This window comes from Pieris napi, chromosome 8, assembly GCF_905475465.1.
Source record: "Pieris napi chromosome 8, ilPieNapi1.2, whole genome shotgun sequence".
In the NCBI taxonomy this organism is placed as follows: Eukaryota; Metazoa; Arthropoda; class Insecta; order Lepidoptera; family Pieridae; genus Pieris; species Pieris napi.
Genome location: NC_062241.1, coordinates 5,511,946 through 5,584,034, shown reverse-complemented (window position 1 = coordinate 5,584,034; position 72,089 = coordinate 5,511,946). Strand labels below are relative to the sequence as shown.

The 72,089-nt window shown below is 33.0% G+C and overlaps 5 protein-coding genes, 1 long non-coding RNA gene and 4 pseudogenes across 6 annotated transcripts; 8 read left to right on the top strand and 2 right to left on the bottom strand.

Annotated features, from left to right (window-relative positions):
• Positions 1-2,386: 2,386 nt before the first annotated feature.
• Positions 2,387-3,567, bottom strand: LOC125051687 (3-oxoacyl-[acyl-carrier-protein] reductase FabG-like). Its single transcript, XM_047652188.1, has 2 exons — positions 2,653-3,567; positions 2,387-2,618 (listed from the first exon to the last, which is right to left on the bottom strand). The coding sequence occupies exon 1, from the start codon at positions 3,560-3,562 to the stop codon at positions 2,657-2,659; it is 906 nt and encodes a 301-aa protein (XP_047508144.1). The 5' UTR covers positions 3,563-3,567; the 3' UTR covers positions 2,387-2,618; positions 2,653-2,656.
• A 6,068-nt stretch (positions 3,568-9,635) lies between these two features.
• On the top strand, positions 9,636-12,927 carry LOC125051994 (annotated as a pseudogene).
• A 3,560-nt stretch (positions 12,928-16,487) lies between these two features.
• LOC125051993 lies at positions 16,488-19,779 on the top strand (annotated as a pseudogene).
• Positions 19,780-23,339: 3,560 nt separating this feature from the next.
• Positions 23,340-26,631, top strand: LOC125051992 (annotated as a pseudogene).
• A 3,560-nt stretch (positions 26,632-30,191) lies between these two features.
• Positions 30,192-38,193, top strand: LOC125051923 (annotated as a pseudogene).
• A 2,370-nt stretch (positions 38,194-40,563) lies between these two features.
• LOC125051748 (uncharacterized oxidoreductase TM_0325-like) lies at positions 40,564-41,628 on the bottom strand. Its single transcript, XM_047652286.1, has one exon. It carries the CDS (start codon positions 41,553-41,555, stop codon positions 40,797-40,799), a length of 759 nt encoding a protein of 252 aa, XP_047508242.1. The 5' UTR covers positions 41,556-41,628; the 3' UTR covers positions 40,564-40,796.
• Positions 41,629-44,965: 3,337 nt separating this feature from the next.
• LOC125051991 lies at positions 44,966-45,631 on the top strand. Its single transcript, XM_047652636.1, has 2 exons — positions 44,966-45,560; positions 45,626-45,631. Exons 1-2 carry the CDS (start codon positions 44,976-44,978, stop codon positions 45,629-45,631), a joined length of 591 nt encoding a protein of 196 aa, XP_047508592.1. The 5' UTR covers positions 44,966-44,975.
• A 477-nt stretch (positions 45,632-46,108) lies between these two features.
• On the top strand, positions 46,109-48,480 carry LOC125051870. The gene is made up of 3 exons (XR_007117361.1): positions 46,109-46,186; positions 47,185-47,320; positions 47,847-48,480. It is a non-coding gene; the product is annotated as an uncharacterized LOC125051870 (long non-coding RNA).
• Positions 48,481-49,460: 980 nt separating this feature from the next.
• On the top strand, positions 49,461-51,991 carry LOC125052040. The gene is made up of 4 exons (XM_047652688.1): positions 49,461-50,332; positions 50,696-50,773; positions 51,345-51,474; positions 51,819-51,991. The coding sequence occupies exons 1-4, from the start codon at positions 49,670-49,672 to the stop codon at positions 51,989-51,991; spliced, it is 1,044 nt and encodes a 347-aa protein (XP_047508644.1). The 5' UTR covers positions 49,461-49,669.
• A 2,840-nt stretch (positions 51,992-54,831) lies between these two features.
• On the top strand, positions 54,832-69,946 carry LOC125051990. Its single transcript, XM_047652634.1, has 5 exons — positions 54,832-55,296; positions 55,389-55,466; positions 68,068-68,547; positions 68,639-68,716; positions 69,926-69,946. The coding sequence occupies exons 1-5, from the start codon at positions 54,832-54,834 to the stop codon at positions 69,944-69,946; spliced, it is 1,122 nt and encodes a 373-aa protein (XP_047508590.1).
• The last annotated feature ends 2,143 nt before the right edge of the window (positions 69,947-72,089 follow it).

Genomic DNA, 72,089 nt, shown 5'->3' with positions numbered 1-72,089 from the left:
GATGCGTTGATGGGTTGGAGTTCTCAAGAACCTCGAAACAATACGGGTTAGAAGTCGAACACAAGAAGCACGAGAACACAAGAACTGCGATGGCGAAATAATTTTGAGGAGGCTAATGCCCTCATAGGGTTTGTATAGCCATTGATGATGATGATTGATCCATAGTTTAAAACAACCAACTTATACTAAATGAAATCGCAGGTAAATAAACATTATTCTATTACTGTGAGAGGAAATAGGAGGTTCAATAAGAGGAAAAAGTTAAGTGAGTAACAACACTAGCCAATTCTGAACGAAGTCTTGTGTTAATGGTTGAAATCGACATCAGTTTACAGAGTAGCGAGATTGAACAGATGCCTATTTTGTAATTAGCTGCATACTGCGGCTTTGATCGTACAACGACACCATAGCTTAGGGTTTATCTCAACTACTATTTAGGGCTCAAATTCCCAGTCCTTTTTTATTTACACTAGCAGCCCCCGCGAACTTAGTTTCACCTTAATATGATTTTTTACTTGGCCTACCCTTTTAGTAGCTACTGAATAGCAACATATGGAACATTTTGCTTTGCTATTCTCCATAAATACTGTTCGCTTTCCAGGAATAAAACCTTAAGTATGAAATAGTAGTTTTTCTCCATAAAAACCTACTTCTGAGAGAAATAAATTAAATTTGATAATGAATCAAACGTCAACATTTTCAATGTTGAACTCTTTCTATACTGTCCAATTTCTGATCAATGTCGATATTTCAGAGACTAGAACATTGTAATAAAGTAATTTTAGAAATATTGTGTGTAATAAAGCGATTATATTTTGAAATATAAACTGAAGTCTTAATCCAAGTAGCCTGAGGCGTATGTGAAATCTAGAAACGTTAAGTCGGCTGTATATCAACTTTCAACTTGTTATCTATTTCGTCCCTACCATTTGCACGCGAATTTAATATATTTTAATGTTATATGCCAGAGTCTTAGTTGGCGGAAACCGCATACAAACTGGATGCCCCTGTTATGATTTCTGGCCAAAAAACTGTTCTGGTTTGAAAGACACAGAAGGCTACTTCTACTTTTCTGAAAGACCAGATCCACAGCTGACCGCTTGAGTAAAGTTTGGTAGGACAGCCAAATAATAAAAAAGAAAAAAGGTTCGCTTATTGTACAGTCTTGTCTTTCTTATTTTTCTATATGGCACGGAAAATTCAATATGTTACAAAGATATTATTTACCATACTTCAAAATACATAATATTATATTGTTGGAACGAAGTTCCTTATCGCGCGTTGTGAAAGGGGGCTAGACGGAAAAAATTCTTACGAAAAGTTGTCACGACACTTTTTTGCTATTTGCTATTGTAATACACCGGTTCTCGTCCGGTCACCGAAGTTAAGCAACGTCGGGCAAGGTCAGTATTTGGATGGGTGACCGCCTGGGAACACCTGTTGGCTTTTGTTTTTTCGTCGTAAGATTGGTATCGAGAAAATCTATCATACTGTTATGATACCAATTAACATATAAATTAATCGAAAGGAATTTCGTTCCATCCGGGTGTCCCTTGACACCTCCAAAGTTTTTTAAATATATAGTCCATGTTACAAATGTTTTTTATTTGAGATTATATTACTGAATTCTTTATTAAAAAGTTGAAAAACATAACAGTAGTAACAAAGACAGCTGGGAGCGAAACATGCATTATGTATTGGTTTTTATAACGGACTTCAGAAAATGCAATTTGAAACAAAGTATCAAGTTTAATGCGAAATCAGATTAAAAATACCACTAAAGATTTATTGCGCTTTATAACCTACCAGAAAATGTAGTGTAATGAACATAACGCTAACCATATTATTTCGCTAATATGGAAATAAATTAACCGTATCTTATTTATATAATATTATAGCAATAAAGCCGAAGATTTGCGTAATATAATAATGAAATATATGTACTTACTTCGAGTCCAATTATCATTCTAAAGTATAGAACAAAGAAAAAAACATAATGAGAAGTTTATCCAGGCAATTTATATAATTATTCATCTTAAGCACCGTAATAATAATTAAAGTTCAGGTGGAAGGTTTATTACATCTCAAATTAAAATCAGCTGAGATAATCCGTCAAGCAAAATTACCGAAAAACAACAGGGTAATTTAAAATTCCAGTTTTGAATGTATTTGTTCTCTTAATATATATATATGAGTTTTTAAATTTAGTTAAAAAAATATTTACGAAAACGACAATATGTATTTTTCCAGTAGTATCTTTACAGGTTTACAGATAAAATACATTAGTTATTATATCTGCAATTTGATGTTCACTCCTGGAGTATTAGTTTATATTTTGAAAAAGGAATGATGATGCTGTTACTTTGTTTGTAATAAGATACACACGTGGTTATATAATAAATTTATTATGATATAATATAGGACGCTAACTAGAATGTAATTAGTTATACCTTGTACTTTTGATACATCGTTAAAGTAAGAAAGTTTACATAAATACAAGGGAAAGCATTTTTTGAACATAAAAAAGTTTATTAATGGTATATATTTACATGTTATATAATTCAGGTATTGTTAACTGTAACTGTATTAAACTTGTATCAGAAAGGGTATTTCCATTCCTTAAATCTCATCCCCGGGGAAGTGAAATTTAATAGTTTTACAAATACCTTCCTGCGTCGATTGAATGTGTGGCACCGGTAATACTTTTGGCTAGATCACTTGCTAGAAAACTAATTAAAGCAGCCACATCTTTGGGTTCAGTTAATCTTCCCAAAGGTGTATCCTTTACCATTTGTTCAAAATATGCATTATACTGATCGTCATTAAAACCCATTCGAGTAAGTAAATTAGTTGCTACTAAACCTGGATTGACGCAGTTTGCACGCACACCATCTGGTCCTAATTCTACAGCGAGATTTCTGGTAAACTGATCCAACGCAGCCTTTGACATTGTATATACTGTTATATTTGGTACAGACTTCGATGAAGATACACTAGATACTGTAACGATATTTCCTTTTGTCTTTATCAGATGTGGTACTGCTAACGATGTTAGATAGAAGGTACCTCGAACATTAGTATTCATAACAATATCATATGCTGCTAGAGTTGTAGTTTTGATTCCACCACTTTTAGAAATTCCACAATTATTCACTAACACGTCCAGTTGCTTGAAGTGTTCTAATGTTTCTTTTATAATTCTTTCCACATCGGCTTCCTTCGTAATATCCGCAACAATAGCTAAAGGCTTAAAACCTTTTTCCTTTTCACACATTGCGACTGTCTCTAACAGGTTTTTTTCATTTTGCCCAGCAAGTGCTAGTTTAGCGGACAGTTTTGCTAAATATAGAGCAGTAGCGGCACCGATACCCGAACAAGCTCCAGTTATAAGTACTACTTTGTCAGTAAAATCCATTTTATTGAAATAAAAATTATAAACGTGTTTTCTATTAAAATTTTCCTCATGAAATGTGTTTAAATTACGGATGTTAGATGTTATATATAGAATGAAGTGAGAATAAGTTGTAATATTTCTTGTGTAATGTTTTTTGGACTTTATCATTGTTTTGAAAGCAAAGGTCGTACGATGAAATAAGTTATTAATTTTTCCTACCTATGTAACCAGTACCTACTTAATTCCTTCATACTTTTTTTATATCTATTGATGGTAAGGTATGAATAATACCCGTAGGTTTAAACAAATTAGCCGTTTAAGTGTATAAAAAATTATTACATATCACTTTATTGGTTTAGCCGTGAATACAAGCCATAAAAACTACTTAGTAAAGGTGTACCGTATATTTTGATAAATGTCATTACTGTATGGCCGATAATGGTAGAGTATGGGAAAGGTAATTTTAGTGAAAGTGTTGAAAGCGATCATTATTAGATGACTTGGTTACAAAATACAAAATGATAAAAACATCAAAATTCCTTTCACCGATTTTTTTAAAAGAAGAAAGTGGGACACTATTTTTCGGATTGCAATGGCGATTTTGATTGTTAATATTTTATACGGTAGTTTATACGGTAGTTGTACCAGATGCCTTCGTCTTGAGAGCATTCATTAAAATAACATTATATTTAATAAAAGAAGAAAGAAAGAAAGCTCATCTAATGTTAAGTGATACTGTCGCCCGTGGACACTCTCAATGCCAGAGGGCTCCCGAGGGCGTGGTCGGCCTTTGAAGAATTTGTACGCTCTTTTCTTGAAGGACCCTAAGTCGATTGGTTCGAAGATACTTCACTGGGCAGCTGGTTCCATATAGTGGTGGTGCGCGGCAAAAACTGCCTTAAAATCGTTCAATTTGCAATAAGCAGGAGGATAGTTTTAGAGTTTATACAAAGCAAGCAATTTTTATATAGATTAAAAGGTTTGATTTTTACCTTTTAATCTTCCTAACTAAAAACTATAACTGACCTCATAAAGTTGTATCATTTACTTATTCAATAGCACTCCTCATTTCTGAAGGTCGTGTTAATGGCGCCGCACTACTTCCTCCACTCTCCCCTGTCTTTGGCTAATTGTTTACATTTCGACTTAATTATTTTCAGGTAAACAAAGTTATTGTTGTAAAGTTGTCTGTTTACCTACTTGTTAACGTTGTTTTTACCTATTTATGGAGCTCGCAACAATTGAAGTAGATAAAAAAAGAAATATATTATATAATATGTAGAGATGAATAAGATTTACTTTACGTCACGTGAATGCAGAACATTACTGAATTGTATGCTTAACAATGATACTACTTAATTACTTACTGATACCAAAATAAAAAAGATAATACAAATCTCTATAAAATAGTTGAAGTTCTTAAATATTAGTAATATAAATATTGATTTTATAGATTTTTTATTTTAAATTTGCTGTAGCATGCTTTGAGGCTCTAGATTCACTGATAAGTCAAGTTCCAATAATTTGGCTCAGATTTTTAAGATTTGGTTTAAGTCCAAATAGGAATTCTATATACTCGTATATAAAAATGAAACCCGTTCTCCGTTGTCACGACATAACATGAAAACGGCTTGACCGATTTGTCTGATTCTTTTTTTATAATATTCCTTGAGGTACGAGGATGGTTCTTACGGAGAGAAAAAATAAAAAAGAATGAGTGAAAAAGTCTAAAAACAATACTTTTCTATATTCCCATACAAAATATTCGTAATAATATTTAAAGGCAATTTGAACTTTAATACCATAAAGTTCAAGTGTTAGTGGAGGGGTTCCGGGAAGGTAAATTTTTATTTTTTGACATAATGTATTTGTTGTATTATCAACTTTCTTTTTTTTATCTTACTAGCTAGACCGGTGTCCCGAATAGCAGAATAAGTATTAAAAAAAAAATAAAGAATCGACTGTTAGGCGGTACCTACGATGTTCGCCAGGCCAGCTAGTATTTAATATAAATATTATTATTCGTTGAGCAATAAGAAAATATAGCATCCTAGCTAACGTTATAAATGCAATAAACATCACGCTGAAGGACAAACAATCAGTTAAATACCTTTTCGTTCATTCGCAAACAATATGTTTAATAACGAAGCAAGTTTGTACGTTGTAATTTAAGAGCAGTGGCAAGTATAAAATAAGTTGTATTTAAATTTCTGTTGGAAAAAAATTTCATAAACCAACCTTCCTGTTTCCAGTTACATAGACTCTCCTCTAATTGGACACGAGGGAAACGAGTCACTTTTAATAAAGTGCTTGACGCTGCTCATGAGAACCTAAAACGCCAGGCCGCTTACTTGTCTGTTGCCGACCTTTGAAGTACACCATTTTCTAGTAGTATATTAAAAGTAAAATATAAGTAGATTTATTTCGTGATCGAAGAGATAAGACGAAAGTGATGATAGATGACCGAGTTGATACTGGTACTGGAGCTATGCAACATTGTGAGAGTAGCAGTTACAAACTCGGACAGTGACGGCATGTGGGAAATCTTCCAGAGATTCTTCGAAGCCGTCATGCACCAAAAGGAAGAGGCGGAGAGGGCCAGGGACGATGATCCTGGAGCCCACCCGCGTCGCCGTAGGAGACCACAGCGCCGCCGTTGCACCGTGCAACCCCGTGTGTAATCCTAGGCACGCAGTTGCTCCAGCGGGGGAACAGGGGTTCATGCGTCGAAAAGAAGGGATGCTGACGCATCCCTGCAAGCATCGTGCCCGACCTCCCCCAGCTTTATAAACAGGGTGAATTGGCCGATGTGAAAGGCCCTTGCTGTGTCAAGGTCCATTCCACATCATTTGTGGCCGTAGAGGACCGTGATACTAACGGCTGATCGCGTGGCTGGATGCGGACAAGGCTACGCTGTTACCGTGTCCTGCCCCGGGCGATTGCTGGTGGGGTTTTAGTGGGTATGCACTGTTGTGCGAGTCCCACATAACCCTTCCCCACCAAGGTCAACCGTGCCGCGGGAGGGTATGCGTAACGCATTTCCCCACGAAAAAAAAAAAATGGTATTGGAGCTATGTAACGATAAAGCTATTCAGAGCATTCCTAACAGCCAAGTAGTAAGAGGTGAGGAGATGAAATACGTTGTGAAGTAACCAGATCAACAGTGGATAGCTTGGGTAAAGTTTGGTAGTACAGCTAATTTGTCTTTCCTATTCTCCTATATGGCACGGAAGCTTCAATAAGTTACATAGATGTAATTTAACTTTAGAATATATATATATAATATATTATTATGTTATAGAATTGTTGCACCACCACCACCAAATAATAAAATATATTCTTGTACCAGAAAATGCATGCAACTTAAATTAAAAATACCGCTTAAGATTTATTGCGTTTTATAATCTACCAGAAAATTTAGATAAACGCTAATGATAATTTGCTAATAAGGAAATAAATTAGCCGTATCGGCTTTATTGCTATAATATTTAACATTTACGTAATATAATAATGAAATTTACTTCGAGTTCAATTATCATTCTAAAGTATAACACAAATAAAAAAAATTCATAATGAGAACTTTATCCAGGAAATTTATATAATTGTTCATCTTAAGAACCATAATAAAAAAGTACAGATGGAAGCTTTTTAGCGTTGCGTACAGATGTGGGGTTTCTCTGTAACTTCTTTCTACCGCATTTACCATGGACTAATACCTGCAGCTTAGTTTCATTATCGGACGTCAAGGCAGAATACAAAATACCATCCGTATCACCTCGACGTCCGTCCTTCCACAACTGAGCATTTTTAAAGGCAGTAGGTAAGGTAGTAATTTGTTCTATATCTATATACTATCCTTCAAGAAAAGAGCGTACCAATTTTTGAAAGGCCGGCAGTATCATGGTGAGCCTCCAGCCCGTTTGCCTCCTATTACATAAATAAAAAAACAAAAAAAGCTAAATGCCTGAAAAACAATAACCAGGCTAACCAGGAAAAAATTAAAATTCCAGTTATAAATATATTTTTGTCCTCTTAATATTAACTTCGATGTAAGTTTTTAATTTTAGTTATAAATATTAATGAAAACGACTTAGGGTTTACAGATAATATACAATAGTTATATATATATATATATATATCTATGAAATTTGATGTCCGCTCCAGGAGTATTAGTTTATATTTTGAAAAAGGAATGAAACTGCTGTTAAGTTTGTTTGTAATTAGAAACGCACGTGGTAATATAATAAATTTATTATGATACTAGCTGGCCTGGCAAACATCGTATCGCCTAACAGTCGATTCTTTATTTTTTTTAAATACTTATTCTGCTATTCGGGACAAATACATTATGTCAAAAAATAAAAATTTACCTTCCCGGAACCCCTCCACTAACACTTGAACTTTATGACATGGTATTAAAGTTCAAATTGACTTTTAAGTATTATTACGAATATATATAGACTTTTTTCTCTCCATAGGAACCATCCTCGTACTTCAAAGAATATTATAAAAAAAGAATTGGCCAAATCGGTCAAACCGTTTTCATGTTATGTCGTGACAACGGAAAACGGGTTTCATTTTATATATATATAGATAATATAGGACGCTAACTAGAATGTAATTAGTTATACCTTGTCCTTTCGATACATCGTTAAAGTAAGTGTTTACATAAATACAAGGGAGAGCATTTTTTGAACATAAAAAACTTTATTAATATATATTTACATGTTATATAATTCAGGTATTGTTAACTGTAACTGTATTAAACTTGTATCAGAAAGGGTATTTCCATTTCTTAAATCTCATCCCCGGGGCAGTGAAATTTAATAGTTTTACAAATACCTTCCTCCGTCGATTGAATGTGTGGCACCGGTAATACTTTTAGCCAGATCACTTGCTAGAAAACTAATTAAAGCAGCCACATCAACGGGTTCGGTTAATCTTCCCAAAGGTGTATCCTTTACCATTTTTTCAAATAATGCATTACACTGATCGTCCTTATAGCCCATTCGACTAACTATATTGGTTTCTACTAAACCTGGATTGACGCAATTTGCACGCACACCATCTGGTCCTAATTCTACAGCGAGATTTCTGGTAAACTGATCCAGCGCAGCCTTTGACATTGTGTATACTGTCATGTTTGGGATAGCCTGCGATGAAGTTATACTTGATACTGTAACGATATTTCCTTTTGTCTTTATCAGATGTGGTACTGCTAATGATGTGAGATAGAAGGTACCTCGAACATTGGTGTTCATAACAATATCATATGATTCCAGAGTTGTAGTTTTGATTCCACCGCTTTTTGAAATTCCAGAATTATTGACTAACACGTCCAGTTGCTTGAAGTGGTCTAATGTTTCTTTTATAATTCTTTCCACATCGGCTTCCTTCGTAATATCTGCAACAATAGCTAAAGGCTTAAAACCTTTTTCCTTTTCACACATTGCGACTGTCTCTAACAGGTTTTTTTCATTTCGCCCAACAAGTGCTAGTTTAGCGGACAGTTTTGCAAAATATACAGCAGTGGTGGCACCGAAACCCGAACTAGCTCCAGTTATAAGTACTACTTTGCCAGTAAAATCCATTTTACTGAAATAAAAATTATAAACGTGTACACTATTTAAATTTTCCTCAAGAAATGTGTTTAAATTGCGGAAGTTAGATTTTATATACTAAAATGTGAGAATTATTTGTAATATTTATTGTGTATTTTTTCTGTACTTTATCATTAGTTAAAGTACTTAATTACATTTTTTGTATCTATTTGATGGTTAGGTATGATTATATCCGTAGGTTTAAACAACTAACGGTTAAAGTAAATAAACAAATTATTACATAATATTATCAAATAGTAATAATTAATTTGAGAATTGACCAGATTTAGACTTATTAGTCTAAAATTAGTATAGCTTTGTGATCCGCACCGGTCAAATCCTGAATTAGTAATAAGTATGTATATATATTGATCGTGCACCTCATATCGATTTAATTTTCATATTTAATTATGTTTAAATGACTGTAGGTAATAAATTAAAATAATTAATATATATTGACTACTAGCCACAAAAACTAAGTACTTAGTAAAGGTGAACCGTACATATTGATTAATATTATTACTATATGGCCGATAAAGATACGAGTATGGGAAGGGTAATTACAGTGAAAGTGTTCAAAGCGATGATTGCTTTATTTACGTTTAAAGTGTTGGAGTAAAGACCTGTTTACCAAATACAAAATGATAAAAACATCAAAATTCCTTAAAACGATTTTTATATTGCAATAACTATGTGGATTTTACACCGATTTTTTTAAAAGAAGAAAGTTGAACACTGTTTTTCGGATTATAATGGCAATATTGATTGTTAATATTTTATATGGTAGTCTGAAAAGCATGCAACAGCAAATAAGCTTGTATTTTTTTTCAATAGACTTGTTTAATCATATAGATTATACTCTAGCTGTAATATTGTCCTTAGTGGGTGGTAATGTCCTACATTATTGTCATAGAAAATTGCGTAAGTTGGAGTGTAAAATGAGATGGCGTAAAATCAATCTATCAATGTCTATAACTGTTTCAATTTTTTTGATACTTTTCTTTGCGAAATCCTTTATAGGATGGGGTTATTATAACAGTTTCAAAGAGCGTTTTTCATTGGATTATAATATTAAAGATTTAGTTGGTTTTATTACATGGTATTTGGTTAAATTCGGAATTATTTTTAACGATTTCATTAGAAACTTGACGTTTGAATGGATCTGGATCTATATGAGAACGTTGAGGAAGACATTCCAACATAAATCATTTAAGGGAAAAAAACTTGTATCAAATTTGCAAACGGATGACATTCAAAGAGTTATTTTTAGCTACATTGGTATTTTGGACAGTCTTAATTCTATGGGATTAACATTTAAGATTTTGGTAAATATGTCTTATTTGTTTTATGCTTATATTAAACTCATTGATGCATTTCCGATAGTAGGGTTTATGTAACTGTTATACGCTGGCTTTTATAGCAGTTATTCAATTCCTTATTTCTATTTATATTAATGATTTATTTGATTCCCCTCTAGTAGCGAATAGTAGTATCCTTGTTAGAACCGTTTCATAAATATGATTATGTAAAAGTAATATTATCTTATACTAGCTGCGCCCGCGAACATCGTTTCGCCTTAATATGATTTTTTACTTAGCCTAACATTTTAGTAGCTATTACATAATGCATGTTTCGCTCCCAGCTGTCTTTGTTACTACTGTTATGTTTTTCAACTTTTTAATAAAGAATTCAGTAATATAATATATTAGGTAATTTTAGTGAAAGTGTTGAAAGCGATCATTATTAGATGACTTGGTTACAAAATACAAAATGATAAAAACATCAAAATTCCTTTCACCGATTTTTTTAAAAGAAGAAAGTGGGACACTATTTTTCGGATTGCAATGGCGATTTTGATTGTTAATATTTTATACGGTAGTTTATACGGTAGTTGTACCAGATGCCTTCGTCTTGAGAGCATTCATTAAAATAACATTATATTTAATAAAAGAAGAAAGAAAGAAAGCTCATCTAATGTTAAGTGATACTGTCGCCCGTGGACACTCTCAATGCCAGAGGGCTCCCGAGGGCGTGGTCGGCCTTTGAAGAATTTGTACGCTCTTTTCTTGAAGGACCCTAAGTCGATTGGTTCGAAGATACTTCACTGGGCAGCTGGTTCCATATAGTGGTGGTGCGCGGCAAAAACTGCCTTAAAATCGTTCAATTTGCAATAAGCAGGAGGATAGTTTTAGAGTTTATACAAAGCAAGCAATTTTTATATAGATTAAAAGGTTTGATTTTTACCTTTTAATCTTCCTAACTAAAAACTATAACTGACCTCATAAAGTTGTATCATTTACTTATTCAATAGCACTCCTCATTTCTGAAGGTCGTGTTAATGGCGCCGCACTACTTCCTCCACTCTCCCCTGTCTTTGGCTAATTGTTTACATTTCGACTTAATTATTTTCAGGTAAACAAAGTTATTGTTGTAAAGTTGTCTGTTTACCTACTTGTTAACGTTGTTTTTACCTATTTATGGAGCTCGCAACAATTGAAGTAGATAAAAAAAGAAATATATTATATAATATGTAGAGATGAATAAGATTTACTTTACGTCACGTGAATGCAGAACATTACTGAATTGTATGCTTAACAATGATACTACTTAATTACTTACTGATACCAAAATAAAAAAGATAATACAAATCTCTATAAAATAGTTGAAGTTCTTAAATATTAGTAATATAAATATTGATTTTATAGATTTTTTATTTTAAATTTGCTGTAGCATGCTTTGAGGCTCTAGATTCACTGATAAGTCAAGTTCCAATAATTTGGCTCAGATTTTTAAGATTTGGTTTAAGTCCAAATAGGAATTCTATATACTCGTATATAAAAATGAAACCCGTTCTCCGTTGTCACGACATAACATGAAAACGGCTTGACCGATTTGTCTGATTCTTTTTTTATAATATTCCTTGAGGTACGAGGATGGTTCTTACGGAGAGAAAAAATAAAAAAGAATGAGTGAAAAAGTCTAAAAACAATACTTTTCTATATTCCCATACAAAATATTCGTAATAATATTTAAAGGCAATTTGAACTTTAATACCATAAAGTTCAAGTGTTAGTGGAGGGGTTCCGGGAAGGTAAATTTTTATTTTTTGACATAATGTATTTGTTGTATTATCAACTTTCTTTTTTTTATCTTACTAGCTAGACCGGTGTCCCGAATAGCAGAATAAGTATTAAAAAAAAAATAAAGAATCGACTGTTAGGCGGTACCTACGATGTTCGCCAGGCCAGCTAGTATTTAATATAAATATTATTATTCGTTGAGCAATAAGAAAATATAGCATCCTAGCTAACGTTATAAATGCAATAAACATCACGCTGAAGGACAAACAATCAGTTAAATACCTTTTCGTTCATTCGCAAACAATATGTTTAATAACGAAGCAAGTTTGTACGTTGTAATTTAAGAGCAGTGGCAAGTATAAAATAAGTTGTATTTAAATTTCTGTTGGAAAAAAATTTCATAAACCAACCTTCCCGTTTCCAGTTACATAGACTCTCCTCTAATTGGACACGAGGGAAACGAGTCACTTTTAATAAAGTGCTTGACGCTGCTCATGAGAACCTAAAACGCCAGGCCGCTTACTTGTCTGTTGCCGACCTTTGAAGTACACCATTTTCTAGTAGTATATTAAAAGTAAAATATAAGTAGATTTATTTCGTGATCGAAGAGATAAGACGAAAGTGATGATAGATGACCGAGTTGATACTGGTACTGGAGCTATGCAACATTGTGAGAGTAGCAGTTACAAACTCGGACAGTGACGGCATGTGGGAAATCTTCCAGAGATTCTTCGAAGCCGTCATGCACCAAAAGGAAGAGGCGGAGAGGGCCAGGGACGATGATCCTGGAGCCCACCCGCGTCGCCGTAGGAGACCACAGCGCCGCCGTTGCACCGTGCAACCCCGTGTGTAATCCTAGGCACGCAGTTGCTCCAGCGGGGGAACAGGGGTTCATGCGTCGAAAAGAAGGGATGCTGACGCATCCCTGCAAGCATCGTGCCCGACCTCCCCCAGCTTTATAAACAGGGTGAATTGGCCGATGTGAAAGGCCCTTGCTGTGTCAAGGTCCATTCCACATCATTTGTGGCCGTAGAGGACCGTGATACTAACGGCTGATCGCGTGGCTGGATGCGGACAAGGCTACGCTGTTACCGTGTCCTGCCCCGGGCGATTGCTGGTGGGGTTTTAGTGGGTATGCACTGTTGTGCGAGTCCCACATAACCCTTCCCCACCAAGGTCAACCGTGCCGCGGGAGGGTATGCGTAACGCATTTCCCCACGAAAAAAAAAAAATGGTATTGGAGCTATGTAACGATAAAGCTATTCAGAGCATTCCTAACAGCCAAGTAGTAAGAGGTGAGGAGATGAAATACGTTGTGAAGTAACCAGATCAACAGTGGATAGCTTGGGTAAAGTTTGGTAGTACAGCTAATTTGTCTTTCCTATTCTCCTATATGGCACGGAAGCTTCAATAAGTTACATAGATGTAATTTAACTTTAGAATATATATATATAATATATTATTATGTTATAGAATTGTTGCACCACCACCACCAAATAATAAAATATATTCTTGTACCAGAAAATGCATGCAACTTAAATTAAAAATACCGCTTAAGATTTATTGCGTTTTATAATCTACCAGAAAATTTAGATAAACGCTAATGATAATTTGCTAATAAGGAAATAAATTAGCCGTATCGGCTTTATTGCTATAATATTTAACATTTACGTAATATAATAATGAAATTTACTTCGAGTTCAATTATCATTCTAAAGTATAACACAAATAAAAAAAATTCATAATGAGAACTTTATCCAGGAAATTTATATAATTGTTCATCTTAAGAACCATAATAAAAAAGTACAGATGGAAGCTTTTTAGCGTTGCGTACAGATGTGGGGTTTCTCTGTAACTTCTTTCTACCGCATTTACCATGGACTAATACCTGCAGCTTAGTTTCATTATCGGACGTCAAGGCAGAATACAAAATACCATCCGTATCACCTCGACGTCCGTCCTTCCACAACTGAGCATTTTTAAAGGCAGTAGGTAAGGTAGTAATTTGTTCTATATCTATATACTATCCTTCAAGAAAAGAGCGTACCAATTTTTGAAAGGCCGGCAGTATCATGGTGAGCCTCCAGCCCGTTTGCCTCCTATTACATAAATAAAAAAACAAAAAAAGCTAAATGCCTGAAAAACAATAACCAGGCTAACCAGGAAAAAATTAAAATTCCAGTTATAAATATATTTTTGTCCTCTTAATATTAACTTCGATGTAAGTTTTTAATTTTAGTTATAAATATTAATGAAAACGACTTAGGGTTTACAGATAATATACAATAGTTATATATATATATATATATATCTATGAAATTTGATGTCCGCTCCAGGAGTATTAGTTTATATTTTGAAAAAGGAATGAAACTGCTGTTAAGTTTGTTTGTAATTAGAAACGCACGTGGTAATATAATAAATTTATTATGATACTAGCTGGCCTGGCAAACATCGTATCGCCTAACAGTCGATTCTTTATTTTTTTTAAATACTTATTCTGCTATTCGGGACAAATACATTATGTCAAAAAATAAAAATTTACCTTCCCGGAACCCCTCCACTAACACTTGAACTTTATGACATGGTATTAAAGTTCAAATTGACTTTTAAGTATTATTACGAATATATATAGACTTTTTTCTCTCCATAGGAACCATCCTCGTACTTCAAAGAATATTATAAAAAAAGAATTGGCCAAATCGGTCAAACCGTTTTCATGTTATGTCGTGACAACGGAAAACGGGTTTCATTTTATATATATATAGATAATATAGGACGCTAACTAGAATGTAATTAGTTATACCTTGTCCTTTCGATACATCGTTAAAGTAAGTGTTTACATAAATACAAGGGAGAGCATTTTTTGAACATAAAAAACTTTATTAATATATATTTACATGTTATATAATTCAGGTATTGTTAACTGTAACTGTATTAAACTTGTATCAGAAAGGGTATTTCCATTTCTTAAATCTCATCCCCGGGGCAGTGAAATTTAATAGTTTTACAAATACCTTCCTCCGTCGATTGAATGTGTGGCACCGGTAATACTTTTAGCCAGATCACTTGCTAGAAAACTAATTAAAGCAGCCACATCAACGGGTTCGGTTAATCTTCCCAAAGGTGTATCCTTTACCATTTTTTCAAATAATGCATTACACTGATCGTCCTTATAGCCCATTCGACTAACTATATTGGTTTCTACTAAACCTGGATTGACGCAATTTGCACGCACACCATCTGGTCCTAATTCTACAGCGAGATTTCTGGTAAACTGATCCAGCGCAGCCTTTGACATTGTGTATACTGTCATGTTTGGGATAGCCTGCGATGAAGTTATACTTGATACTGTAACGATATTTCCTTTTGTCTTTATCAGATGTGGTACTGCTAATGATGTGAGATAGAAGGTACCTCGAACATTGGTGTTCATAACAATATCATATGATTCCAGAGTTGTAGTTTTGATTCCACCGCTTTTTGAAATTCCAGAATTATTGACTAACACGTCCAGTTGCTTGAAGTGGTCTAATGTTTCTTTTATAATTCTTTCCACATCGGCTTCCTTCGTAATATCTGCAACAATAGCTAAAGGCTTAAAACCTTTTTCCTTTTCACACATTGCGACTGTCTCTAACAGGTTTTTTTCATTTCGCCCAACAAGTGCTAGTTTAGCGGACAGTTTTGCAAAATATACAGCAGTGGTGGCACCGAAACCCGAACTAGCTCCAGTTATAAGTACTACTTTGCCAGTAAAATCCATTTTACTGAAATAAAAATTATAAACGTGTACACTATTTAAATTTTCCTCAAGAAATGTGTTTAAATTGCGGAAGTTAGATTTTATATACTAAAATGTGAGAATTATTTGTAATATTTATTGTGTATTTTTTCTGTACTTTATCATTAGTTAAAGTACTTAATTACATTTTTTGTATCTATTTGATGGTTAGGTATGATTATATCCGTAGGTTTAAACAACTAACGGTTAAAGTAAATAAACAAATTATTACATAATATTATCAAATAGTAATAATTAATTTGAGAATTGACCAGATTTAGACTTATTAGTCTAAAATTAGTATAGCTTTGTGATCCGCACCGGTCAAATCCTGAATTAGTAATAAGTATGTATATATATTGATCGTGCACCTCATATCGATTTAATTTTCATATTTAATTATGTTTAAATGACTGTAGGTAATAAATTAAAATAATTAATATATATTGACTACTAGCCACAAAAACTAAGTACTTAGTAAAGGTGAACCGTACATATTGATTAATATTATTACTATATGGCCGATAAAGATACGAGTATGGGAAGGGTAATTACAGTGAAAGTGTTCAAAGCGATGATTGCTTTATTTACGTTTAAAGTGTTGGAGTAAAGACCTGTTTACCAAATACAAAATGATAAAAACATCAAAATTCCTTAAAACGATTTTTATATTGCAATAACTATGTGGATTTTACACCGATTTTTTTAAAAGAAGAAAGTTGAACACTGTTTTTCGGATTATAATGGCAATATTGATTGTTAATATTTTATATGGTAGTCTGAAAAGCATGCAACAGCAAATAAGCTTGTATTTTTTTTCAATAGACTTGTTTAATCATATAGATTATACTCTAGCTGTAATATTGTCCTTAGTGGGTGGTAATGTCCTACATTATTGTCATAGAAAATTGCGTAAGTTGGAGTGTAAAATGAGATGGCGTAAAATCAATCTATCAATGTCTATAACTGTTTCAATTTTTTTGATACTTTTCTTTGCGAAATCCTTTATAGGATGGGGTTATTATAACAGTTTCAAAGAGCGTTTTTCATTGGATTATAATATTAAAGATTTAGTTGGTTTTATTACATGGTATTTGGTTAAATTCGGAATTATTTTTAACGATTTCATTAGAAACTTGACGTTTGAATGGATCTGGATCTATATGAGAACGTTGAGGAAGACATTCCAACATAAATCATTTAAGGGAAAAAAACTTGTATCAAATTTGCAAACGGATGACATTCAAAGAGTTATTTTTAGCTACATTGGTATTTTGGACAGTCTTAATTCTATGGGATTAACATTTAAGATTTTGGTAAATATGTCTTATTTGTTTTATGCTTATATTAAACTCATTGATGCATTTCCGATAGTAGGGTTTATGTAACTGTTATACGCTGGCTTTTATAGCAGTTATTCAATTCCTTATTTCTATTTATATTAATGATTTATTTGATTCCCCTCTAGTAGCGAATAGTAGTATCCTTGTTAGAACCGTTTCATAAATATGATTATGTAAAAGTAATATTATCTTATACTAGCTGCGCCCGCGAACATCGTTTCGCCTTAATATGATTTTTTACTTAGCCTAACATTTTAGTAGCTATTACATAATGCATGTTTCGCTCCCAGCTGTCTTTGTTACTACTGTTATGTTTTTCAACTTTTTAATAAAGAATTCAGTAATATAATATATTAGGTAATTTTAGTGAAAGTGTTGAAAGCGATCATTATTAGATGACTTGGTTACAAAATACAAAATGATAAAAACATCAAAATTCCTTTCACCGATTTTTTTAAAAGAAGAAAGTGGGACACTATTTTTCGGATTGCAATGGCGATTTTGATTGTTAATATTTTATACGGTAGTTTATACGGTAGTTGTACCAGATGCCTTCGTCTTGAGAGCATTCATTAAAATAACATTATATTTAATAAAAGAAGAAAGAAAGAAAGCTCATCTAATGTTAAGTGATACTGTCGCCCGTGGACACTCTCAATGCCAGAGGGCTCCCGAGGGCGTGGTCGGCCTTTGAAGAATTTGTACGCTCTTTTCTTGAAGGACCCTAAGTCGATTGGTTCGAAGATACTTCACTGGGCAGCTGGTTCCATATAGTGGTGGTGCGCGGCAAAAACTGCCTTAAAATCGTTCAATTTGCAATAAGCAGGAGGATAGTTTTAGAGTTTATACAAAGCAAGCAATTTTTATATAGATTAAAAGGTTTGATTTTTACCTTTTAATCTTCCTAACTAAAAACTATAACTGACCTCATAAAGTTGTATCATTTACTTATTCAATAGCACTCCTCATTTCTGAAGGTCGTGTTAATGGCGCCGCACTACTTCCTCCACTCTCCCCTGTCTTTGGCTAATTGTTTACATTTCGACTTAATTATTTTCAGGTAAACAAAGTTATTGTTGTAAAGTTGTCTGTTTACCTACTTGTTAACGTTGTTTTTACCTATTTATGGAGCTCGCAACAATTGAAGTAGATAAAAAAAGAAATATATTATATAATATGTAGAGATGAATAAGATTTACTTTACGTCACGTGAATGCAGAACATTACTGAATTGTATGCTTAACAATGATACTACTTAATTACTTACTGATACCAAAATAAAAAAGATAATACAAATCTCTATAAAATAGTTGAAGTTCTTAAATATTAGTAATATAAATATTGATTTTATAGATTTTTTATTTTAAATTTGCTGTAGCATGCTTTGAGGCTCTAGATTCACTGATAAGTCAAGTTCCAATAATTTGGCTCAGATTTTTAAGATTTGGTTTAAGTCCAAATAGGAATTCTATATACTCGTATATAAAAATGAAACCCGTTCTCCGTTGTCACGACATAACATGAAAACGGCTTGACCGATTTGTCTGATTCTTTTTTTATAATATTCCTTGAGGTACGAGGATGGTTCTTACGGAGAGAAAAAATAAAAAAGAATGAGTGAAAAAGTCTAAAAACAATACTTTTCTATATTCCCATACAAAATATTCGTAATAATATTTAAAGGCAATTTGAACTTTAATACCATAAAGTTCAAGTGTTAGTGGAGGGGTTCCGGGAAGGTAAATTTTTATTTTTTGACATAATGTATTTGTTGTATTATCAACTTTCTTTTTTTTATCTTACTAGCTAGACCGGTGTCCCGAATAGCAGAATAAGTATTAAAAAAAAAATAAAGAATCGACTGTTAGGCGGTACCTACGATGTTCGCCAGGCCAGCTAGTATTTAATATAAATATTATTATTCGTTGAGCAATAAGAAAATATAGCATCCTAGCTAACGTTATAAATGCAATAAACATCACGCTGAAGGACAAACAATCAGTTAAATACCTTTTCGTTCATTCGCAAACAATATGTTTAATAACGAAGCAAGTTTGTACGTTGTAATTTAAGAGCAGTGGCAAGTATAAAATAAGTTGTATTTAAATTTCTGTTGGAAAAAAATTTCATAAACCAACCTTCCTGTTTCCAGTTACATAGACTCTCCTCTAATTGGACACGAGGGAAACGAGTCACTTTTAATAAAGTGCTTGACGCTGCTCATGAGAACCTAAAACGCCAGGCCGCTTACTTGTCTGTTGCCGACCTTTGAAGTACACCATTTTCTAGTAGTATATTAAAAGTAAAATATAAGTAGATTTATTTCGTGATCGAAGAGATAAGACGAAAGTGATGATAGATGACCGAGTTGATACTGGTACTGGAGCTATGCAACATTGTGAGAGTAGCAGTTACAAACTCGGACAGTGACGGCATGTGGGAAATCTTCCAGAGATTCTTCGAAGCCGTCATGCACCAAAAGGAAGAGGCGGAGAGGGCCAGGGACGATGATCCTGGAGCCCACCCGCGTCGCCGTAGGAGACCACAGCGCCGCCGTTGCACCGTGCAACCCCGTGTGTAATCCTAGGCACGCAGTTGCTCCAGCGGGGGAACAGGGGTTCATGCGTCGAAAAGAAGGGATGCTGACGCATCCCTGCAAGCATCGTGCCCGACCTCCCCCAGCTTTATAAACAGGGTGAATTGGCCGATGTGAAAGGCCCTTGCTGTGTCAAGGTCCATTCCACATCATTTGTGGCCGTAGAGGACCGTGATACTAACGGCTGATCGCGTGGCTGGATGCGGACAAGGCTACGCTGTTACCGTGTCCTGCCCCGGGCGATTGCTGGTGGGGTTTTAGTGGGTATGCACTGTTGTGCGAGTCCCACATAACCCTTCCCCACCAAGGTCAACCGTGCCGCGGGAGGGTATGCGTAACGCATTTCCCCACGAAAAAAAAAAAATGGTATTGGAGCTATGTAACGATAAAGCTATTCAGAGCATTCCTAACAGCCAAGTAGTAAGAGGTGAGGAGATGAAATACGTTGTGAAGTAACCAGATCAACAGTGGATAGCTTGGGTAAAGTTTGGTAGTACAGCTAATTTGTCTTTCCTATTCTCCTATATGGCACGGAAGCTTCAATAAGTTACATAGATGTAATTTAACTTTAGAATATATATATATAATATATTATTATGTTATAGAATTGTTGCACCACCACCACCAAATAATAAAATATATTCTTGTACCAGAAAATGCATGCAACTTAAATTAAAAATACCGCTTAAGATTTATTGCGTTTTATAATCTACCAGAAAATTTAGATAAACGCTAATGATAATTTGCTAATAAGGAAATAAATTAGCCGTATCGGCTTTATTGCTATAATATTTAACATTTACGTAATATAATAATGAAATTTACTTCGAGTTCAATTATCATTCTAAAGTATAACACAAATAAAAAAAATTCATAATGAGAACTTTATCCAGGAAATTTATATAATTGTTCATCTTAAGAACCATAATAAAAAAGTACAGATGGAAGCTTTTTAGCGTTGCGTACAGATGTGGGGTTTCTCTGTAACTTCTTTCTACCGCATTTACCATGGACTAATACCTGCAGCTTAGTTTCATTATCGGACGTCAAGGCAGAATACAAAATACCATCCGTATCACCTCGACGTCCGTCCTTCCACAACTGAGCATTTTTAAAGGCAGTAGGTAAGGTAGTAATTTGTTCTATATCTATATACTATCCTTCAAGAAAAGAGCGTACCAATTTTTGAAAGGCCGGCAGTATCATGGTGAGCCTCCAGCCCGTTTGCCTCCTATTACATAAATAAAAAAACAAAAAAAGCTAAATGCCTGAAAAACAATAACCAGGCTAACCAGGAAAAAATTAAAATTCCAGTTATAAATATATTTTTGTCCTCTTAATATTAACTTCGATGTAAGTTTTTAATTTTAGTTATAAATATTAATGAAAACGACTTAGGGTTTACAGATAATATACAATAGTTATATATATATATATATATATCTATGAAATTTGATGTCCGCTCCAGGAGTATTAGTTTATATTTTGAAAAAGGAATGAAACTGCTGTTAAGTTTGTTTGTAATTAGAAACGCACGTGGTAATATAATAAATTTATTATGATACTAGCTGGCCTGGCAAACATCGTATCGCCTAACAGTCGATTCTTTATTTTTTTTAAATACTTATTCTGCTATTCGGGACAAATACATTATGTCAAAAAATAAAAATTTACCTTCCCGGAACCCCTCCACTAACACTTGAACTTTATGACATGGTATTAAAGTTCAAATTGACTTTTAAGTATTATTACGAATATATATAGACTTTTTTCTCTCCATAGGAACCATCCTCGTACTTCAAAGAATATTATAAAAAAAGAATTGGCCAAATCGGTCAAACCGTTTTCATGTTATGTCGTGACAACGGAAAACGGGTTTCATTTTATATATATATAGATAATATAGGACGCTAACTAGAATGTAATTAGTTATACCTTGTCCTTTCGATACATCGTTAAAGTAAGTGTTTACATAAATACAAGGGAGAGCATTTTTTGAACATAAAAAACTTTATTAATATATATTTACATGTTATATAATTCAGGTATTGTTAACTGTAACTGTATTAAACTTGTATCAGAAAGGGTATTTCCATTTCTTAAATCTCATCCCCGGGGCAGTGAAATTTAATAGTTTTACAAATACCTTCCTCCGTCGATTGAATGTGTGGCACCGGTAATACTTTTAGCCAGATCACTTGCTAGAAAACTAATTAAAGCAGCCACATCAACGGGTTCGGTTAATCTTCCCAAAGGTGTATCCTTTACCATTTTTTCAAATAATGCATTACACTGATCGTCCTTATAGCCCATTCGACTAACTATATTGGTTTCTACTAAACCTGGATTGACGCAATTTGCACGCACACCATCTGGTCCTAATTCTACAGCGAGATTTCTGGTAAACTGATCCAGCGCAGCCTTTGACATTGTGTATACTGTCATGTTTGGGATAGCCTGCGATGAAGTTATACTTGATACTGTAACGATATTTCCTTTTGTCTTTATCAGATGTGGTACTGCTAATGATGTGAGATAGAAGGTACCTCGAACATTGGTGTTCATAACAATATCATATGATTCCAGAGTTGTAGTTTTGATTCCACCGCTTTTTGAAATTCCAGAATTATTGACTAACACGTCCAGTTGCTTGAAGTGGTCTAATGTTTCTTTTATAATTCTTTCCACATCGGCTTCCTTCGTAATATCTGCAACAATAGCTAAAGGCTTAAAACCTTTTTCCTTTTCACACATTGCGACTGTCTCTAACAGGTTTTTTTCATTTCGCCCAACAAGTGCTAGTTTAGCGGACAGTTTTGCAAAATATACAGCAGTGGTGGCACCGAAACCCGAACTAGCTCCAGTTATAAGTACTACTTTGCCAGTAAAATCCATTTTACTGAAATAAAAATTATAAACGTGTACACTATTTAAATTTTCCTCAAGAAATGTGTTTAAATTGCGGAAGTTAGATTTTATATACTATAATGTGAGAATTATTTGTAATATTTATTGTGTATTTTTTCTGTACTTTATCATTAGTTAAAGTACTTAATTACATTTTTTGTATCTATTTGATGGTTAGGTATGATTATATCCGTAGGTTTAAACAACTAACGGTTAAAGTAAATAAACAAATTATTACATAATATTATCAAATAGTAATAATTAATTTGAGAATTGACCAGATTTAGACTTATTAGTCTAAAATTAGTATAGCTTTGTGATCCGCACCGGTCAAATCCTGAATTAGTAATAAGTATGTATATATATTGATCGTGCACCTCATATCGATTTAATTTTCATATTTAATTATGTTTAAATGACTGTAGGTAATAAATTAAAATAATTAATATATATTGACTACTAGCCACAAAAACTAAGTACTTAGTAAAGGTGAACCGTACATATTGATTAATATTATTACTATATGGCCGATAAAGATACGAGTATGGGAAGGGTAATTACAGTGAAAGTGTTCAAAGCGATGATTGCTTTATTTACGTTTAAAGTGTTGGAGTAAAGACCTGTTTACCAAATACAAAATGATAAAAACATCAAAATTCCTTAAAACGATTTTTATATTGCAATAACTATGTGGATTTTACACCGATTTTTTTAAAAGAAGAAAGTTGAACACTGTTTTTCGGATTATAATGGCAATATTGATTGTTAATATTTTATATGGTAGTCTGAAAAGCATGCAACAGCAAATAAGCTTGTATTTTTTTTCAATAGACTTGTTTAATCATATAGATTATACTCTAGCTGTAATATTGTCCTTAGTGGGTGGTAATGTCCTACATTATTGTCATAGAAAATTGCGTAAGTTGGAGTGTAAAATGAGATGGCGTAAAATCAATCTATCAATGTCTATAACTGTTTCAATTTTTTTGATACTTTTCTTTGCGAAATCCTTTATAGGATGGGGTTATTATAACAGTTTCAAAGAGCGTTTTTCATTGGATTATAATATTAAAGATTTAGTTGGTTTTATTACATGGTATTTGGTTAAATTCGGAATTATTTTTAACGATTTCATTAGAAACTTGACGTTTGAATGGATCTGGATCTATATGAGAACGTTGAGGAAGACATTCCAACATAAATCATTTAAGGGAAAAAAACTTGTATCAAATTTGCAAACGGATGACATTCAAAGAGTTATTTTTAGCTACATTGGTATTTTGGACAGTCTTAATTCTATGGGATTAACATTTAAGATTTTGGTAAATATGTCTTATTTGTTTTATGCTTATATTAAACTCATTGATGCATTTCCGATAGTAGGGTTTATGTAACTGTTATACGCTGGCTTTTATAGCAGTTATTCAATTCCTTATTTCTATTTATATTAATGATTTATTTGATTCCCCTCTAGTAGCGAATAGTAGTATCCTTGTTAGAACCGTTTCATAAATATGATTATGTAAAAGTAATATTATCTTATACTAGCTGCGCCCGCGAACATCGTTTCGCCTTAATATGATTTTTTACTTAGCCTAACATTTTAGTAGCTATTACATAATGCATGTTTCGCTCCCAGCTGTCTTTGTTACTACTGTTATGTTTTTCAACTTTTTAATAAAGAATTCAGTAATATAATATATTAGGTAATTTTAGTGAAAGTGTTGAAAGCGATCATTATTAGATGACTTGGTTACAAAATACAAAATGATAAAAACATCAAAATTCCTTTCACCGATTTTTTTAAAAGAAGAAAGTGGGACACTATTTTTCGGATTGCAATGGCGATTTTGATTGTTAATATTTTATACGGTAGTTTATACGGTAGTTGTACCAGATGCCTTCGTCTTGAGAGCATTCATTAAAATAACATTATATTTAATAAAAGAAGAAAGAAAGAAAGCTCATCTAATGTTAAGTGATACTGTCGCCCGTGGACACTCTCAATGCCAGAGGGCTCCCGAGGGCGTGGTCGGCCTTTGAAGAATTTGTACGCTCTTTTCTTGAAGGACCCTAAGTCGATTGGTTCGAAGATACTTCACTGGGCAGCTGGTTCCATATAGTGGTGGTGCGCGGCAAAAACTGCCTTAAAATCGTTCAATTTGCAATAAGCAGGAGGATAGTTTTAGAGTTTATACAAAGCAAGCAATTTTTATATAGATTAAAAGGTTTGATTTTTACCTTTTAATCTTCCTAACTAAAAACTATAACTGACCTCATAAAGTTGTATCATTTACTTATTCAATAGCACTCCTCATTTCTGAAGGTCGTGTTAATGGCGCCGCACTACTTCCTCCACTCTCCCCTGTCTTTGGCTAATTGTTTACATTTCGACTTAATTATTTTCAGGTAAACAAAGTTATTGTTGTAAAGTTGTCTGTTTACCTACTTGTTAACGTTGTTTTTACCTATTTATGGAGCTCGCAACAATTGAAGTAGATAAAAAAAGAAATATATTATATAATATGTAGAGATGAATAAGATTTACTTTACGTCACGTGAATGCAGAACATTACTGAATTGTATGCTTAACAATGATACTACTTAATTACTTACTGATACCAAAATAAAAAAGATAATACAAATCTCTATAAAATAGTTGAAGTTCTTAAATATTAGTAATATAAATATTGATTTTATAGATTTTTTATTTTAAATTTGCTGTAGCATGCTTTGAGGCTCTAGATTCACTGATAAGTCAAGTTCCAATAATTTGGCTCAGATTTTTAAGATTTGGTTTAAGTCCAAATAGGAATTCTATATACTCGTATATAAAAATGAAACCCGTTCTCCGTTGTCACGACATAACATGAAAACGGCTTGACCGATTTGTCTGATTCTTTTTTTATAATATTCCTTGAGGTACGAGGATGGTTCTTACGGAGAGAAAAAATAAAAAAGAATGAGTGAAAAAGTCTAAAAACAATACTTTTCTATATTCCCATACAAAATATTCGTAATAATATTTAAAGGCAATTTGAACTTTAATACCATAAAGTTCAAGTGTTAGTGGAGGGGTTCCGGGAAGGTAAATTTTTATTTTTTGACATAATGTATTTGTTGTATTATCAACTTTCTTTTTTTTATCTTACTAGCTAGACCGGTGTCCCGAATAGCAGAATAAGTATTAAAAAAAAAATAAAGAATCGACTGTTAGGCGGTACCTACGATGTTCGCCAGGCCAGCTAGTATTTAATATAAATATTATTATTCGTTGAGCAATAAGAAAATATAGCATCCTAGCTAACGTTATAAATGCAATAAACATCACGCTGAAGGACAAACAATCAGTTAAATACCTTTTCGTTCATTCGCAAACAATATGTTTAATAACGAAGCAAGTTTGTACGTTGTAATTTAAGAGCAGTGGCAAGTATAAAATAAGTTGTATTTAAATTTCTGTTGGAAAAAAATTTCATAAACCAACCTTCCTGTTTCCAGTTACATAGACTCTCCTCTAATTGGACACGAGGGAAACGAGTCACTTTTAATAAAGTGCTTGACGCTGCTCATGAGAACCTAAAACGCCAGGCCGCTTACTTGTCTGTTGCCGACCTTTGAAGTACACCATTTTCTAGTAGTATATTAAAAGTAAAATATAAGTAGATTTATTTCGTGATCGAAGAGATAAGACGAAAGTGATGATAGATGACCGAGTTGATACTGGTACTGGAGCTATGCAACATTGTGAGAGTAGCAGTTACAAACTCGGACAGTGACGGCATGTGGGAAATCTTCCAGAGATTCTTCGAAGCCGTCATGCACCAAAAGGAAGAGGCGGAGAGGGCCAGGGACGATGATCCTGGAGCCCACCCGCGTCGCCGTAGGAGACCACAGCGCCGCCGTTGCACCGTGCAACCCCGTGTGTAATCCTAGGCACGCAGTTGCTCCAGCGGGGGAACAGGGGTTCATGCGTCGAAAAGAAGGGATGCTGACGCATCCCTGCAAGCATCGTGCCCGACCTCCCCCAGCTTTATAAACAGGGTGAATTGGCCGATGTGAAAGGCCCTTGCTGTGTCAAGGTCCATTCCACATCATTTGTGGCCGTAGAGGACCGTGATACTAACGGCTGATCGCGTGGCTGGATGCGGACAAGGCTACGCTGTTACCGTGTCCTGCCCCGGGCGATTGCTGGTGGGGTTTTAGTGGGTATGCACTGTTGTGCGAGTCCCACATAACCCTTCCCCACCAAGGTCAACCGTGCCGCGGGAGGGTATGCGTAACGCATTTCCCCACGAAAAAAAAAAAATGGTATTGGAGCTATGTAACGATAAAGCTATTCAGAGCATTCCTAACAGCCAAGTAGTAAGAGGTGAGGAGATGAAATACGTTGTGAAGTAACCAGATCAACAGTGGATAGCTTGGGTAAAGTTTGGTAGTACAGCTAATTTGTCTTTCCTATTCTCCTATATGGCACGGAAGCTTCAATAAGTTACATAGATGTAATTTAACTTTAGAATATATATATATAATATATTATTATGTTATAGAATTGTTGCACCACCACCACCAAATAATAAAATATATTCTTGTACCAGAAAATGCATGCAACTTAAATTAAAAATACCGCTTAAGATTTATTGCGTTTTATAATCTACCAGAAAATTTAGATAAACGCTAATGATAATTTGCTAATAAGGAAATAAATTAGCCGTATCGGCTTTATTGCTATAATATTTAACATTTACGTAATATAATAATGAAATTTACTTCGAGTTCAATTATCATTCTAAAGTATAACACAAATAAAAAAAATTCATAATGAGAACTTTATCCAGGAAATTTATATAATTGTTCATCTTAAGAACCATAATAAAAAAGTACAGATGGAAGCTTTTTAGCGTTGCGTACAGATGTGGGGTTTCTCTGTAACTTCTTTCTACCGCATTTACCATGGACTAATACCTGCAGCTTAGTTTCATTATCGGACGTCAAGGCAGAATACAAAATACCATCCGTATCACCTCGACGTCCGTCCTTCCACAACTGAGCATTTTTAAAGGCAGTAGGTAAGGTAGTAATTTGTTCTATATCTATATACTATCCTTCAAGAAAAGAGCGTACCAATTTTTGAAAGGCCGGCAGTATCATGGTGAGCCTCCAGCCCGTTTGCCTCCTATTACATAAATAAAAAAACAAAAAAAGCTAAATGCCTGAAAAACAATAACCAGGCTAACCAGGAAAAAATTAAAATTCCAGTTATAAATATATTTTTGTCCTCTTAATATTAACTTCGATGTAAGTTTTTAATTTTAGTTATAAATATTAATGAAAACGACTTAGGGTTTACAGATAATATACAATAGTTATATATATATATATATATATCTATGAAATTTGATGTCCGCTCCAGGAGTATTAGTTTATATTTTGAAAAAGGAATGAAACTGCTGTTAAGTTTGTTTGTAATTAGAAACGCACGTGGTAATATAATAAATTTATTATGATACTAGCTGGCCTGGCAAACATCGTATCGCCTAACAGTCGATTCTTTATTTTTTTTAAATACTTATTCTGCTATTCGGGACAAATACATTATGTCAAAAAATAAAAATTTACCTTCCCGGAACCCCTCCACTAACACTTGAACTTTATGACATGGTATTAAAGTTCAAATTGACTTTTAAGTATTATTACGAATATATATAGACTTTTTTCTCTCCATAGGAACCATCCTCGTACTTCAAAGAATATTATAAAAAAAGAATTGGCCAAATCGGTCAAACCGTTTTCATGTTATGTCGTGACAACGGAAAACGGGTTTCATTTTATATATATATAGATAATATAGGACGCTAACTAGAATGTAATTAGTTATACCTTGTCCTTTCGATACATCGTTAAAGTAAGTGTTTACATAAATACAAGGGAGAGCATTTTTTGAACATAAAAAACTTTATTAATATATATTTACATGTTATATAATTCAGGTATTGTTAACTGTAACTGTATTAAACTTGTATCAGAAAGGGTATTTCCATTTCTTAAATCTCATCCCCGGGGCAGTGAAATTTAATAGTTTTACAAATACCTTCCTCCGTCGATTGAATGTGTGGCACCGGTAATACTTTTAGCCAGATCACTTGCTAGAAAACTAATTAAAGCAGCCACATCAACGGGTTCGGTTAATCTTCCCAAAGGTGTATCCTTTACCATTTTTTCAAATAATGCATTACACTGATCGTCCTTATAGCCCATTCGACTAACTATATTGGTTTCTACTAAACCTGGATTGACGCAATTTGCACGCACACCATCTGGTCCTAATTCTACAGCGAGATTTCTGGTAAACTGATCCAGCGCAGCCTTTGACATTGTGTATACTGTCATGTTTGGGATAGCCTGCGATGAAGTTATACTTGATACTGTAACGATATTTCCTTTTGTCTTTATCAGATGTGGTACTGCTAATGATGTGAGATAGAAGGTACCTCGAACATTGGTGTTCATAACAATATCATATGATTCCAGAGTTGTAGTTTTGATTCCACCGCTTTTTGAAATTCCAGAATTATTGACTAACACGTCCAGTTGCTTGAAGTGGTCTAATGTTTCTTTTATAATTCTTTCCACATCGGCTTCCTTCGTAATATCTGCAACAATAGCTAAAGGCTTAAAACCTTTTTCCTTTTCACACATTGCGACTGTCTCTAACAGGTTTTTTTCATTTCGCCCAACAAGTGCTAGTTTAGCGGACAGTTTTGCAAAATATACAGCAGTGGTGGCACCGAAACCCGAACTAGCTCCAGTTATAAGTACTACTTTGCCAGTAAAATCCATTTTACTGAAATAAAAATTATAAACGTGTACACTATTTAAATTTTCCTCAAGAAATGTGTTTAAATTGCGGAAGTTAGATTTTATATACTATAATGTGAGAATTATTTGTAATATTTATTGTGTATTTTTTCTGTACTTTATCATTAGTTAAAGTACTTAATTACATTTTTTGTATCTATTTGATGGTTAGGTATGATTATATCCGTAGGTTTAAACAACTAACGGTTAAAGTAAATAAACAAATTATTACATAATATTATCAAATAGTAATAATTAATTTGAGAATTGACCAGATTTAGACTTATTAGTCTAAAATTAGTATAGCTTTGTGATCCGCACCGGTCAAATCCTGAATTAGTAATAAGTATGTATATATATTGATCGTGCACCTCATATCGATTTAATTTTCATATTTAATTATGTTTAAATGACTGTAGGTAATAAATTAAAATAATTAATATATATTGACTACTAGCCACAAAAACTAAGTACTTAGTAAAGGTGAACCGTACATATTGATTAATATTATTACTATATGGCCGATAAAGATACGAGTATGGGAAGGGTAATTACAGTGAAAGTGTTCAAAGCGATGATTGCTTTATTTACGTTTAAAGTGTTGGAGTAAAGACCTGTTTACCAAATACAAAATGATAAAAACATCAAAATTCCTTAAAACGATTTTTATATTGCAATAACTATGTGGATTTTACACCGATTTTTTTAAAAGAAGAAAGTTGAACACTGTTTTTCGGATTATAATGGCAATATTGATTGTTAATATTTTATATGGTAGTCTGAAAAGCATGCAACAGCAAATAAGCTTGTATTTTTTTTCAATAGACTTGTTTAATCATATAGATTATACTCTAGCTGTAATATTGTCCTTAGTGGGTGGTAATGTCCTACATTATTGTCATAGAAAATTGCGTAAGTTGGAGTGTAAAATGAGATGGCGTAAAATCAATCTATCAATGTCTATAACTGTTTCAATTTTTTTGATACTTTTCTTTGCGAAATCCTTTATAGGATGGGGTTATTATAACAGTTTCAAAGAGCGTTTTTCATTGGATTATAATATTAAAGATTTAGTTGGTTTTATTACATGGTATTTGGTTAAATTCGGAATTATTTTTAACGATTTCATTAGAAACTTGACGTTTGAATGGATCTGGATCTATATGAGAACGTTGAGGAAGACATTCCAACATAAATCATTTAAGGGAAAAAAACTTGTATCAAATTTGCAAACGGATGACATTCAAAGAGTTATTTTTAGCTACATTGGTATTTTGGACAGTCTTAATTCTATGGGATTAACATTTAAGATTTTGGTAAATATGTCTTATTTGTTTTATGCTTATATTAAACTCATTGATGCATTTCCGATAGTAGGGTTTATGTAACTGTTATACGCTGGCTTTTATAGCAGTTATTCAATTCCTTATTTCTATTTATATTAATGATTTATTTGATTCCCCTCTAGTAGCGAATAGTAGTATCCTTGTTAGAACCGTTTCATAAATATGATTATGTAAAAGTAATATTATCTTATACTAGCTGCGCCCGCGAACATCGTTTCGCCTTAATATGATTTTTTACTTAGCCTAACATTTTAGTAGCTACGTACCAACATGACGTGGAACATTTTGCTATGCTATCCCATAGAGAATGTTCTCTATTTCGGAATAAACACCTCAGTACTACATAAAATTATGTATTTTTTTATGTTTCCAATGTTTCTCTTTATAAAAACTTGCCTCAGAGTTTACGGAAAAAATAAATAAAAAAATACTTTAATTGGTCTAGCCGCTTTTGCGCTTAGCAACATATTTTGCCATGCATTTTTATTTATATGTATAGATAAGAAATTTTGATTCGTTAAATCTTTGCATAGAAAAACACCTTATGTACCTATACAAATATGTTTACAATTATGATGTCGTTTGGTATAGATATATAACCATTTATTAAGATATAAAACGATGTTTGGGAATTGGTAAGTTCTTATGGTATTTTTTCTTTTCAGATATTTTGGAATTTTTCCTTCGCATTTATCTATATACTGATAACCACTGTTGGAATCGTCTACACCCCCAACAAAGAGGTATTAAAGTAAAGTAATAAATTCATGGAGAATGTTTGTTTTGATCCTTAAATGTCGCTCAAATTGACACCTAGTGTTATTTTAGTAATGTAAAGATACATATTTCCCATACTTTTTTGCTGGTATTTTTTTCGGTTTAACTGTTAATAGTTCATCAGCCATTTATTGAGAATCAAACTAACCATTTCACCATGGAGCCACCACCACGCGGGTGTATATTCTATTTAATATTTATAAAATGGGAGTTATTAAAAGTTTCTGTATTAACACCTATTGTCTACACTAGCAATACTAACTATACATGCAATTATTGTTTATCAGAATCAAGATATGCTAGTTATACAGAAGGTTTTACAAACTATGATCGTTAGACTTTTATAAAATTTAAACGGTCTCTCAGTTACTTATAAAGATTAGATGGCAATATTATTTTACTAGGATTTGACAAAATGTACCAATTAGGGTCATACTTAAACATTTATTTACTTATCATTATTATATTAATAGATTTTGACTCTGTTCACTCGTAGAATAATTTTGTTGTAGGTTAATTCTTACATGGTAGCTGAAGCTCTTTACCACATAATCATTTTTTTCTACCCTTGTGTTTTGATTGAGCTTACAAGAAGTGAAGTTGACAAAATTAAGCTGCTATTAACAGAAATATACACACTAAGCTCAGGTAATTAATATTACTATATTATATTTTAGTTTGTATCAAGACATCTGCTAATTTCCTGTCCTATATCTATGTTTTGTAGTACCTACACTATATTTCGCAAATGTATAATATTAATCACTATTATTATCTATTTCATTGGGTAACTCTTAGATGACTACTAAAGGCAGTACCCGGTCTATTATGTAGGGGCAAAATTCGAACACAAACGCCGTTTCTTGACTCACTATATTTATACAGCATCATCCGGAGTTGCTGTCTTTGGCTCGACCGACGCAGTCAACCTGGCCGCAACAGTGGTCACATCCTTGTGCGGTGGTATTTGGGGTTCCATCGAGGGGGGTACGGTCTGGGATACAGCCCGGTTTGGCGCATCCCCAGCCGCTTCCCTCTCCTTTGAAGTCCCGACGCTGCCCGTATGGGTGCATCCGAGTGTGAGACAGGGGCATCAGAGTATCGTGTCATTGGTGACTTGCACCGCGACACGTCCAAAGACGCAACCCTGGGTTTGTTGGTTTTAGGCGCATCCGAGGATGCAGCCTTATGTTGGTTATGTTGTTTAGCCTCTTTATCCATGAGGTGGTATGGTATAAATTCACCGTTGGAGCGGTCCACCCGCCACGGAGCCCTCAAGTCGGGGACGCCCCTTGCTCAGCAAGCGACGTCAGAGCTACTCCTTCGGTATAGAGCCAGCACGTGGAGAGGCAGACGCATCCGCACGCAGCAAGGAAATATGGAGCTGTTCGCATCACGAGACGATGACGCAAACTCACCCCGAGTCCTGTACCACGCCAACGGCCCCCCCCCACATCCTGACTCTCGCTCGGCAGCCCGCTTATGGGATACCATAGCCGATTGACCGTGGTTAGCTAAACCTCGGCCTCCCGTGTGAGGAGAAATCCAAACCGAAGAGGTGTGTTGTGTGTAGCGCACAACTGTAACCGCCGCACTACGCCACTCAACCCCCAGGATTCCTTCATCCCCCCGTACGGGTCCCCGCGCACGGCACAAACACGCGGGAGGTCATTCACTATCTACCGTTCTTTCTTTTCGGACGATGAACTCGCAAGGACATGATCTCTCCATCCGTGCAATAGTTCGCCTGGTGGTTTTAGTTACGTCTAATACATAGGGTAAAAAAAAAAATAGGGTAGTCGTAACGTTTGCATCGAGTCCACAAAAAAAAGTCAATTAAATATAGTTAATGGTAAAAATATACTATAAAAAGTAATAATTAAACAATATCAGCGGAATATCTATCCCTGGAAAAGATAGTTACTTTGTGGACAACGGAATAAATACAAAAAATCTACTTTTCAAAAGTGTTATTGTGTTGGTGACTAAAAAAAAAAACGTGAACAATAAAATATAAGCAAGTGAAGTGAGAAAGAAAAATTTGCTTAACTTTCTACGTGGTTATTTTGTATCTACGACCGTGTTGCTTAAACATAATACCAAATAAAGTTCGAGGTAAATACGTAGAAATTACTGTAAAGAGCATTTATTGCAGTGACATTTGTACTGTCACATTATTGAAGGAGCATTTGTTACTGTGCAATTTCGGAATTCTTTATATTTCCTATACTATAATTTTTTAACAACACAAAATGGATGGTCAATTTCAACTTTTATTTGACAAAGTGAAAAATGAAATGCAAAAACAAACCACGGAGCTACAAACTTCTATAACTAACAAAATAATGGAGAGAATGGATGAAAAGTTACAACCTATCATAGCAGAAAATAAAATCCTAAAAACAAAATTAGAAAACGTCGAGAAAGACCTGGAAACCTTAAAAAGAGCTAAGAAACAAAATAATTTAATAGTTTTTGGTATAAAAGAGGACGAAAACTCTAACCTAGAACTACTACAAAAAGTGAAAAAAGTTCTTAAAACCGACTTAAGCATAAATATTGAAGATCACGATGTGAATAACATCTATCGCATTGGAAAAGCAGGTGATAAGTCAAGACCTACCTTGGTATCTTTCGTGAATGAATGGAAAAAGAACGAAATAATGAAAATGAAGAAAAATCTTAAAGATGTATACATTTCAGAAGATTATACTAAGGAAGTGCTGGAGAAAAGGAAAACACTGCAGCCACAACTTATAGAGGAGAGAAAGAAAGGAAATATCGCATACTTAAAATTCGATAAAATAATAATAAAAGGAAAAAGTAATACAAGCAATGGAAAACGGAGAAGAGAAACATCAACATCACCAGAAAATAATAATCAACCAAGGAAACAACAAACCTTCATGCCATCGAACGCCAACAGATTAAATGCTTTTGATTTAATGCGAACTAGAAGCAATTCCCTCCCCTCAAACTCATTAGATAATAAGCAATAACAATTGAATATCGGTAAACGGAAAACACGACATACCTATAACATAAACAACACAAGTACAAAACACCACGCTCCCCCAAGCCGACTGGTCATCGTGGGGGAAAATGACCACGACCCTCTAAAGGTTAAAAATAACGTCAACGTCAATACTCACACTAAAAAGAAAACGAATGATATTCAAATAGCAACCATCAACTGTCGATCTCTTAGAACACCCGAAAAACTTGAAGAACTTGAACTAGCTATACAAGAAATAAAATGGGATATTATAGGGATCAGCGAAATGAGAAGATTTGGAGAACATATAGAAGACCATGGAAAGTATATATTATATCATAAAGGAGAGACGCCGGGTATGTATGGAATAGGATTCATGATTAAAAGACATCTTATAAACAAAATAGAAGAAATAAGGGGAATAACTGAACGTATCGCAATTCTTAACATTAAACTTAATATAGAAAAAGAAGAAGATTGGTCCATTATCCAGGCGTATTCACCGACGGAATCTATCAAAAAGGAAGACATAACAAAAATCGAGAAATTTTACGAAGACCTCCAAAATACAATTGAAACTGCATATAAAAACGTCATAATAATGGGAGATTTTAATGGCCAAATCGGTACACAAAATATCGGAGAAGAACTTAGTATAGGAAGCTACGGGGAACTAGAAGCAAAAATGGAACAAGGTTAGTCAATTTTTCATTACAAAACAGACTAAGTATCCTAAATAGCTTTTATAAAAAGAAATTAAGAAATAAATGGACATGGATCTCACCGAACGGCCTTTATAAGAACGAAATCGAAATTATTATGACTAACAATAGAAAAATATTCAAAGATGTGTCGGTCATACATAACTTAAATTTTAATACAGACCATAGAATGGTTCGAGCTACACTGACAGGGATACGCCCTAAAAAACAAGACGATTTCATAATAAATACGCAGTTATTCAATACAAAGGCGAACCAGAAGTCCTACTTAATAATTTACAAATATCAATGGACAGTAAAGAAGGCGTATCAATACAAGAAAAATACAACAAACTACTAAACCAACTAAAAACTATACCTAGAAAAGTAAACACAAACAGCAAGAAGAAAGTCTCACTCAAAAGTAAACAACTACTACTGAAACGTAAGGAACTACTACAAGAAAAGAAAACTAAAGACAACCGTCGAAAAATCGCAGAAATAAGCAAAAGTATAAGCAAAGAACTACGGAACGAAAGAAAAACGAAACGATCTAATACTATGAAGAATTATATAGAAAAAACCGGAGGAATAAAAAAGGCACTGAAAGAACTAAATCGAAAAAAGGATTGGATACTAAATATAAAAAAGAAGGATGGTAAAATTACAGAAAAGAGACCCGAGATACTAAAAGCTGCTACAGAATTTTATCGAAATTTATATCAAAGTCAAAAGTTGGGACAAGTGGTAAGAGAATATGATGCATCTACCGATGAAGAGGAAATACCTGAAATACTAAACGAAGAAACCATAAAAGCAATTAGTACACAAAAGAATGATAAAGCTCCAGGATCAGACCTCATAACAAATGAAATACTGAAAATTACATCACCAGTAATTGGTCCGATGCTTACAAATATATTTAACGAAATTATTAAAACGGAAAATATTCCAGAGGATTGGACTAAATCTACAATTATATTACTACACAAAAAAGGTGACAAAGGAGATATATCAAATTACAGGCCCATAAGCTTAATGTCTAATATTTATAAGGTATTTTCTAAAATTATACTATTGAGGATTACAAATATTCTTGAAGAGAATCAGCCCAAAGAACAAGCTGGATTCCGTCGAAACTTTTCAACCATAGATCATATACACACCCTTAGACAAATATTACAAAAATATAAAGAATACAACAAAAGCTACTACCTAGGGTTTGTCGATTTCAATAAAGCATTCGACACACTAGAACACGGATATATCTGGGATGCACTAAAAATACAGGGTATACAAACAAAATACATACGATTACTTCGTAATGTATACACCAAGAGTACTGCGCAAGTTAAGTTAGAAACTATAGGCGAAGAATTCCCTATCATGAGAGGTGTACGCCAAGGAGACCCTATCTCACCCAAATTATTTTCTGCCGTTTTGGAAATAATATTTAGGAACCTAGAGTGGACAAATGAGGGACTAAACATAAACGGTGAAAACTTGAGCCACCTACGCTTTGCAGACGACTTAATATTATTCTCGGAAAATTCAAGATCACTAGAAATGATGCTGCAACAGCTAGCAGATGTAAGTGACAAAGCTGGACTATCGATGAATTTAAATAAAACAAAAATCATGACAAACTCATCACAAACAGACACGATAAAAGTAAACAATGAGCAAATAGAGTACGTACAGGAATATGTATACTTAGGACAGCTAATATCTACTGAAGGCTGCATGGAAAAAGAGATTGAAAGAAGAGTTACCAATACTTGGAAAAGATATTGGTCACTCAGTGAAGTGATGAAGAACAAAGATATGCCTAGGAAAGAAAAGAGGAAGGTATTTAATATGTGCATTCTACCATGTTTACTATACGGGTGTCAAACTTGGGCATTGACAGAACATCTAGCAAATAAAATTAAAGTTTGTCAAAACAGCATAGAAAGAAGTACAATAGGTGTCAAAAGAAAAGACCGAGAAAAATTAATAGACATCAAAAGTAAAACCAAGTTTAAGAATGCATACACAACATACAAACAGCTGAAGTGGAGGTGGACAGGGCATATGATGAGAGAAAAGCAAGAAAAATGGACAATACTTATCACAGAATGGTACCCTTTAGACGGAAAGAGACATAGAGGAAGACAGGCTAAGAGATGGGAGGATGACGTTAAGAAAATAGCGGGTTCAACATGGACTCGCACCGCAAAAATGAGAAAAGACTGGAGAGCTTTAGAGGAGGCCTTTGTCGGAAGACAAGTTGTATCCGAACTACCGTTTGCCGATAGTCAATAAATATTAAAAATTGTTAGTATATTAGTTAAACTCTAGTTAATAGTCAAAATGTGTTTTTTTAGATAGTAGTCATAAGTAATTTTAGGCACACGAAACTACTCTGTGTAAAACTTGTTAACAACAATAAAGGCTTTTTATTTATTATTTTATTTATTTTAATACATAGGGTATTAGACCAAGAATAGGGTCGGCAACCTCGAGAAGGTTAGTCCACCAAACTTGCTTTGGGGGGATCACAGCGACTTGCGCAACCCCCTTAAGCCACGCCTCCCTACCCATCAGAAGGATGTGGTAATCGCTTGATAATTAATTTGATTTTTTTTACAATTCAGATGACAAGCTACTCGCCAAAACCGAAGATGCCATATTGATACTTGAAGTGCGTCCATTTGAATTAGTCGTGTTTCGCCTCATCTCTATTAATATTCGCCTGCCCTTACATTTCTTAGCTCTCATAACATCTTATGTCATAGTTACTGTACAATTTACTCACGTGTTTGGATAATTTTAATAATTGGTACACAATGTAAGATATTTTATATATATTTTTATTTTAAATGTAATATACAAAATCAATGTAAATTAAATTATTTTCTTGGTTAATCTATTTCCTAGTGAATTAAGACTTTGAATGGTGTAGGGTCCTTCGTGTTCCGTTTTTTTCATGGATGCCAACAATGTTCCCGACAGCTCACTGGTGGCGATAGCGTTGGTACTCCATTCCTGTACATAGTTTATTGTATTGATGCACTTAACGCACTGTGTTCATGTGTGGTTTGTTTATAAGAATATTACAATTAAGTACTGTACCTAAACTATAATCAACATTTAAGTATTAAAGAAATGCAGAAACATTTTATTTCTTACTTGCAGTTACTACGTATACGTACTTAAGATAGAATCAAAAGCAATTTTTTGACCATATAGACAGGTTCACATTGATTAATTAGATCACATTGCCAGGCTTTAAAGAATGGAAGGTTTATTTTGGAGAACTTAAAATTTTAAATTTAAAGTCGAGACTCATTAGGTACGTATTAGATTTGACATACGGGAGGGGGAGTCATTTTATTCCATTCAAATAGCGACACATACAACACGAGAAATTAACACAAAGTAATCAAAATTAAAACTTTTATGTATTTTTACACGGATATGTATATTCTTTCAAGGATTTCAGATCTATTTAAATTTTCAATTTTTTCCTATGTCTACACATTTTTACTCGCCATCATCGTAATTTCGTCTGTTCATCTGACAAAAGGCGTGCATTTTGAGGTCCCGTTTGGGTCCCGGGGCCATTTCAACATGTATTTCTGACCACCTGTCGTCGTTGTACCTGGCCACGTATGGGCTGGATACGGATTATTTCCATTTTATTTTAAGGGAAAAAGTTGACGCATCAGTGAACTTTGTTTTATTCGGATAGCTGTATATCTTAAATTAGGACAATTTTAGGGACTAAAAGTAGGGAAGGGGATGACGGGTCTGGGCGTTACTGCATACGATTTTTTGCATTTTCTGAGAAGATTTACTAAAGTAATATATATATTATATATATTTTTTACCATAGAAAAGTAGAGATTTCAACGAACTGAAAGCACACCAACTTTTTAAAAAAAGCTGATATTTTGACGGGTGAATTTTCCATTGAAAATTAGGGTGCTTTTTCGATATTAATTCAAAATAAGGTGAAAAAATTATTATTTCAAATCAAATAAATTACAGCGTATTAAAGACATAAAAAGGTAAGTTTTCACCAAATTTCGTGGGAAAAAATAAATTTTGTAAAAGATAAAAATTAAAAACCAAAACTTGGTTTTTTGAATTTTTCACATAAATTTTGAGGTTATGTGAAAAATGTGTAAATATAAAAGTTTTAGATCTTTATATTACCTACAACTTTGCCATTTGTTTATTTCCATAGGACTTTTAGTTTTGCCGGAAATCGAGATAAACCTTACCCCTTCCCGACCTCAGATCGCCCGTAAATTATTTTTCCTTTAATTTTTATAATATTCTCCTCCCTTTCCAATAGGTTTCATCCTACTATTATTTTTTTCACTTTTTATTTTTTTTCTAAGGCTATCTACCCTGGTCTACTACGGAAGTTTCACTTCAAAAAAGATTTTTTTTAAATCTAATTTTTTAAAATAATAACAGTACCTCCATCATTCTTGGTGACAATTTATTGAAACACTCTGAGAATGGTCTTGAGTCAGCGCTTGCCTTATTGTACGACTTTAAGTACGTGTTAATTTAACCAAGGGGTCTAACAGATTATAAATTTAATTATATCAATTTATTTATTCTATAATAAAAACACGTGGCATTTTTAAATTTAAAATCTCAAATTTACGTCGCTTGAGTCGTCAGTTGAGATTTCAATAAATTATTTTGAATAAAATATAAAATATTTACATAATAGTTCATAAATTCTCTTTACCTTCATGCTCATGATTTTGCCATAAGTAAATCAAGATTTACATATATTATACATTAGTTATTATAAATTTTGATATACATATTTCAGCAATTTGATGTCCTGCCCTGCGATTCTGTAACTCACTTCACGAACTCACACAGCGGTTTTCGCATCGGCGGTCGCTCTCAAATCAGTCGTGAAGCAGTCATTTTATGATTTGGCATTCTGAAAAGGTGGGAGCTTGTACTTTATTGTTTATCAGAATGCCAAATCATAAAATGACTGCTTCACGACTGATTTAAGAGAGACCGCCGATGCGAAAACCGCTGTGTGAGTTCGTGAAGTGAGTTACAGAATCGCAGGGCAGGAGTATATTTTGAAAAAGCAATGATACTGCTGTTAAGTTTGTTTGTAATTAAATAAACACGTCGCAATATAATACATATGTTTATTATAATAAAATATAGGACATTATTATTATTCTGATACATTGTTGAAGTAAGAGAGTTTATATAAATACAAGGCAAACATCCAAAATACAAGCATTTCTTTAAACATAAAAAGAAAATGTTATTAATATATATTTATATATTATTTAGATATTGTAAACTGTAACTGTATTAAAGTTCTATAAGAAACGGTATGTCATTCCTTAAATATCATCCCCGGGCAAGTGAAATTTAATAGTTTTACAAATACCTTCCTGCGTCGATTGAATGTGTGGCACCGGTAATACTTTTAGCCAGATCACTTGCTAGAAAACTAATTAAAGCAGCCACATCAATGGGTTCAGTTAATCTTCCCAAAGGTGTTTCCTTTACCATTTTTTCAAATAATGCATTACACTGATCGTCCGTATAGCCCATTCGACTAACTATATTAGTTTTAGCTAAACCTGGATTAACGCAGTTTGCTCGTACACCATCTGGTCCTAATTCTACAGCGAGATTTCTGGTAAACTGATCCAGCGCAGCCTTTGACATTGTGTATACTGTCATATTTGGTATAGACTGCGATGAAGTTATACTTGATACTGTAACGATATTTCCTTTTGTCTTTATCAGATGTGGTACTGCTAATGATGTGAGATAGAAGGTACCTCGTACATTGGTGTTCATTACAGTATCATATGATTCCATAGTTAGAGATTTGATTCCACCGCTTTTTGAAATTCCAGAATTATTGACTAACACGTCCAGTTGCTTGAAGTGGTCTAATGTTTCTTTTATAATTCTTTCCACATCGGCTTCCTTCGTAATATCCGCAACAATAGCTAAAGGCTTAAAACCTTTTTCCTTTTCACACATTGCGACTGTCTCTAACAGGTTTTTTTCATTTCGCCCAACAAGTGCTAGTTTAGCGGACAGTTTTGCAAAATATACAGCAGTGGTGGCACCGAAACCCGAACTAGCTCCAGTTATAAGTACTACTTTGCCAGTAAAATCCATTTTACTGAAATAAAAATTATAAACGTGTACACTATTTAAATTTTCCTCAAGAAATGTGTTTCAATTGCGGATGTTAGATGTTATATACTAAATAAGAGTAAGAATTAGTTGTAATGTTTATTGTGTAATGTTACGTAACTTTATTATTATTATGGAAGCAAAGGTTGTTTGATGAAAAAGTTATAAATATTTCCAACCTATGTAACAGTTACTTCCTTAAAACTTTATTTGTATCAAATCAAATCAAATCAAATCAAAATACGTTTATTCAATTTAGATGCTTCTTAGAGCATACTTATGAATGTCAGCAACGTTTACAAAATTCACGAAAGAGCAAGACTACGCCATCCGTTCGCAAAACTACCAGGAGGCCTTGTTCTGAGAAGAACGGGCAAGAAACTCAGCAAGTTTTGCCCTCCCTTTACATTACAATTATTCAAAGGAAAATGTCATAAACCACAACGTCATTAAAGTTACATAAGTAAAAAAAAAAAATCTGTTCTGTGAATTACCACATTCACCATTACACACGTATTCATAACACTTCAAAGATAACGAATCAAATTATAAGAATATAATTAGAACTATTGCCAAGCGTTTTTATCTTCCAGGTAGTCATTGACTGTGTAGTAACCTTTACCCATTAAGGTTTTTTTGATATGTGTTTTGAATCTGTTTAAAGGCAGTTCCAATATTTCACTAGGAATCATGTTATAGCAGCGTATACTTAGGCCCATAAATGAAGTATTTATTTTCTGCAACCTGTAAGACGGCTGGAAAAGTTTTCCCTTATCTATTTGATGGTTAGGTATAAATGATAACCGTAGGTTTAAACAACTTACCGTTAACGTAAATAAACAAATTATTACATATCACTTTAGTGGTTCTGCCGTGAATGCAAGCCACAACAACTACTTAGTAAAGGTGTACAGGTAAATTAGCTTGGAGAAATTTTTGCGTTTGTAGTAGTGTATGGTCAGCAAATAAAAAAAAAAACAACATTTTATTTTTAGTTTTTATTTTTTTAAAGGTAATATACGTTTGTGGCTGGAGCACACCAAATGCGTACACGTCTACGCATACGCACTACGTACTAATACGGACGTGAAAATGTGTATCCACTGCATTGTAATCTATGGAACTGTATGAGGCAGATAAGCCAGTTCCAAATATTACAAGCAGTGAATGCCGGTTTTCACTTCAGTGAAGACGTGTATGAATTAGGTGTTCTCCGGCCATAAATGTTTTATTCTAATAATTCATCAACCCCAGGCATATCACAATCATCCCCATCCTCGCTTTCATCAGATGAATTATTTAAATTAATTATGATTCGTTCTGATATTGTGTCTAAAGCTGCGTCTCTACCCTGATATTTGTTTTCCTCCTCAATAGCATGCAGACAAACTTTTCTCCATTCCTCTACAGTTATGGCGTTCATTTTTTCTTCAGCTAATGACATTATAACCTTCATATTCATTGCGACATTCTTTTTTGCGACATATGTTTTCACTATCCCCCATATATTTTCTATAGGATTAAACTCCGGATGGTATGGTGGTAAACGCAGCACAGTATGACCGTGCTGTCGTAATATTTCGTCTATCTTGTACTCTACAAATCTCGCCTTGTTTTGCAGAATCAGTTCATATAATTGAGGCTTAAGCAACGTGGATGAATGCTCAATGTTTCGCAATGTCAGCCAGTCAATCATTTGCTGTTTTCTAGAATTACTATTCGGTGCAGGATTTTGTATTGAGTTATGATATGGTGCGTTGTCAACAACAACAACACTATTTGGTTGTAAGTTGGGTATTAATTGAGTTTGAATCCACCTTGAATAGTTGTCATAGTTCATATTGTCGTGGTAATCTCCACTTTTTTGGTTGGCTTTAAACATAAGCAATGCATTTGGTATAAAGCCATCCATACCACCGGCATGAACAATGATTAAGCGGTTGCCTTTCGATATATGTTGCTTCAAACCTGAAGTGCTTCCATCTGACCAAGATTTCGAGAGGGTATGTGATGTATGTATATATGTTTCGTCGGTGTAAACAATTGGTCGGCGTTGTTCACGATATTCAGCAATTTTCATCAAATAATTAATTCGCAAGTATCTAATTTCGTGTTTTTCCATAAGAAGTTTCCGGTTATCTTCTGTTTGCTTCCAATTAAAACCTAATGACATGACGTGTTTTCGTAACGTGCTGACACAACCTTTATAATCGATATCTTCTTTTAATTTTGCGTGCAAAGTTTTCAAAGTGGGAATTTCTTTATTTGTGATGTGGAAGTCATGAATTGTTCTTCTGATAACTTGCTGATCAAAGTTATCGATTACTATTGTAGGTTTACGATTCGGTTTCTTTTTAGGAGATTTAAATGTTACTTCCTGATCTGAAGGTCGACATTTGCTTTCTGATACTACCTTTCTGACGGATGCTATTGAAATTCCCGTTGATTTAGCAACTAATTGAGTGGGAGTCATAATACTGCTCGGGTTGTTATTACACTCATTTTCGAAATATTTGTACAAACAGTACAAAACTTCTTTAGTTTGAGAAGTCAAAGGCTTGCCTCGACCATGTTTTAACACTGGAGCCATTTTTAATTAACAATATAAAGTTGCAACACTTACACACAAATTAAACACTTCAACAAATATTATAACAATAATAACAAACAATAACAACAATCAACAAATACAAAATTTAACAATTAACGTAATAATTATAATTTTTGAATGAAATGTGTGCTTTATGTTCTAACAGTACCAAGCGACTGACGCCGGACTGCACGTGGCACCTGCGGACAGCGTAAACTGGTTTATTCTGGTTTTGTGCGTGTTTCCACTTTCCACTATCAAGTGACGATTTTTTGCTTTAGATTGAAATATCTCGGAAACGGTGCGTCCTAGGCCAAAAATAAATTTTGACCCCCCCGTAGACCCCCCGGAGTTTTAAAAACCTAGATGAAAGGAAAAAAAAATATATATCGGTCTCTCCTCTTTGAAGTTTCACTTCTATCGTGTGTGAATCGCGCACACACCTTTTTTTTATAAAGTCAAAACCTTTTTTTTTAAATAAAAACTTGTTTTTATTGATAACAAAAATCAGAGTGTTGCTAGGGATAAGTATAATATTAAATAGTAATGTTAGGATATCGAAACATTTTTGTATAGGCCAGAACGATATAGTGGAAACGCGCTCTAAGATCTGAGTAATATACACACCACTACATATGCAAAAATTTCTCGAGACTAATTTCACTGTACCTTATATATTGATAAATGTCATTACTATATGGCCAATAATGATAGAGTATGGAGAAAGGTAATTATAGTGAAAATGTTCAAAGCGATGATTCCTTTATTTCCGTTAAAAGTGTTGGAGTAAAGACTTGTTTACCAAATACAAAATGATAAAAACATCAAAATTCCTTAAAACGATTTTTATATTGCAATACCTATGTGGATTTTACACCGATTTTTTTAAAAAAAGAAAGTGGAACACTGTTTTTCGGATTATTATGGCAATTTTGATTGTTAATGTTTTATACGGTAGATTGAAAAGCATGCAACAGCAAATAAACTTTTATTTATTTTCAATAGACTTGTTTAATCTTATAGATTATTCTCTAGCTGTAATATTGTCATTAGTGGGTGGTAATGTCCTACATTATTGTCATAGAAAATTGCGTAAGTTGGAGTGTCAAATGAGATGGCGTAAAATCAAACTATCAATGTCTATAACTGTTTCTGTCTTTTTGATACTTTTGTTTAAGAAATCCTTTATTGGATGGAGTTATTATATCGGTTTTAAACAGCGTTTCTCGTTGGATTTTAATAGTAAATATATAGTTTGTTTTATTACATGGTATTTGGTTACATTCGGAATTATTTTTAATGATTTCATTCGAAACTTGACATTTGAATGGATATGGATCTATATGAGAACTTTGAGGATGACATTCCAAGATAAATCATTTAAGGGAAAAAAACTTGTATCAAATTTGCAAACGCATGATATTCAAAGAGTTATTTATGGCTACATTGGTATTTTGGACAGTCTTAATTCTTTGGGATTAACATTCAAGACTTTGGTAAATATGTTTTATTTGTTTTATGCTTATTTAAAACTCATGGATGCATATCCGATGGTAGGGTTCAAGTAACAGTTACTACGCTTGCGTAGTTTTATAGCAGTTGGTGTCGACCACAAGACCTTACTTCGAAACATTATTCTATTCCTTATTTCTATTTCTATTTCATTGATGTGGTATTTGATTCCCCTTTAGTGGCGAATAGTAGCATCCCTGTTAGAACCGGCTCTTTGAAACGGTATATGTATGTGATTATGTAAAAGTAATATTATCTTATATAAAAAATTTTGATGATTAAATCTTTGCATAGACTCATAGAAAATCAATACAATACATATATTATTTGTATACATAAGGTATATCGTTGTCGTTTGATTTAGATATATTAACGTTTATTAAGGTATAAAAATGGGGAATTGGTAACTTCTTATGGTATTTTATCTTTTCAGATATTTTGGAATTTTTCCTTTGCATTTATCTATGTACTGTTAACCACGGTTGGAATCGTCTACGCCCCCACAAGAGAGGTATTTGTAGATAAATAAATTCAAGATGATTGTTTTGATTTAATTTCGCTCAAATAGACACCTAGTGTTATTTTAAAAATCATTATAATTATATGTAAATATACTTTTTTCCCATACGAGTTTGTGCATATGTTTTGCTGATATTTCTCTCGGTTTAACAGTTTAATAGTTGATCAACCATTCATTGAGAATCAAACTAACTATTTTCCCATGGAGCCACCACCACGCGGGTGTATATTCTATTTAATATTTATAAAATGGGAGTTATAAAAATGTTTCTGTATTAACACCTGCACTACTAGTCTAGTCTACACTAGCAATACTAACTATATATGTAATTATTATTCATCAGGATAAGGATATGCTATATTTGTACAGACGATTTAACTGAGAATGTACTATGACTAGTTTAATTAGGCACAGTTTAATTTTTAAATTTGTCTCTCAGTTATTTGAGTGTTCAAAAACGGTCAGAAATCGTAAGGCAGTATACTGCCTAAATCAAATAATTAAAAAAAAATCGGTTGCCTGTAAAGTCGATTTACTGACGATAGTTGAACGTGACAACGTCATAAAAAAATATTGATGGGATGGTAGCATTTTAAAAAAAAAAAATGAATTTTATTTGTTTGATAGGTATTTTGTATGGATATAGAGAAGGAGGTAAATGGAAATCACAATTAAATTGATCAAGTTACATTTATTTGTACGCATAAATACAATTATGTCAATTTTAAATGGAACGCCTCAGAGCGAGGTAACGCCTCAGAGCGAGGTAACGAAGCATGAGTCATGTTTTTTCGTGCGTGCAGCCGGCTCCATCGAATTATAAGACGTTGTCACGTCAAAAACTAATCAAATTGCTGTATACAGAAATATTATTTTACTAGGATTTGACAAAATGCACCAATTAGGGTCATAGTTAAACATTGATTTACTTATCATAATTTTATTCACAGTTTATGACTCTATTGACTCGTAGAATAATTTTGTTGTAGGTTAATTCTTACATGGTAGCTGAAGCTCTTTACCACATAATCATTTTCTTCTACCCTTGTGTTTTGATTGAGCTTACAAGAAGTGAAGTTGACAAAATAAAGCTGCTATTAACAGAAATATACACACTGAGCTCAGGTAATTAATATTACTATATTATATTTTAGTTTGTATCAAGACATCTGCTAATTTCCTGTTCTATATCTACGTTTCGTAGTACCTACACTATATTCCGCAAATGAATAATAATCACTATTATTATCTTTTTCGTTTGGTAACTCTTAGATCACTACTGAAGGCACTACCTGGTCTATTATGTAGGGGCAAACTTCCACCACAAAGGCCGTTTCGTGAATCACTATATTTATTTTATTATTGCATAATTTATATTTACTTCTTTGAAGATAATCATTGCGTATGTCCTGAAAATAGCTGTGTATATAGAATGGTAAACAGTATAAAGAAACTACTTCCCTATAAATGATCAATGAAATAGAATAGATTGAATCCGAGGCCCAGATTTAATTATTGCAATATTTCTATACAATAAAAATTACGATCACGTCTTATTACCATGGCACGGCACAAATTTGATTAGCCTAAAATGTCTACCAATATTATTTTTAATCCCTTAATAATTTATTTTAATTTTTTTACAATGCAGATGACAAGATACTCACCAAAACAGAAGATTCCTTAATGCTACTTGAAGTGCGTCCATTTGAATTAGTCGTGTTTCGCCTCATCTCTATTAATATTCGCCTGCCCTTACATTTCTTAGCTCTCATAACATCTTATGTCATAGTTACTGTACAATTTACTCACGTGTTTGGATAATTTTAATATTTGGTACACAACGAAGCAAATAGATTTTTTTAAAGTGCAAAATACAAAATTAATGTAAATTTAATTATTTTTTGATCGGTAATAACATCTTTATTTTATTCCTTTTTCTTACTAATTTAATACTTACTTGAAAATAATATTTCACGATGTGTTTGACGACAATTTTAGGCATAGTGCCTTTCGTATTCAGTTTATTTCATAGAAGCCAACAATATTAGCTTACACAGGTATGGAGTGATTACTTTTCGATAATGAGATAAGAGAATGGCACTAGAGACCCGACAGCACGCTGGTGGTGATAGCGTAGGTACTGGATTGCCCAAACATAGTTTATTGTATTGATGCACTAAACGCACTTTTGTCATGTGTGGTTACAATTAAACTACAGCCGTGCGATTCTGTAACTCACTTTTCGAACTCTTACAGCGGTTTCCGTAGCGGCGGTCGCGCTCAAATCAGTCGTGAAGCAGTCATTTTTTGATTTGGCATTCTGATAAGGAGGTTACAGAATCGCAAGGCTGTACTATAATCTGCAATAAACTGTTAAATAAATAATGAAACATTTTATTTCACCCAACTAATTTCAAGCTATCTTATCTGCGATAAGTATATACTCAGTGTAGAGATAGAATCAGTATTAATTTCTGACAGGTGATCTTAGTTCTATTCGTAGTTATTGCCGGACTTTAAAGAATAGATATCGAGAATCTCGTATAACCAAAGGGTTTTAATTTAATTGTCGATCCCAAAAGCTTTTGGATTTGACACACGGGAGTCGTACTTAGCGCTAAGTCAAAAATAATAATATATTAATATCTTTATTTAATTCCATAAATAGAGCAACACATACGACACGAGACATAAATACTAATTAATAAAATAATAAAACTTTATTTATTTTTACACGAATAACATGGAGGTCAAAGATTTCAGTTCCACCTATATCTCCACCCATCTTCCACCTTCTAGTTTCGTCCGTCCATCTGGCATAAGGCCGGCCATTCGATCTTGGGTCCCGTGGCCCGGCCATTTCACCAGTATTTTGTCCACCGGTCCTGTACCTGTACCTGGCCTCGTACTCGTATGGGGATGCAAATTTTATCCATTATTTTAAGGGAAAAAGTTAGTAGTGCATCAGTGAACTTTATTTTAGAATATCTGTATTTCTTCTCGTGTCCTTTTGCTTGATTGTCTGGATTTTGTGTTTTTTTTAAATTAACTTCGACGTCTGGCAACCGTAGATGAGACATGGCAAAATTTCCGTTTTCAGAACGATCTTATTGGTGGGTAAAGGTAAGGGTGTCATGTCATTCATTCTGTGTGTAGATTCCGATAAACTATAATGTAACCGCCAAATCCAGCCTGTGTAGTGACTTAGAAAATTGGCTTTTGAACTTTAGAAACACCTTATATTAAAAGTGTAATTGTCATAAAAACTTTATTACAGGAATATATTTATGAATTAATCATTAAAATGATTTTACTGATTACAAAAATAATATTAAAAGTGCACGTAATTGAATGGAGACATATATAGCACATAATTGGTAAGTGTTTTATACAAATCAATAGCTATCCATATCCAGAAAGCTTGTTCAGTTGAGTGTTTTGACGGTGGAGGTTGTATTAACTGAATTTAAAATGCCTCAAACCTTACCTTCACTTATGTGGATTGTTCTTATTTCACAGAATTTCTGTGGATATTATACGATCATCTGTAAACGGCACATTTTTAATATATTTGCTCGTGTTCTTTGCATTATTTTTATACTTATTACAGTTTATAAAACGATTACTCGGTTAAACATAGAAAAAAGTACGTATGATGCCTATGGTGTATTATGTCACTTATTATATTTTCTTATTGGTGCATTAATGGCCTTTATTGATGGGAATGTATTTTGTCGTTTTCACTCAAATGTATACTCGATTATGTCGGACTCTTCGTTGAAAATTGGCTACCGCTCTGTTTTGCGTACGATAACAGTTTTCACGGTTATATTTTTAATGGAATTCTATATTGTTTGGAATTATTTAGCTGAACTGGTTGAAACTGATTTGCTTTTAATATTTCTGTTTATTTCGAAAATATTTGGTTATTTCACCACTGGTATCAGTCGATGTATAATTTTTGAATGGAACTGCTTCTGTGTTAAGAAATTGAGAATGTCCTTTGACCAACTTGTTAATAAATCAAATGCAACAATACTGGAACCTAATCAAAAAGTACTATTAGATGTAGTGACAAAATATACAAAATTATTAAAAAATATTAATTCAGTGGGAGTTCCGCTGAAGATAACGGTAATATTTTTTTGCATTTTTATTGTATAAGCAAGTTTTTTTCATGCTGTACTGATAGGGGGCTTGTCCTTACGTTAACATGTTGGGTGTGGCAGAGAAATAATGAAAGTAGAAAAAATACCGTTGATATAAGAGAGCTAAGAAGTATTTGTTGTAACAATGCGTACAAAAAAAAGAAAATAGTTTATTAATAATAATGTCATCGTTCATATTGACTATTGTACGACTCTAAGTTGCGTTAAATTGAACCAAGAGGTCGTGTAACCGTATAAGTATCAGAATACAATGAAATCAATTTTTGTCCATCAGATCATTGCACAAAACATATTTGTGTAGTATAAATATTAAGTATTATATTTACAGGTACTGAGGGATTGTTTATTCACATTTTTTTACGTGATATACGCTTCTTTTGGAATAGTATATTCACCAGAAAATGCTGTAAGTATGTGAATTTATTACTTTATATATCAACTTGCATAGTTATATACCGAAAACACCATTTTTATAGAACAGGCAGTAGGCTCACCTGATGTTTAGTGATACCGTCGCCCATGGACACTCCTTGCCAGAGAGCTCGCGACGGCGTTTTAAGAATTGGAACGCTCTTTTTTTGAAGAACCCTAAGTCGAATTGGTTCGAAAATACTTCAGACTGCAGCTGGTTCCGCATAGTTGTGGTGAGCGGCAAAAACTGCCTTAAAGAACGCTTAGTTGTGGAACGACGGATATCGAGGTGATACGAAAAACACCTGTAGTAAAAGGGGCAAAAAGCAGCCGAGTAGTTTTAAAGTTTATACAAAGCAAGTAATTATTATGTAGATTAAAAGTTTTGTTTGTTTTTCCTTTTAATTTGCCTAACTAAAAACTATAACTGACCTCATAAAGTTGTATCGTTTACTTATTCAATAGCACTCCTCATTTCTGAAGGTCGTGTTAATGGCGCCGCACTACTTCCTCCACTCTCCCCTGTTTATGGCAAATTGTTTACATTTTAACTTAATTATTTTCAGATAAACATTGTTATAAAGGTGTCTATATACATGTTAACGTTGTTTTTACCGTGTGTATTTATGGAGCTCGCAAAAATTGAAGTAGATAAAATAAGACTTATATATGTAGAGATATCGGCCCATAGTTCAGGTAAGATTTTTTTTTTTTACTTTTTACTTTACGTCACGTGTATGTAGAACATTACAGAATTGTATGCTTAACATTGATAAACAAACTTACCAAATTAAAAAGATCATACAATTCTCTCAAGGTCTAAAATCTTTGTAACATTGGTCGAAATTAAACGATAGGCCTTTATTATGAATTTGTCAAATGCATGATGAAATTTGAAGATAACCCTGAAATAAATCTAGTGTCTCAAAATTAACTAACCTCCCCATTTCCAAATATATTTCATGACATATAGAAGGTTAGGCAACACCTCAATGCCTCTATAAATCTTAATGTTGCAACCCTATATGAATTCATTTCAGATGAAGAAATTCGCAGAAAGGCAGAGGACGCATTAATGTTGCTAGAGATAGTTCCATTCGAGTTCACGGTGTGGCGATTCATATCTGTGAATATTTCACTGCCATTTCAATTCTTTGCACTGTTAACTACCTACGTCATCGTGACTATGCAATTTCTGCATGTGTTTGGATAATATTTAATTCTTAACTATTTTTAAATTAAGAATGAATTTTTGGAAACCCTAGTATTATCATAAGTATTGTCTTTAATCAAAAGATTATATGTGTTACAGTGTGTATTGCATCAAATAAAGTGAATAAATATTGATTTTATTGTTATTTAAAGTTTGCTGTAGCATGCTTTAGCGCTCTAGATTCGCTAATAAGTAATGTTTCCAATAAGTGGCTCAGATTTTAAGTCAAGGAAATATTAAATATAATTATTATTATTAGTTGAATAATAAGTATGATAGCATCCTAGCTAATGTTATAATTGAAATTAACATCACGCTAAATAGTACGGGAGGTAGCAACGTTTGAAAAAAAAGAATTTTAGGTCAGCTGATTTTGTGATATGTCTTCCTTCTTGCACTTCCGGTTAGAGTCTGGGCAATCTGGCTAGCGGTAGCGGTTGCGTTCATTAGTGCGCATCCTATCTGTCCAGGTAAAAATCCTGGATTTTAAAAGCATTTTAAGAAGCGTAATTTTTAATTTTTCGTTTTTAAATACGTCTACCTGACATACTTTTTTTATTGCCAGACATTTTTCACGTTGCTAACTATGTGCCAGACGCGATTTTAAGTTTTATTTTTATAAAAATTTCAAAGCATTTTAGAATGTCTGTAATTTTAATATTATGTTATTTAAATATAAGGAAAACTGAAAATGAATTTGCCAGACATTAATTCGGTTGTTAAGTCTTGAATTAAAATGATAAAGTTTTGCAGTATGATGAAGCATTGCATTTTAAGAAGCGTAATTTTTGATTTTTCCTTTTTAAATACGTCTACCTGACATACTTTTTTTATTGCCAGACATTTTTCACGTTGCTAACTATGTGCCAGACGCGATTTTTAGTTTTATTTTTATAAAAATTTCAAAGCAGTTTAGAATGTCTGTAATTTTAATATTATGTTATTTAAATATAAGAAAAACTGAAAATGAATTTGCCAGACATTAATTCGATTGTTAAGTCTTGAATTAAAATGATAAAGTATTGCAGTATGATGAAGCATTGCATTTTAAGAAGCGTATTTTTTGATTTTTCCTTTTTAAATACGTCTACCTGACATACTTTTTTTATTGCCAGACATTTTTCCCATTGTTAACTATGTGCCAGACGCGATTTTAAGTTTTTTTTTTATAAAAATTTCAAAGCAGTTTAGAATGTCTGTAATTTTAATATTATGTTATTTAAATATAATAAAAACTGAAAATGAATTTGTCAGACATTAATTCGATTGCTAAGCCTTGAATTAAAATGTACTAAAAGGACAAACAATCATTTTCGTTGATTTACTTCCGCAAACAAAATGTTTAATAACTAAGTAAGTTAATACCTTAACACTTTGAAAATAATATTGAATGATATGAGAGAGCAGTGGCAACAGTATAAACTTTTATTAAGTTGTATTTAAATTTCTGTTGGAAAAAATAACATAAACCAACCTTCCCATCTCCAGTTATTACTTAATAAAATAATAATAATAAGCCTATTTATTTCTTGCTTTACAATAGTTGGTAGTTGCTATATTACAGTACGGAACCCCGGTTTGGGTAAAGGCCTCCTCCAAAGATTCCCATTTTTGTCGGTCTTGTGCTATGGAGTGCCAGTTTATGCCAGCTGATCTTTTCAGAACATCTTCCTAGCGGGTCTAAGGGTCTCCCCTTCCGCCTTTTGCCTGGTGTTTCATTCCATTGGGTAATTCGTTTGGTCCACTTTCTGTTAAAGTTAAAGCGTTTGTAACTTTAGTGACGGCTCTTATCTTTGTGTGTCTTATTTTGTCCATTTTCTTTATGTTTCTACACCTCTTTGACATGTACATTGATTTTATTCATGGCTTTTGTAGAGAATTTCCAGGTCTGGCTTCCATAAGTTTAGCTGGGTAGTAGACATGAGTTCATAGCTTTAGCTTTGAGAGTTATTGATAAGTTACACTTAAATATTTATTTTAGGCTCCAATATTACTTAATTATGTGGTATTGACATTGAAGATAGTGGTGGAATATTATTTGAATTATATAGGGCTTTTTTTGTTATTAGATAGATCAACAAGTTTTATCGGTCCAGAATAATCTTTAGTGGCTGGTTCAACAAAGTGGTTGTGTTTGACCAAACGTGTCTTAAAAAGCGCCTCATCGTGGCACACTTGTCGTCGAAGTACTACTAAAATATCATATTTTTTCTCGCCGTCTACGATGAAATAAAGTTTCAAGTATCAAGTTCTTCGGAACTAGATTATAAAACGACAGGGCGCTTACTTGTCTATTGCTGACCTACACCATTTTCTAGAAGTTTATTTTCTATTTTGTTTCGGTTCGTAAATACCTCTATTCTACAAATTAATAAATCTAATCTACCATTTTCAATAAATATTCTTATTTATTCAAATTTTACTACACATCAAATTTTTGAACATTAATTACAAATAAATGAAAATGTGCATCAATTTACTTAATGTGATTAAAAATGCATAGATCAATCGGAATATTGGTTGACGTTTCATGATAGATGGAGATAGTGCCTTACACCATTCATTAAATTCTAAAAAGATTATTGCAGTGGGAAACATTCACGGTGAAAGTTGTATTAAAATTTCTGTTAAAGAAAATGTCGCACCCAACTCTCTTGTCCCCTCTTATATGGACTTTCCTTATTGGAGGGTATTTTTGTGGATATTATATAAATTTTTTTCAACGACGTCTATTGAATATTTTTGCACGCTTTTTCTATATTATCTTAATTTTTTGCTCATGTTTTGCTACTTATATTTTTTACCATGAAGAGGATAGTTTATATTATAGACACATTATAATGTATCACGGATGCTATTTTCTCATAGACGCATCATTATCTTTTATTGATGGGAATTTATTTTTTCGTTTTCATACGAATTTAGTTTCAACTATGTCAAGCTTTTCAATCAAAACCGGATACCGAATCATTTTACGTTCAATAACTGTCTTCGTTTTTATGTTTTTTATGAAGTGCTATATAATTTGGCAAATCGTTGACTTGGATAGCCCGTACAAACATTTTATATTGTTTGGTTTTTTAACGAAACGAATAGGCCTTTTTTCCAATGGCATGATTAGATCTATTATTTTTGAATGGGCCCTATTTTCTACTAAAACTTTGAGAATATCATTTGAGAAATTGGTTTTTAAATCTAACCAAACAGTATCAAATCTTGAACCGAAGGATATACTACGAGTGGTAGTCACGTACGCTAAATTATTAGAGAACATTAATTCTGTGGGATTGACATTAAAGATAATGGTAATAATATTATTTCTTTCATTTTGAAAAAAATTACAGGTGGAAAAGGGAAACAAAAGATCAGGCTAATACATTGTATCTTATCTTTACAGATGCTCAAAGATTGCATTTTTACATTTTACTACGTCATATTAGTTGCAGTTGGATTAGTATTTGCACCGGATTTTTCTGTAAGTATGAATTTTAAGATAGCCTTTAGTTTAGATACCATCTTTTTCTCAAAACAGTTCAGGTAATTTTCGATCTACCTATTATTTCGTTGTGGATAAAACTAGAAGCCCTAATTCAGTAACTAAAGGCTATTGTATGAAAACATTATTAATTTCATTCAATATTACCCAGTAATAACTAGTCAAAGTTTCTTAATTTTGTCTCTCACTCACCCATTCACTGACTGACCGATTATCAAAACTCTAAGGCACTTCTAGCAGACATATAAACTTCAAGTTTAGAAGACAATTATTGTTTCGGGTATAAATTAAGGAAAAACGTAAAAGTAAAATATAAGTCGGGTAATTTATTTAAATAACACTTTTTTACGGTAGAAGAAGAGATTGCGAGACTAAGTTTTTCCACAAGTTTTTGATGGCACAACTTACTTTACCTTAGCTAATAGGGGTCGTTCAAGTATTACGTAAGTACTATAAGGGGTCGGGGGTCTTTGATTTTCTTATTTGGTGATTACGTCAACAGTAATTATTTACGTTTTTACACATATTACCCACACATTGTCTATGCTTGCTTTATTCTACCGCATAAAATGCATTTTCGAGGATTCCTACAAAAAATTAATGCGTTTATGTACCATTATTTTGAAGAGCTTTACTTACTTTTGCTGAAAAGTGGAAGTGGGTGGGGCATTGCAGTAAATCTGATTACATAATACTTGAACGGCCCCATAGCTTAGAATACCCTTTTCTGTGCAATATCGCTAAACATATTATCAAGAAATTTAAAACGTATGTTCTCTTCTTGTATTTGCAATAAGACTTTACTTAATACATTTTATTTATAATATTTCAAGGTTAACCCATATATGGCTACTGAGACAATATTTCAATTTGTGAAATTCGTATTACCTTGTGTCTTAATGGAGCTGACAAAGAGTGAAGTGGAGAAGATAAGAATGATTTTAGTAGAGATAACTGCACTAAGTTCAGGTAAACTAGGATTGGTTAAAATAATAATAAGAAAAAATTGAATTATCTCCTTTATCAGAAGTATGATGTATGATTGATTATTTTAATAATACAGATATATTATAGAGTCTATATGATGCCAATACACTAGTTGTTACAGGGATTTCTTGAAAATGAAAAATGGATTTGTGTGAAAGTAAATATATTTGTTTAATTATAATTTTAGATAGCAAAATCAGCGCTATAGCAGAAGACGCATTAAAGTTCCTAGAGATAGTTCCGTTCGAGTTTACGCTGTGGCGCTTCGCATCTGTCAATATTCGTTTGCCACTTCAATTCTTGGCCCTTATGACTAATTACGTCATTGTCTCTATACAATTTATGCATGTGTTTGGATAATTTTCAATGCTAGCTTTTTAATAACAAACCTAACGCTTAAGCTTTTCATATGTTAAATCTTAGAATTATTAATTAAATATGTAATTGAAAAACTAATGTTTACAACCTTAAATTTTTTATTGTTAAATGGAAATTTAATAAATTCCAACATTTGTAGTTTTTAGATGGAAATATATACAAATGACAAACTATTTGTTTCTCGGTTCCCTATTTATAAAAAAATTACAAAGTTATACAAGAATTATATTCAATAATTAGTATTCATAATTTACTTACTTATTTTAATTGTGTACCTATAGATATGTATAACACTGCACTTGGGGAATCTAAAGAAACCATTCTAGAGTGGACGTGTTAAGTGAATTGCTGAAGATTCTTTATCTGTGACAAATGATTTGTGCTTTTTTGTCTATAACTTAGTACTTTGACGCTTATGGATTGCACAGTTTATTTTAAATACCTAAGCGTCGCTAAAGTGTTTGACATCTTAACTGTATACTGAATAGAATCTTTATCTCTTATGTAAAAATATTCAGCTCATAGACATCCAAGATGGTTGTACTATACTTGTGCATCACGACAGTACGACCAACTTGAAATTCTATGTATTAAGTGGCTTAAATAGTTAAAACAATGCAGCTTTTTTTGGGTCTTTGCCACCAGCATACAACTTCTTCTTAATTGATGTTAATTATAAGCTCTTATTAATAACAATTAAAGTAAGTTGGCAGTTCACTTAAATCAATGTATTTTCATTTTATTCTTCCCTTTAACCACCGCAGCATACATACTACAAACATTATTCCTGTTGCAATTGTTAGTCATCAACCAGTATTTTCATATTGAGCGAGTACTGATCATCGTTACGTTAGTCTATGAACTAAGTTATAAGACAAAACATTGGAAAGGTTTCAAAGATTGAAGTGAAAACTTCTTTAGCGGCGGTGTACAACGTGTTTTTTGGAATGGGTGAAAAATGTTGTACTCGCGTCAGGGCAAATTCGTAAGACGGATGTTTTTTTAAAGGATTATGAATCGTGCTATATAGTTACGGTTTTAATTCATTTGTCTCTTTCCTCAAATACATCGATGCATGTGGAATTGGACCTTAAGTCAATATATCAAGGTTAAATTTTGCGAAACGTCTAAAGCTTTATTATTAACGATTTGGTCAGACTGACGCGAAAAAAAAGGCAACTTAAAAAATAGTAAATTTTCCTAGTTGAATTTTTTAATATTAATTTTAATTATTTTGTGTAGGTTTCGTAAGACGGATGGAGAGTAGACAGCTGGCGCGGCGTATTTAATGTAATATAAATTGTCATGTTTGTGTACGATAGCGCAATAAATAAATATTGTATTCTACCACATAAATGATAGTACTTTTATACTGATACTTAAAGCAATTCGTGCAAAATTATTCCCTAACCATCCCAAAATATCAAAAATGCACAACGTTAATATTCAAGTTTTCACTTCTGCCGGCACTCCCTGAGTGCAACCCGTCGTTTTTGTCATGTAAAACTATGTCAATCTTAATTTTTCCTTAAGCTACCTAACTGTTCAAAGAGCACATGATATTTGCGATTGGTTCATACTTTAGATGTACATATGTATGTTCACATTTCGGTTACATTGAAGGGCATCCTTTACGAAATAGAAAATAAAAATGATTTCATCACAATACGAGGCCTCACTTAAAAAAAATGAGATTTTTATGAAAATGCATAGGTTCAGGATTCTTTTTAAGTTATTTAATGATTGAAAGATAGAAAACCAGGGTTAGAAAATCCTCTAACAAATATCCTCGCTATTTTAATATGCAGGGCTGTGGGTCAATGGATTATTTATTGTTGTCATGTTCACAATGAACACTTACACGTACGATAAAGGAAGGCATAGTGTTGTGGGGAAATTTTTTTCTATCTATTAACTCCCTAAAAATCAGACTACGAGTGTCAGGCACACAGGGCTGACCACATACTTGACTTACATTATAGAAATAGACGCAGAAATCTAACTGCCCCATTGGAGTAAAAAGGGAGATAGTTCCATTCGAGTTCACGGTGTGGCGATTTATATCTGTGAATATTTCACTGCCATTTCAATTCTTTGCATTGTTAACTACCTACGTCATCGTGACTATGCAATTTCTGCATGTGTTTGGATAATATTTAATTCTTAACTATTTTTAAATTAAGAATAAATTTTTAGAAACCCTAGTATCATCATAAGTAATGTCTTTAATCAAAAGATTACATGTGTTACAGTGTGTATTGCATTGAATAAAGTGAATAAATATTGATTTTATTGTTATTTTAAGTTTGCTGTAGCATGCTTTAGGGCTCTAGATTCGCAAATAAGTAATGTTTCCAATAATTGGCTCAGATTTTAAGTCAAGGAAATATTAAATATAACTATTATTATTAGTTGAACAATAAGTATGATAGCATCCTAGCTAATGTTATAATTGAAATTAACATCACGCTAAAGGACAAACAATCATTTTCGTTGATTTACATCCGCAAACAATATGTTTAATAACAAAGTAAGTTAATACCTTAACACTTTGAAAATAATATTGAATGATATGAGAGAGCAGTGGCAACAGTATAAACTTTTATTAAGTTGTATTTAAATTTCTGTTGGAAAAAAATGTCATCAACCAACCTTCCCATCTCCAGTTATATAATTAACTATCTTCATTGGAATGTATTTTTTGGATATTACTTAATAAAATAATAATAAGTCTATTTATTTCCTGCTTTACAATAGTTGGTAGTTGCTATATTACAGTACTGAACCCCGGTTTGGTTAAAGGCCTCCTCCAAAGATTCCCATTTTTGTCGGTCTTGTGCTATTGAGTGCCAGTTTATGCCAGCTGATCTTTTCAGAACATCTTCCTAGCGGTCTAAGGGTCTCCCCTTCAGCCTCTTACCTGGTGTTTCTTTACACTGGGTAACTCGTTTGGTCCACTTTCTGTTAAAGTTAAAGCGTTTGTAACTTTAGTGACGGCTCTTATCTTTGTGTGTCTTATTTTGTCCATTTTCTTTATGTTTCTACACCTCTTTGACATGTACATTGATTTTATTCATGGCTTGTGTAGAGAATTTCCAGGTCTGGCTTCCATAAGTTAAGCTGGGTAGTAGACATGAGTTCATAGCTTTCGCTTTGAGAGTTATTGATAAGTTACTCTTAAATATTTATTTTAGGCTCCAATATTACTTAATTATGTGGTATTGACATTGAAGATAGTGGTGGAATATTATTTAAATTATATAGGGCTTTATTTGTTATTAGATAGATCAACAAGTTTTATCGGTCTAGAATAATCTTTAGTAGCTGGTTCAACAAAGTGGTTGTGTATGACCAAACGTGTCTTAAAAAGCGCCTCATCGTGGTACACTTGTTGTCGAAGTACTACTAAAATGTCATATTTTTTCTCGCCGTCTACGATGCAATAAAGTTTCAAGTATCAAGTTCTTCGGAACTAGATTACATTATTCAGAGGTAGTCTTACTAACTTTAGGTACTTCTTAACGCAACGCTAAACGATTAAGCTGATCAAAAAAGGTTTTTGGTATTCCTCGTCCCGCTTACTGCTTACACATCGGCCTGTGGGCATATACTTTGCTAGATATTTATGAGTAAGAAAGTTTCTAATGGGACACGAGGGAAACGAGTCTCTTTTAATAAAGTGAATGCAAAATCTAAAACGACAGGGCGCTTACATGTCTGTTGCTGACCTACACCATTTTCTAGAAGTTTATTTTCTATTTTGTTTCGGTTCGTAAATACTTCTATTCTAAAAATTTACAAATCTAATCTACCATTTTCAATAAATATTTCGTATTTATTCCAATTTTACTGCACATCAAATTTTTGAACATTAATTACAAATAAATGAAAATGTGCAATTTACTTAATGTGATTAAAAATGTATAGATCAATCGGAATATTGGTTGACGTTTCATGATGGATGGAGATAGTGCCTTACACCATTCATTAAATTCTAAAAAGATTATTGCAGTGGGAAACATTCACGGTGAAAGTTGTATTAAAATTTCTGTTAAAGAAAATGTCTCACCCAACTCTCTTGTCCCCTCTTATATGGACTTTCCTTATTGGAGGGTATTTTTGTGGATATTATATAAATTTTTTTCAACGACGTCTGTTGAATATTTTTGCACGATTTTTCTACATTATCTTATTTTTTTCCACATTTATTTCTACTTATATTTTTTACAATGAAGAGGATAGTTCATATTATAGACACATTATAATGTATCACGGATGCTATTTTCTCATAGACGCATCATTATCTTTTATTGATGGGAATTTATTTTTTCGTTTTCATACGAATTTAGTTTCAACTATGACAAGTTTTTCAATCAAAACCGGATATCGAATCATTTTACGATCAGTAATTGTCTTCGTTTTTATGTTTTTTATGAAGTGCTATATAATATGGGGAATAATGGAGGTTGACTTAAATAGCCCGTACATACATTTTATATTGTTTGGTTTATTAACGAAACGAATTGGCCTTTTTTTCAATGGCATGATTAGATCTATTATTTTTGAATGGGCCCTATTTTCTACTAAAACTTTGAGAATATCATTTGAGAAATTGGTTTTTAAATCTAACGAAATAATATCAAATCTTGAACCGAAGGATATACTACGAGTGGTAGTCACGTACGCTAAATTATTAGAGAACATTAATTCTGTTGGATTGACATTAAAGATAATGGTAATAATATTATTTCTTTCAATTTGGGAAATTTACAGTTGGAAAAGGGAAACAAAAGATCAGGCTAATATCATATCTTTACAGATGCTCAAAGATTGCATTTTTATATTTTACTACGTCATATTAGTTGCAGTTGGATTAGTATTTGCACCGGATTTTTCTGTAAGTATGAATTTTAAGATAGCCTTTAGTTTAGATACCATCCTTTTCTCAAAACAGTTCAGGTAATTTTCGATCTACCTATTATTTCGTTGTGGATAAAACTAGAAGCCCTAATTCAGTAACTAAAGGCTATTGTATGAAAACATTATTAATTTCATTCAAAATGACCCAGTAATAACTAGTCAAAGTTTCTTAATTTTGTCTCTCCCTCACCCATTCACTGACTGACCGATCATCAAAACTCTAAGGCACTTCTAGCAGACATAGAAACTTCAAGTGTAACTAAAAAGGGAAAAATAATTCCTAATTTAGGCTGAAAATGGTAATGAACATTTACACAATTCATTACCATTTGATGTAATTTAAAAGCGTGTTTTTTAGTTTTTTTTAACTATTATTTATTTACTCATATAACCCACACATTGTCTATGCTTGAAAATGAAATGCATTTTCGAGGATTCCTACAAAAAATTAATACGTGTACGTACTATTATTTTGGAGAGCTTAGCTTTCTTTTGCTGAAAAGAGGAGATGGGGGGCTTTAAATCAGCTTACGTAATACTTGAACGGCCCCATAGCTTAGAATACCCTTTACTGTGCGATATCGTTAAACATATTATCAAGAAATACAAGACGTCTGTTCTCTTCTTGAATTTGCAATAAGACTTAACTTAATACATTTTATTTATAATATTTTAAGGTTAACCCACATTTGGCTACTGAGATAATATTTCAATTTGTGAAATTCGTATTACCTTGTGTCTTAATGGAGCTGACAAAGAGTGAAGTGGAGAAGATAAGAATCATTTTTCTAGAGATAACTGCACTAAGTTCAGGTAAACTAGGATTGGTTAAAATAATAATAGTAAGAAGTAGAATTATCTCCTTTACCAGAAGTATTGTGTATGTTTCTTTTAATAATACAGATATTATATAGAATCTAGATGCCAATACACTAGTTGTTACAGGGATTTCTTGAAAATGAAAAATGTATTTGTGTGAAAGTAATGTATTTTTTAAATTATAATTTTAGATAGCAAAATCAGCGCTATAGCAGAAGACGCATTAAAGTTCCTAGAGATAGTTCCGTTCGAGTTTACGCTGTGGCGCTTCGCATCTGTCAATATTCGTTTGCAACTTCAATTCTTGGCCCTTATGACTACTTACGTCATTGTCTCTATACAATTTATGCATGTGTTTGGATAATTTTCAATGCTAGCTTTTTAATAACAAACCTAACGCTTAAGCTTTTCATATGTTAAATCTTAGAATTATTAATTAAATAAGTGATTGAAAAACTAATGATTACAACCTTAAATTTTTTATTGTTAAATGGAAATTTAATAAATTCCAACATTTGTAGTTTTTAGATGGAAATATATACAAATGACAAACTATTTGTTTCTCGGTTCCCTATTTATAAAAAAATTACAAAGTTGTATAAGAATTATATTCAATAATTAGTATTCATAATTTACTTACTTATTTTAATTGTGTACCTATAGATATGTATAACACTGCAATTGGGAAATCTAAAGAAACCATTCTAGAGTGGACGTGTTAAGTGAATTCCTGAAGATTCTTTATCATAACTTAGCACTTTGACGCTCATGGATTGCACAGTTTATTTTAAATACCTAAGCGTCGCTAAAGTGTTTGACATCTTAACTGTATACTGAATAGAATCTTTATCTCTTATGTAAAAATATTCAGCTCATAGACATCCAAGATGGTTGTACTATACTCGTGCATCACGACAGTACGACCAACTTGAAATTCTATGTATTAAGTGGCATAAATAGTTAAAACAATTATTATTATTGTTAGCAGCTATTTTTGGGTCTTTGCCACCAGCATCCAACTTATTCTTAATTGATGTTAATTATAAGCTCTTATTAATAACAATTAAATTAAGTTGACAGTTCGCTTAAATCAATGTATTTTCATTTTATTCTTCCCTTTAACCACCGCAGCACACATACTACAAACATTATTTCTGTTGCAATTGTTAGTCATCAACCAGTATTTTCATATTGACCATGTACTGATCATCTTGTACGAGTAAGTCTATGAACTATGTTATAAGATAAAACATGGGAAAGGTTTCATAGATTGAAACTTATTAAAAATTAATTAATTGATTTGAATTGATTTTTTCATGTAACATTCTTTAAATTTTTCCTTAGGCTACCTAACTGTTCAAAAGCACATAATATTTGCGATTGGTTCATACTTTAGATGTACATATTATGTATAGGGTTTTTCAACAAGAACTTTGTTTTCTAAAACAAAATAAAACAAAGAATTTAGAGGAAAATGAATAAAATTTTTATTGTGTTACAAAGAGAAAAGTTTGGCAATTATGAATGAAAAATGATATCTGGCAAATGTCCACCACGACCACGCTGACAGATGTTGATTCTTTCATCAAAATTTTTAATCACTTTTTGGCAAAATGGAGGGTCTATTTCGTTAATGACATCACGGATTTTGAGTTTTAAGGCTGCAATCGATTCGATTGGCTCCGTATAGACTCTGTCTTTAACATAGCCCCACAAAAAATAATCCAGTGGTGTTAAATCACACGATCTGGCTGGCCACTTAACAGCTGAATTTCGCGAAATTATGCGCTCGGGAAATTTGGTTTGCAATAAATTGATCGTTTCATTGGCTGTGTGACATGTGGCACCGTCCTGTTGAAACCACATTTCAGTGATATCCATGTCATCAATAATAGGCCAAAATTTAGTGGTTAACATCTCGCGATACCGTGATCCATTGACTGTTACCGCATTTCCAGCCTCATCTTCGAAAAAAAACGGCCCAATCTCGCCTCCAGACCACATAGTGCACCACACAGTAACACGTTGAGTATGCAAAGCCTTCTCAATAATTGCTTTAGGATTTTCAGAAGCCCAAATGCGACAATTTTGCTTGTTGACGTACCCTGACAAATGAAAATGGGCTTCGTCTGAAAAAATCATTTTTTCAGAAAAACCAGCAGGTTGTTCCTGAATGAACTGAGCGAATCTGCGGCGATTTGAATGGTCGATCAGCTTTAATTCCTGCACCAGTTGAATCTTGTAAGGCTTCAAAGCCAAATCCTTTCGCAAAATTCGCCATGTTGTGCTTTTGGATAACCCCAATTGTTGAGAACGTCGTGAAATTGACAAATTTTGATCTTCTTCAACACTGTGGCTCACGGCGGCGATGTTTTCTGTTGAACGACCCGGTCGAACACGTGTTGGTGTTGGCACATTTTGTACCGAGCCTGTCGACTCAAATTTCGCGACCAAATTCTTAACAGCGGTCTCAGAAGGACGATTATGCTGGCCGAAAATATCACGAATTTTACGAAATGTAACTTTAACAGAACCACCATTTTTATAGTGGATTTGAATTATTTTAATGCGATTTTCGAGCGAAATTGAATTCATTGTAATAATTGCCAAAGCACCTGCTACGAATACCGCCAAAAACTAAATGTCAAAACTATCACGTTCTCGGTGTTGCCACAATTGAAAAACAAACTTCTTGTTGAAATACCCTTTATGTTCACATTTCGGTTACATTGAAGGGCATCCTTTACGAAATAGAAAATAAAAATGATTTCATCACAATACGAGGCCTCACTTTAAGTGTTCAATTCTGTTGAAAGGGCGAGATAGCATAGATATGGAATTTTCATGAATAACTGAACATGTCAAAGGGCACAACTTTATCTTAAATCTACGGTTCGCTCTATGCTACTTGTGGAAGATGTGACATCAATTGAATCTATGTGAGTTATAAAGTCAGTAATATTATTTTATGTCGTTTTCCAAGGCCTTTACCCATAAGTATCTTTTATCTAACAGTCGAAGTACCATAGTCACCTGGGCGTTTATAAACACGTAAAAGTGTGGACGTTAGAAAACTGAGGTATTTGATGACCAAAGTGCGTAAGTTTTCACTATTAAGTTTTAATGCCAAAAAATGAGATTTTTATGACAATGCATAGGTTCAGGATTCTTTTTAAGTTATTTAATGATTGAAAGGTAGAAAACCAGGGTTAGAAAATCCACTTTCAAATATCCTCGCTTTTTTAATATGCAGGGCTGTGGGTCAATGGATTATTTATTGTTGTTATGTTCACAATGAACACTTACACGTACGATAAAGGAAGGCATAGTGTGGTAAAATTGTTATCTATCTATTGACTCCCTAAAAATCAGACTACGAATGTCAGGCACACAGGGCTGACCACATTCTTGACTTACATTATAGAAGTAGATGCAGAAATCTAACTGCCCCATGCCCCGTGCCCCATTGGAGTAAAAAGGGAGATAGTTCCATTCGAGTTCACGGTGTGGCGATTCATATCTGTGAATATTTCACTGCCATTTCAATTCTTTGCACTGTTAACTACCTACGTCATCGTGACTATGCAATTTCTGCATGTGTTTGGATAATATTTAATTCTTAACTATTTTTAAATTAAGAATAAATTTTTAGAAACCCTAGTATCATCATAAGTATTGTCTTTAATCAAAAGATTATATATGTGTTACAGTGTTTATTGCATTAAATAAAGTGAATAAATATTGATTTTATTGTTATTTTTAGTTTGCTGTAGCATGCTTTAGGGCTCTAGATTCGCTAATAAGTAATGTTTCCAATAATTGGCTCAGATTTTAAGTCAAGGAAATATTAAATATAACTATTATTATTAGTTGAACAATAAGTATGATAGCATCCTAGCTAATGTTATAATTGCAATTAACATCACGCTAAAGGACAAACAATCATTTTCGTTGATTTACTTCCGCAAACCATATGTTTAATAACTAAGTAAGTTAATACCTTAACACTTTGAAAATAATATTGAATGATATAAGAGAGCAGTGGCAACAGTATAAACTTTTATTAAGTTGTATTTAAATTTCTGTTGGAAAAAAATGTCATCTACCAACCTTCCCATCTCCAGTTATATAATTAACTATCTTCATTGGAATGTATTTTTTGGATATTACTTAATAAAATAATAATAATAATAAGCCTATTTATTTCCTGCTTTACAATAGTTGGTAGTTGCTATATTACAGTACTGAACCCCGGTTAGGTTAAAGGCCTCCTCAAAAGATGCCCATTTTTGTCGTTCTTGTGCTATTGAGTGCCAGTTTATGCCAGCTGATCTTTTCAGAACATCTTCCTAGCGGTCTAAGGATCTCCCCTTCCGCCTCTTGCCTGGTGTTTCTTTACACTGGGTAACTCGTTTGGTCCACTTTCTGTTAAAGTTAAAGCGTTTGCAACTTTAGTGACGGCTCTTATCTTTGTGTGTCTTATTTTGTCCATTTTCTTTATGTTTCTAAACCTCTTTGACATGTACATTGATTTTATTCATGGCTTTTGTAGAGAATTTCCAGGTCTGGCTTCCATAAGTTTAGCTGGGTAGTAGACATGAGTTCATAGCTTTAGCTTTGAGAGTTATTGATAAGTTACACTTAAATATTTCTTTTAGGCTCCAATATTACTTAATTATGTGGTATTGACATTGAAGATAGTGGTGGAATATTATTTAAATTATATAGGGCTTTTTTTGTTATTAGATAGATCAACAAGTTTTATCGGTCCAGAATAATCTTTAGTGGCTGGTTCAACAAAGTGGTTGTGTTTGACCAAACGTGTCTTAAAAAGCGCCTCATCGTGGTACACTTGTCTTCGAAGTACTACTAAAATATCATATATTTTCTCGCCGTCTACGATGAAATAAAGTTTCAAGTATCAAGTTCTTCGGAACTAGATTACATTATTCAGAGGTAGTCTTACTTACTTTAGGTACTTCTTAACGCAACGCTAAACGATTAAGCTGATCAAAGAAAGTTTTTGGTATTCCACGTCCTGCTTAGACATCGTCCTGTGGGCATATACTTTGCTAGATATTTATGAGTAAGAAAGTTTCTAATGGGGCACGAGGGAAACGAGTCTCTTTTAATAAACTGAATGCAAAACCTAAAACGACAGGGCGCTTACTTGTCTGTTGCTGACCTACACCATTTTATAGAAGTTTATTTTCTATTTTGTTTCGGTTCGTAAATACCTCTATTCTACAAATTAATAAATCTAATCTACCATTTTCAATAAATATTTCTTATTTATTCCAATTTTACTACACATCAAATTTTTGAACATTAATTACAAATAAATGAAAATGTGCATCAATTTAGGTACTTAATGTGATTAAAAATGCATAGATCAATCGGAATATTGGTTGACGTTTCACGATAGATGGAGATAGTGCCTTAAACCGTTCATTAAATTCTAAAAAGATTATTGCAGTGGGAAACATTCACGGTGAAAGTTGTATTAAAATTTCTGATAGACGCATCATTATCTTTTATTGATGGGAATTTATTTTTTCGTTTTCATACGAATTTAGTTTCAACTATGACAAGTTTTTCTATCAAAACCGGATATCGAATCATTTTACGTTCAATAACTGTCTTCGTTTTTATGTTTTTTATGAAGTGCTATATAATTTGGCAAATCGTTGACTTGGATAGCCCGTACAAACATTTTATATTGTTTGGTTTTTTAACGAAACGAATTGGCCTTTTTTTCAATGGCATGATTAGATCTATTATTTTTGAATGGGCCCTATTTTCTACTAAAACTTTGAGAATATCATTTGAGAAATTGGTTTTTAAATCTAACGAAACAATATCAAATCTTGAACCGAAGGATATACTACGAGTGATAGTCACGTACGCTAAATTATTAGAGAACATTAATTCCGTGGGATTGACATTAAAGATAATGGTAATAATATTATTTCTTTCAATTTGGGAAATTTACAGTTGGAAAAGGGAAACAAAAAATCAGGCTAATACATTATATCTTATCTTTACAGATGCTCAAAGATTGCATTTTTATATTTTACTACGTCATATTAGTTGCAGTTGGATTAGTATTTGCACCGGATTATTCAGTAAGTACTATGTATAAATTTTAAGATAGCCTTTAGTTCAGATACCATCCTTTTCTCAAAACAGTTCAGGTAATTTTCGATGTCCCTATAAATTCGTTGTGGATAAAACTAGAAGCCTTAATTCAGTAACTAAAGGCTATTGTATGTACACATTTCTAATTTCATTCAATTTGAACCAGTAGTCTAACCATTATAACAAGTCGAAGTTTCTTAATTTTGTTTCTCACTTACTCACACCACCCATTCACTGACTGACCGATCATCAAAACTCTAAGGCACTTGTAGCAGACATATAAACTTCAAGTGTAGAAGGCAATTAGTGTTTCGGGTATAAATTAAGGAAAAACGTAAAAGTAAAATATAAGTCGGGTAATTTATAAAAATAACACATTTTTACGGTAGAAGAACTGATTGCGAGACTAAGTTTTTTCACAAGTTTTGTTTTTGATGGCACGCACACCTTACCTTACCTTAGCTAATAGGGGTCGTTCAAGTATTATGTATGTACCGTAGGGGCTGGGCGGGTCTTTTATTTTCTTATTTGGTGATTACGTCAACAGTAATGATTTACTTTTTTATACATATTACCCGCACATTGTCTATGCTTGAAAATGAAATGCATTTTCGAGGATTCCTACAAAAAATTAATACGTTTATGTACCATTATTTTGGAGAGCTTTGCTAACTTTTGCTGAATAGTGGAAGTGGGTGGGGGATAGCAGTAAATCTGATTACGTAATACTTGAACGGCCCCATTGCTTAGAATACCCTTTACTGTGCAATATCGTTAAACGTATTATGAAGAAATTTAAAACGTATGTTCTCTTCTTGTATTTGCAATAAGACTTTACTTAATACATTTTATTTATAATATTTCAAGGTTAACCCACATTTGGCTACTGAGATAATATTTCAATTTGTGAAATTCGTATTACCTTGTGTCTTAATGGAGCTGACAAAGAGTGAAGTGGAGAAGATAAGAATCATTTTCGTAGAGATAACTGCACTAAGTTCAGGTAAACTAGGATGGGTTAAATAATAATAGTAAGAAGTAGAATTATCTCCTTTACCAGAAGTATTGTGTATGTTTCTTTTAATAATACAGATATTATATAGAATCTAGATGCCAATACACTAGTTGTTACAGGGATTTCTTGAAAATGAAAAATGTATTTGTGTGAAAGTATATTTGTTTAATTATAATTTTAGATAGCAAAATCAGCGCTATAGCAGAAGACGCATTAAAGTTCCTAGAGATAGTTCCGTTCGAGTTTACGCTGTGGCGCTTCGCATCTGTCAATATTCGTTTGCCACTTCAATTCTTGGCCCTTATGACTACTTACGTCATTGTCTCTATACAATTTATGCATGTGTTTGGATAATTTTCAATGCTAGCTTTTTAATAACAAACCTAACGCTTAAGCTTTTCATATGTTAAATCTTAGAATTATTAATTAAATAAGTGATTGAAAAACTAATGATTACAACCTTAAATTTTTTATTGTTAAATGGAAATTTAATAAATTCCAACATTTGTAGTTTTTAGATGGAAATATATACAAATGACAAACTATTTGTTTCTCGGTTCCCTATTTATAAAAAAATTACAAAGTTGTATAAGAATTATATTCAATAATTAGTATTCATAATTTACTTACTTATTTTAATTGTGTACCTATAGATATGTATAACACTGCAATTGGGGAATCTAAAGAAACCATTCTAGAGTGGACGTGTTAAGTGAATTCCTGAAGATTCTTTATCATAACTTAGCACTTTGACGCTCATGGATTGCACAGTTTATTTTAAATACCTAAGCGTCGCTAAAGTGTTTGACATCTTAACTGTATACTGAATAGAATCTTTATCTCTTATGTAAAAATATTCAGCTCATAGACATCCAAGATGGTTGTACTATACTCGTGCATCACGACAGTACGACCAACTTGAAATTCTATGTATTAAGTGGCATAAATAGTTAAAACAATTATTATTATTGTTAGCAGCTATTTTTGGGTCTTTGCCACCAGCATCCAACTTATTCTTAATTGATGTTAATTATAAGCTCTTATTAATAACAATTAAATTAAGTTGACAGTTCGCTTAAATCAATGTATTTTCATTTTATTCTTCCCTTTAACCACCGCAGCACACATACTACAAACATTATTTCTGTTGCAATTGTTAGTCATCAACCAGTATTTTCATATTGACCATGTACTGATCATCTTGTACGAGTAAGTCTATGAACTATGTTATAAGATAAAACATGGGAAAGGTTTCATAGATTGAAACTTATTAAAAATTAATTAATTGATTTGAATTGATTTTTTCATGTAACATTCTTTAAATTTTTCCTTAGGCTACCTAACTGTTCAAAAGCACATAATATTTGCGATTGGTTCATACTTTAGATGTACATATTATGTATGTTCACATTTCGGTTACATTGAAGGGCATCCTTTACGAAATAGAAAATAAAAATGATTTCATCACAATACGAGGCCTCACTTTAAGTGTTCAATTCTGTTGAAAGGGCGAGATAGCATAGATATGGAATTTTCATGAATAACTGAACATGTCAAAGGGCACAACTTTATCTTAAATCTACGGTTCGCTCGATGGCACTTGTGGAAGATGTGACATCAATTGAATCTATGTGAGTTATAAAGTCAGTAATATTATTCTATGTCGTATTCCAAGGCCTTTACACATAAGTATGTTTTATCTAACAGTCGAAGTAAAAGTTTAGACGTTAGAAAACTGAGGTATTTGATAAAAAAGTGCGTAAGTTTTCACTATTAAGTTTTAATGCGAAAAAATGAGATTTTTATGAAAATGCATAGGTTCAGGATTCTTTTTAAGTTATTTAATGATTGAAAGATAGAAAACCAGGGTTAGAAAATCCTCTATCAAATATCCTCGCTTTTTTAATATGCAGGGCTGTGGGTCAATGGATTATTTATTGTTGTCATGTTCACAATGAACACTTACACGTACGATAAAGGAAGGCATAGTGTTGTGGGGAAATTGTTATCTGTCTATTGACTCCCTAAAAATCAGACGACGAGTGTCAGGCACAAAGGGCTGACCACATACTTGTCTATGGGAAAAAGATCATCGAAACAGACGCAAAATCTAACTGCCCATGCTCCGTGCCCCATGGGAGTAAAAAGGCTTCTTGCATATCATAAATATGAATACGGTATAAATCGCTTTTTAATCGAGAATCGATTATAAAAAGCAATTTTCACGAGTACGATTCCAATTCAACATCGCTTAAATCACAAAGGAGTCATGTAAATGGTGTTACAGTTGTTTACTCGATCATAATGGCCTCTGACAAACCAATAGACAATACCCTGTATACACC

Coding starts and splice junctions, on each gene's coding strand:
- LOC125051687 (XM_047652188.1), bottom strand. CDS start 3,562: ATGATAAAGTCCAAAAAACATTACACAAGAAATATTACAACTTATTCT.
- LOC125051991 (XM_047652636.1), top strand. CDS start 44,976: ATGATAAAAACATCAAAATTCCTTAAAACGATTTTTATATTGCAATAC.
- LOC125051990 (XM_047652634.1), top strand. CDS start 54,832: ATGTATCACGGATGCTATTTTCTCATAGACGCATCATTATCTTTTATT. Junction 55,467..68,067: donor TATTTGCACCGGATTTTTCT/GTAAGTATGAAT, acceptor AGATTATTGCAG/TGGGAAACATTCACGGTGAA. Junction 68,717..69,925: donor TATTTGCACCGGATTATTCA/GTAAGTACTATG, acceptor TTATAATTTTAG/ATAGCAAAATCAGCGCTATA.
- LOC125051748 (XM_047652286.1), bottom strand. CDS start 41,555: ATGGATTTTACTGGCAAAGTAGTACTTATAACTGGAGCTAGTTCGGGT.
- LOC125052040 (XM_047652688.1), top strand. CDS start 49,670: ATGCCTCAAACCTTACCTTCACTTATGTGGATTGTTCTTATTTCACAG. Junction 50,774..51,344: donor TATATTCACCAGAAAATGCT/GTAAGTATGTGA, acceptor AATTATTTTCAG/ATAAACATTGTTATAAAGGT. Junction 51,475..51,818: donor GATATCGGCCCATAGTTCAG/GTAAGATTTTTT, acceptor AATTCATTTCAG/ATGAAGAAATTCGCAGAAAG.